The sequence below is a fragment of the Anabrus simplex genome, chromosome 1 (genome assembly GCF_040414725.1).
Source record: "Anabrus simplex isolate iqAnaSimp1 chromosome 1, ASM4041472v1, whole genome shotgun sequence".
Taxonomy (NCBI): Eukaryota; Metazoa; Arthropoda; class Insecta; order Orthoptera; family Tettigoniidae; genus Anabrus; species Anabrus simplex.
This window is the reverse complement of record NC_090265.1, coordinates 351,373,107-351,445,195: the sequence shown is the minus strand read 5'-3', so window position 1 is coordinate 351,445,195 and position 72,089 is coordinate 351,373,107.

Below are 72,089 nucleotides of genomic sequence, written 5' to 3'. Positions count from 1 at the left end.
CTTTATACACAGGGGCTACTATAGCAAGTCTCCATTCATTTGGTGTAGCTCCTTCATGCAAAGAATAATCACATAAGTACTTCAGATATGATACTATATCCCAGCCCATTGTCAGAAATCTTATCAATTCCATCCGCTTTTCTGGTTTTCATCTTTTGTATCTTATTATAAATGTCATTGTTATCTGTAAATGTTAATACTACTTTAGCATTAGTCACCTCCTCTATCTGGTTATTATCCTTGCAACCAACAATCTTTACATTCTGCTGACTGAATACTTCTGCCTTTTGAAGATCCTCACATACACACTCGCCTTATTAATTAATGATTCCTGGAATCTCCTTCTTGGAACCTGTTTCTGACTTAAAGTACCTTTACATACCCTTCCATTTTTTACTAAAATTTGTATGTCTGCCAATTATGCTCGGCATCATGTTATCCTTAGCTCACTTCTTTGCTAGATTCAATTTCCTAGTAAGTTCTTTCAGTTTCTCTCTACTTCCACAGCCATTTCAAACTCTATTATTTCTTTCGAATCTGCACCTCCTTCTTAGTCTCTTTATTTCTCTATTATAATAGGGTGGGTCTTTACCATTCCTTACCACCCTTAAAGGTACAAACCTATTTTCACATTCCTCAACAGTTGCTTTAAATCCATCCTAAGAGTCTGTTTACATTTTTTTTATTATTACTTTTTTTTCTATTTGCTTTACGTCGCACCGACACAGATATGTCTTATGGCGACGATGGGAGAGGAAAGGTCTAGGAAGTGGAAGGAAGCGGCCGTGGCCTTAATTAAGGTACAGCCCCGGCATTTGCCTGGTGTGAAAATGGGAAACCACGGGAAACCATCTTCAGGGCTGCCGACAGTGGGGCTCGAACCCAGTATCTCCCGATTACTGGTTACTGGCCGCACTTAAGCGACTGCAGCTATCCACCGATCATAGTTACTTTTTAACTCCGTCATGCCTGCTTTAGCAGCCATATGGTACTGCCTAATAGTCCTACTTTTAAGACCTTCCTTTCTATCACATTTATTTTAATTGCAACAAAAACAGCTTCATGATCACTAATACCATCCATTACTTCAGTTTCTCTGTAGATCTCATCTGGTTTTACCAGCACCACTTCCAGGATATTTTTCCCTCTAGTTGGTTCCATCACTTTCTGAATCAGCTGTCCTTCCCATATTAGCTCATTTGCCATTTGTTGGTCATGCTTCCTGTCGTTCGCATTTTCTACCCAATTGGCATGTTGTAAATTCAGATCTTCCGCTACAATCACATTCCTTTCCATGTCGTTTCCCACATAGCTGATTATCTTATCAAATATATCTGAATCCGTGTTAGCACTGCCGTTTCCCGGTCTGTACACTTCAAAGACATAAGGTTGCCTATTATCTTCAGACATGAGCCTTACACCTAGAATTTCATGTTTGTCGGCTTTAACTTTTTCGTAGTTTACAAATTCTTCTTTCACCAGAATGAATACTCCCCCTCCCACCATTCCTATCGTATCTCTACGATACACACTAGTGTTGGCTACTGAATGCACGATTCGAAGCAGTGTATCGATTCATTCAAGTGTCCGCGTGAAGCGATTCACAGGAACGGCGAGCTCACGGCACACGATTCAGCTTACTCCCAGTGGAGAGTGCTGGCGGTGAGCCGAGCTTCCGCTGCAGCGAGACAGTGAATCATGGCACATCGAAAGAATCGTGCGCACAGCACGGCTCAGTGAGACACAAGATACACATGGCTCCTTATCGGTACAATGGACATTGGCGGAGAGCCGAGCTTCCGCTGCAGCGAGTCATACAGTGAGCCATGGCACACCGAAAGAATCGTGAACAAGCACGGCTCAGTGAGGCACAAGATACACATGGCTCCTTATCGGTACAATGGACATTGGCGGAGAGCCGAGCTTCCGCTGCATCGAGACATACAGTGAGCCATGGCACACCGAAAGAATCGTATGCAGTCGCGGATCATTGAGACACACACACACACACACGGTTCATTGCATGCACTGTCCTCTTCGTACAGGGAGGTTTAAATAATAAGTTTGATTTATTTGCAGTGTTAGAAAGGTACCGGTAGTCTAAACATAATTCTAAAGTAGCTAGTAAGTAGGTAGGCTGGTAGGTTATACTATTTATTAGTTTAATGAATCTTAGTATTATATTCATTTAATAGTGCATGGATGCATGCATATTTTGAGATTTGATAGTGCATGGAAATTCGGGCTCTAAAATAACTTAGTTGACATTTGACAATTAATTAAACTCGACTCTAGCCTGCCGTATGACTATGATTCATGCTCATGACCACACAAAAGTACCTGTTTTATATTGGGAAGAACGACTCAGTATTCTCTCAGTTCGTATGTCACATCGTTGCACAAGACTTCAATCATAGGTGGGCAGTAAGTGAGCCGACTGACGCAATAACTTAACCAACAGTATGTTGAATCAGAAAACCAGTGGGCTACTGTACATCTCGGATAGCCTATACGAAATATGACGATTTAAAAAATCCTTTGCTGATAGAAAAATACATATTTTCAAAAATGATTGAGCGAGTTGGTCGTGCGGTTAGTATCGCGTAGCTATGCGCTTGCATTCGGGGGATGGTGGGTTCGAATCCCACCGTCGGCAGCCGTTAAGATGGTTTTCCGTAGTTCCCCATTTTTACACCAGGAAATCCTGGGACTGTACCTTAATTCAGGCCATGGCTGCTACCTTCCTAATCCTAACCTTTCCCATCCTGAGTCGCCGGAAACCTTCGATGTATTAGAGTGACTAGCATTTTTTCTAAGAAAGGAGTTCATAGTATGAAGACCAGATGGCAGCTGCGAGCACTGAATGCTGTTGCTGCTGTCTTACCAGCACATACTACACAGATGCAGTAGGAGCGGTGACTAATGTGCCGTGAATCGGATCACTGTATCGATTCAGTAACATGAACGGAAGCAAATGAATCGAATGTCCCAGCACTAATACACACTCCAGCTCAGTGAGAAAATAAAGAACAATACACGGAATGGCCAGCTCCGCCCCACAGAGTGGAGATCTCCGGTCGTCTGATTCACTAGCCCCTTCCAAAAAGTACCGATAGGGGCTACCGCAGGGTGGCACGTAATAGCATTTTCCTTCTAAAGAAGAGATAACAACTAAAACTTGTACCAATTTCAGCTGTTGAAACATAGGGATTTTATGTATATATTAGAAGATTGCGCTCTGTATGTGAAATTGTTTCGTATTTGTGTTCGTGGAAATATTTTTACTGGCACTGCTGATATTCACGTAAACATTTGTTTGTACTTGCTTAAGCAGCGTAAAGGTGGTGAAGGTTTGAGTTAAGATGAATGGAACGATTCGCATACGTTTGTTGTGGGCAGAAAATAAAATGATCCTGATTACATTTATGTGAGAAAACTGTCTTCTGCAGTATGTGTTTCAGTAAATAGAGAGATGGATGGATGATCTGCCTAGTCAATACAATGTGTTAAAAATTTATATTTACATTTCACATTTACATTATATCTACAGTAGTACATGTTTCGATAATATGCATATTCTCTTCTTCATCTAATTAGGCAAAATTCCTGTATTACCGTTACAATAAGACCTAATAAAAACGGAGGCCCACGCTAAAAAAAAGCTAAAACTGTGACATGTGACATACATATTGTCCATTCCATCTTGTCATCTCACTATAAACACAGTAGAATGAAGTCTGTGTCGATAAAATGTTGAACAACATGCTTCTTTTCTGATGTTCAGCTTGATCCACAGAATGGCAGAATGGAGTTTAGGCATGAAAAATTACCGTAACAATTTACATACAACTATAGTCGTGCAACCATGTAGGCTTATGTCTATCCCTTAGTCTTGTTTCTTATCGGGGATGAGGTGGATGAATTTACAAGGCATGTTTTACGGCCGCATGCCCTACATGACGCCAACCTCTAATGGAGGTGGAATGAATGAAGGTGAATGAAATTGGGTAAGGAGATGGAAGGAATCAGTTGTGGCCTGTGAATAAGAATTGTCCCGGCATTTGCCTGGAAGTGAAAATAGGAAATGGGTGCGTACCCACGCGTCTCCCGAATGCAGAGCTTTTGCTCCATAGTCGTTGCGCGTTAAGACGTGGCCTATACTAGGAACTGTTCCGAAAAAAGTCGCCTTAGCGCAAAAGAATGGAAAACCACGAAAAACCATTCCCAGGACAGCCGACAGTTGGAACCAGCCGTGAGGTCCAGCCGTGTCCCGTCTCCCGAACGCAGAGCTGTTCGACCACGGATCTCGGTATAGGCCATGCAACCACATTTCCATTAACTTAGGCATACATTCTATTTTCTTCTTAGAGATTAGATGTATACAGTGACAGCTAGTAACATACCATAATGTAGATCCACATGCACCTTAAGATAAGATCACATATGTGTTACTTTCTGTGAAATGAGATAATGGCGTATGACTTTTAGTGCCGGGAGTGTCCGAGGACATGTTCGGCTCGCCAGGCGCAGGTCTTTTGATGTGCGGTACGTAGGCGACCTGCGCGTCGTGATGAGCATGAAATGATGATGAAGACGACACATACACATACGGCAACCCCCTCACCTTCTCCGACCATCTCCTCCACTGTAACAAATCTCCTGGCCTGAGAGACGGCGATACCGTCTAAGAGGCCCGCCTCCCCCTTCAGGGGAGGAATGAAAACATTTTAGTAATAGTTCAGATAAGGTGTGAAAAGTAACAACTCTATCCATTCAAAAATAACTTAGCCTACTGTACATATGTTATTTGCTGCAATTTGAAACTCATTCTTATGTTTCTTTAATTTTTGGAAATCTGTAGAAAGACTTTGTCGCACTTTGCTGTCTGTAATTACGACAACCGTATATAGCGCAAATACTGCCTCTGCGGCTGTGAGCTTGCATATGGGAGATAGTGGGTTCGAATAACACTGTCGGCAGCCCTGAAGATGTTTTCCGTGGTTTTCCATTTTCACACTAGGTAAATGCTGGGGCTGTACCTTAATTAAGGCCATGGCCGCTTCCTTCCAACTCCTAGGCCTTTCCTATCCTATCGTCGCCATAAGACCTATCTGTGTCGGTGCGACGTAAAGCCAATAGGAAAAAAAAATTTATCACACTTGACATTTTATTTCTTAGCTGTTGATGCCCGGTTGTTAATATGCATTTCGACCCTTCAGAGTGAGTCGCAGTCGCCGTATCGTGATTCCACGCCTGCTTTCCCCTATTATCTTTGTAACTTATTTGGTGCACATGTCGAAGTTCGTCGTTGCCACTGGGAGATGCGGCGCGCTCTCAGGGAACCATTGTCGTAGAGGACTGTAACATTGTTTACAAATAATCAGTTGACTCAAGGATTTATTACACCGAGTTGACATATCTGTAAGTAATGCTTTAATCACTCTCCACACGCAGCTTCACTATTTGCTCTCGTGCTTTCTACTGTCGTTCGGCAATAAGGACTCAGCGCCAGCCCGCATCACCACTGCGCCCTTGATGAAATTTAAGGAAAGGAAAGGGCTTCTGTTACCTCTCTAAGTGCGTTTAGTGCCCCCGAATTTATCGCCTGTGTTGTCAATATTTATGCAGGTAACTGTAACCAGCAGACTGGTGCTGGTTAACAGTTTTTGAATGGAACGCAAATCTTGTTCAGTGAATTGAAGAATAATGTACTGTCCGCACACTTTATCTTGATGCATTTGTGTACGGGGTTGAGGAGTAAGGAGGGAGCTGTCCCGGTATCGATAGTGCTGCCTGGTGCTGCTAACTGAATGAAAATGAAATCTGAATTGAATCGAGAATATGATCGATCGATATGAAATTTCTAAACCGTTATCATCTTAAGCCAACAACTATGTCACATACACATTATATAACATTATAAAACATATCTCTCGATGCGAATCTTGTTCCTAGCATGAATTCTAAACTTTGGCTTTGATGTGTAAACAACAACAGTACGAGTACGTAAAGTGTACGCCAGATGTCGCACAACGATGCTTAAGCGATTCATAGTTTGTGTTTCAAAGGTTGCCAGTACGAATCTCGAAGATCGCCGAGGTCGACCGATTCAGCACTAGGATGTAAATGCACCAAGATAAAGTGTGCGGACAGTACTTATCAGGTTATATTGAACGGAATTTATACTGGACGACGTACAGTGTTTTGGATTAGTAGACACTTGGTGTTTTATTAGTAGTGATATACACTTCAGGAAGATACAAAAGCGAAGGCTACTTAGATTTTTATCCAATATATTGTATGCAAGGATAATGACTTAAGAAGATATTGAGAGGAAATTGGTCTGGTTGAAAGAGGTGTTTGTTTGCTTGTCGAGAAAATATAATAATAAGGGGTGTTGAATTTTAGCGTTTTTAAATCAGAAATATGTCTTTTTGATTTGTTGATTTAGCGTTTTTTAATTTCTATGCATTTGAAATTTTGCATTTTGAAGCTTTTTGAAGAAAAACATAGAATTTCATTTTCATTTTCAAATAAGTTATGTATTGTTTCTTGATAGACGAATATTAACGTTAAATTGAAATCGCAAGTCCACCGCCTAAGCCACTCAGCCCGGCGTATAAGATATAATCAAATTGTACGTTTATTTTAAATTGATGTAGGTTAAGGAAGAACGTAAAAACAAATTATCATTGAGGTAAAAACAGAATGAAATGTCGTATGGCTTTTAGTGCCGGGATATCCCAGGACGGGTTCGGCTCGCCAGGTGTAGGCCTTTCTATTTGACATCCGTAGGCGACCTGCGCGCCGTGATGAGGATGAAATGACGATGAAGACAACACATACACCCAGCCCTGTGCCATCGGAATTAACCAATTAAGGTTAAAATCCCCGACCGGGTCGGGCATCGAACCCGGGACCCTCTGAACCGAAGGCCAGTACGCTGACTGTTCAACCAACGAGTCGGACTAAAAACAGAATGATAAAAAGGAAACAGTGCTAACTTAAATGAAGTCATGTTCATGAATCAGTGACACTATTGAAGGAAATTATGGAACATTCCTGATCATTTTTTCCTTCTATCACTTACCGGTACGGTACTCTATGATTCATTTTATGTTCTTAAATATGTTTTAGCATCTACACTGATGAATGTTGTGATTATTATTATTATTATTATTATTATTATTATTATTATTATTTTGTTAGTGGTTTTACGTGGCACCGACACAGGTAGGTCTTATGGTGACGATGGCATAGGAAAGGCCTAGGAGTTGGAAGGAAGCGGCCGTGGTCTTAATTAAGGTACAGCCCCAGCATTTGCCTGGTGTGAAAATGGGAAACCACGGGAAACCACCTTCAGGGCTGCCGACAGTGGGGTTCGAACCCACTATGTCCCGGATGCAAGCTCACAGCTGAATATAATTTTAAAACGTTGATATGTTAACTGATAAACATATGCATAAAACATTAAAAATGAAGTATGCTATTATTATAAAATTATTCTGGAGCAGAATTTTCTTTCATTACATAAACCCAACCGACATTTGAAGTCGTCGTCCTGTATTCAAACCAAGGTCTTGCAACGTCTTCGGGCACGAGTAACCTATGGTAGTGTGAGCTATCGTTACAATTAACGTTTAGGATAGGGAAGAGTAGCTCTCACCTTCGATTTCCTAGGTGATCTATCCTTGACACATTATTATTATTTCTTGTCAGAATTAGCTAACATGTGTCGAATATTCCTTTAAAATAACTAAGGACATTTTCCAGGTAATCTTTCCTGAACGAACGGTTGGCCATGGGTTTTGAGTTTCATAGCTGTGAGCTTGCAGTCGAGAGATGGTGAGTTCAAACCGCACGGTGTGCAGCCCTGAAGATTTTCCCTCATTTCCTATTTTCACACCAGGCAAATGCGGGAACTCTATTTTACTTAAAGCCTCCGCCTCTTTCTTCCCAGTCCTAGCCGTGTCCTATCCCATCATCGCCAAAATACCTGAGTCGGTGCGACAATTTAAAAAAAATTCGAAAACTAATTTCTTTCCTGGCTTTTTTCCCCAGTTAGGCTATCTAGGGTCGGCACTAATGTGGATTAAACCTATTTTTACGGCTGGATACCCATCCTTACGCCAGTTTTCCAGCAAATGATTGATTCAATCTCCCCCACCCCCACCCTCGCCCACTTTATTCTGCTGAGAGAGTAATAAATGCGATATAATAATCATCGTTGTAATGACAGGACGTGGACAACTTCACTCATCAGTCTTATTATCGCATGACCTACATATTCCTACATTCACTGAACCATTCCAGATTAGTCTGTTAGTAAGCGCCACTTCCCGATCAGGTCTAGCCTCATCAGCAGCAAGTATGGATTGCTAGTTTTTGACTTTGCACTGAAAGATAATAATAATAATAATAATAATAATAATAATAATAATAATAATTTCGTGTGGCTATTTCTAGCTGGGTTCAGCCCTTGTATGGCAGACCCTCCGATGAGGGTGGGCGACATTTGCCACGTGCAGGTAACTGTGTGTTATTGTGGTGAGGATAGTGTTGTGTGTGGTGTGTGAGTTGCAGGGATGTTGAGGACAGCACAAACATCCAGCCCTCGAGCCAAAGGAATTAATCATTTAAGGTTAAAATCTCCAACTGGCCGGTAATCGAACCCGGGGCCCTCTGAACCGCTGACTATTCAGCCAAGGAGCCGGACCACTGATAGATGTAAAGTGGTATTAAACAAATATTTCCCTCGTACGACATTCTGTCACATCTGGTTGATCATTACAATTTGTTATGGAACTCTGTATCTCCCTGGACAAAAACTGTTGTAATTAGAGAGATTATATTTTTTAAATATCTCTGTTTTATTGGATGGTTTCACAAATCAGATGTCAGTTCCCATGCAAATTAGCAAGTAGAGATAATCGCTTTTATTTTGTCGTCCTCAAACATTTGTTCAGCAATTACATTGACTAATAGCTTTGAAATGAAGTTGAAATGTCACAGTCCGCGCCATTTTTCTCTGCTCTCTAGTTTTAATTGTGAATTATTGCTCTCGCTTTTAAGTGATACAAATGTCACACGTGACTGGAAGATTTAACGAGGTCGTCTTCCAGGTAACTCTGCGGGGAAAGCTGAGAAATTGTAGCTGTCTCAAAATTTTTTGAGAGCTCTTCTGCGACACTGGACGTATATTCACGTCACTGAGGTGACAGGGTGAGAGGGATGAGTCCGCACAAAGGAAATTGGAACTTCTAGCGACCGGCCTATAGCTATTGCGTGAGAAAGGTTTTTTTAACTAAACAACTCGTATAAAATCAGGCCGCATTATTCGAACCTTAGTGTAACGAAATCGTGTGCTCGGATTGGACCTTTAGAGCTCTGAAACTGAAGGTCCGATCCGAACTGTTGTGGTACCCTTTAATTGGAGATATAGTATATAAGAGAAAATCAGTCAGTGGGCTCCAGTTAAATAGTCTGGGGTGAGGGGCGGGTTGAGGGAGGGCTAGAAAGTGACTGTTTTGAGGTATATGATTTGGTTTGTGGGTAATGGCTCGGTAACTAAAATGCATACGAAAGTGGGTAAGATGTCAAAGGACAGAACATTTAACGCCTTACATTCGCATAACAAATGGGTCTGAATCCCAAACAGGCCCAAAGTTTTTTTTTCCTCTTGGAACTGCGATTGGACGATGTAAATATTAATTCTGTACCCTCATGAGGGGCGCCATTAAGAATAATAATAGTTACAGAAGGCGGTGGTTTCCTGTGATTTCACTGGGAGAAGATATTCACTGTGTTCTGCGGTGCTGTGGTTCTGTATGTGATGGCTGGTTGTCGTCGTGGTGCACTGATGTGTTTTGCATATCTGATAGTGTTGTCTACAAATTCTCTATTTCAATTACGCAAATTCTTCCATAGTACTTGGGTGAATTTGGATCCTTAATTGCCGTCATCTTGTTAATTTTTTATTGTTTAGCATTGATTGTACATCTTCAGTTTATTCCTCTTATATTACGTTTACTTCAAATTAGTTTTAGCATTACAGTTCTAAATCGCTGGCTCCACGGTGTAGGGGTAGTTGGCCTGCGTCTTACCTGGAGGCCCCGGGTTCGATTCCCGGCCAGGTCAGGGTTTTTTACCTGTATTTGAGGTTTGGTTTGAGGTTCACTCAGCCCACGTGATTACAATTGAGGAGTTATCTGACGGTGGGATGGCGTCCTCGGTCTAGGAAGCCAGGAATAATGGCCGAGAGTATTCGTCGTGCTGACCACACGGCATCTCATAATCTGCAGGCCTTCGGGCTGAGAAGCGGTCGCTTGGTAGGCCATGGCCCTTCGGGGCTGTTGCGCCATGGGGTTTGTGGGGTGGGGGGTTACATTTATAAACCAGTTGTTATTTCGATTCGTTTATCACACATACATTCTTAATTTCATTACACTAACATTAAAGCAGACTGACCCTTGCTTTGTCATCGTTGACTTAATTTAACCTAAAAATGGGAAAATAACTCTCACTTTCTACAGGAAATTCTCGAACTCTCATAGAATGCAAGTTATGTCAAAAACTTTACCACGAGAGGTATACATATTCACATTAGTCGTTGTCGCAATGAAGACCCTAATGATACACAAAATTGTCCTGGCAGTGTAACTTCCTAAAACCTAAACAATTTTCCTCAATCACTGAAGAAATGTGAGTTATGCGGAGGGCTTATCAAAAGTATCAATCGCCACCTGGTTCGATCTCACCCTGAAGCTCATCGGAACAACATTTGTCAAATACATCAAACGTCATCTTCGACCAAATCCCGGCAATACTGATTCTGCAGCTCCAACTATAAACCGTCCATGTCAAAATAGCTGAGATCTCCCACATGACATCAACAATGAATGTAAGGAATGGGAAAGTATTTTTGAAGGACCTGTCTCCTTGGATTCACCTGAAGATCAAGAGTTTGATAAGGCAGTGAATGACAATTGCGTATTTCTCAAGGAAGCTGTGAATTGTTGTAAAGGGCTACAGCACCCATCAGTAAAATATTATAAAAAGAGGCAGGCCTGGAAAGAATAATCCTGATGGACTAACTTAGAGACGATTTAAAAATCCTAAACAAGGAAGTAAAAACAAATGCCTAACGACAAAGGAATAGATATGAATTTGAACTCGCGCAGTGTCAATATCATTATAATCCAAGGAATGTGGTGAGGAAAATTCTCTCTTCCCCGTCCTTAGTAGATTGTAAACGGAGTGTTACGACTGTTTCTGAATATTATAGCAGTCTGTTTGGTTTTAGCAGTGTACACTTCGTTGATAAATACGATGAGATGTGCGAGAACAATAATCTCGAAAATGAACAAGCTCTCATAACTGGAGATGACATTTTTAATGCATGTCGGGGAATTCGAATAGACTCCGCCCCTAGGAAAGATGGAGTATGGCAAAAGGTAATTAAAGACCTCAATGCATACAAAACCATTTCTTTCATTGCAACTTACATGTTTCGTTGTGGATACGTCCCATCGTGTTTCAGGCATGGTAGAACAATATTAAGTCGTAAAGGTGGAGATCCAGACAATGTCCAGAACTGGCGACCTAGAACAATATATTCCATATTACGGAGAATTGTTGAAAGAGTGATAGATAAAATGCTCAGGAAAAATGTTGTACTCAGTCCTAATCAGAATGGTTTGAATTTTGTTCGTGAACTTGTATTAATTCATCTATTGTAGACGGGTGCATGAAAGACTCAAAACTTGGAAGGATTGCTGCATTGTATTCCTAGACGTGTCTACAGCGTTTGATAATGTATCCCATGACCATATAGAACGAACTCTAAGCACCATTCCTGTTTCACCAAAACTTCGAACGCTAATTATTAATCTCCTTAAGGAAAATTCAACCAGCATAAAAATTAATGGAACAAATGGAACAAGTCAAATCCCTGTCAAGAAAGGTGTAGCTCAAGGTGCTCCCCTCCCTCCTATACTATTCATTTTAGCAGTTGATTATGTTCTGGGAGAATTGAGTGAAAGAGAAATAGCCGAGGAATATCAGTACACCTTAATACCGGGTGTGGAAAATCTGACGGCGCTTGCTTTTGCTGATGATTTGGCGCTACTCTGACAAAGCAGCAGCTGAACATCTTTCAGATCTAGTAACAACTTTTTTTTAGCCAAGATCAGACTTCAAATAAATACTACGAAAAGTTAGGCCATATCGATGCGTAAAGGTGAGCTGATCACCTCTGCTCTCACATCTCTGGATGGAAATACAATTGAGTGCATTTCAGCGGATGAAACAATACGGTACCTTGGGGTAACATATCAAGACGAAATTAAATTTAATCCTTCTGCAGTAATAAATCAGCTCACAAGTAATTTGAACCAGTTGGTTAGTTCACCCCTTCTCATTCCGGGTCGGAAGCTAAATATAATCAACCAATATATTTGGCCACAACTTATCTACCCATTCCAGTGTGCACCTCTGAAAAATCTGACAATGAAATTTCTTGGTGACATTGATAAAATTATAAGGAATTCCGTTAAATAAATTATTGGTTTACCTACTGACGGCCCAGATGCAATGTTTTTCGCACCACGCTGTCTTAGAGGACTCGGAATTTTCAAAGCTCAATGGGAGGCTTTCATTCAGCATATAAATATTTGCAAAAGGCTGATACGTGTGAGAAGCCACTAGAGAGCTCCATCCTGAAATCGCCCATTGCCTTGAACATCTGCCGCTTAGCAAGGAACAAGATGAAAATCTCGAAAATCCTCCCCCCAAGCTCGTCCGAAGAGTACTCCGCGAAGATTCCTTTAGAAGTTGGTGCATATTACCATCCCACTGGAAGAAAGGAAACGCTTGGATCAGTCATAAGAGAGGTATGTCATGCGGACAATGTACAGAAGCAATTAAAATGAACTGTAATGTCATCCCAGTTCGATCCCTCCCTGAAAGGAGTCTTAATTCATGCCGTTGCAGAAGATGTGACGAGTTCAAAACCTTACCTCATGTCTTAGGGTTCTGTCGTAAAGGAGAGCTGACGAGGATCCATAGGCACAATACAGTTCGCCAATTGACTGCTGGAAACCTCCGTAAACAACAACATTTGGAGATCCATGAAGAAGTAGGATGTCTGTTCACAAATGGTTCCACAAGATGAGCTGATGTTGTCATCGACCGGGCGTAAGGTACTGGTATGGTGATTTGATTCCACTGTAAGATTGGAGGAAAATGAACAGCAGCCTCGATTAGTGTGTGATGAGATAAAAGCCATATATGGACCATGCCTTGAGGATCTCGGAAAAAAGTACGAAATTACAAAAAGGGAGGTCATTGGCCTTATGATTGGCACTAGAGTGACAATTCCTAAAGAGACGCTGGACTTCTTAAGAATAAACAAAATCCCGGACACTATTATCCAGACCATAGCGGACTTATTGACGGTTGTAACACACCACTTGTAGTCCCCAACTTGAAGAACCATGTATTGGATTTTCTTTCTCAAATAAAATCTGAGAGAGACAATCTGCCGGATGGTGGCAATAGTAATCTTGAGTTCTGACTCAAGCCCTGCATAATCCGAACATCATATAAAATCAATATTATTCGTATGAACTATTAGGAGGCTGGTCTTTTGATTTCTTAACTGGGGCGGCTATCAGGTGGATTATCTCTCTCTCCGAGCCGAAGATGGTGGTGTCACAACGGTAACCCTACGACTTTGAGACAAAGTTATGTGGGGTCGAAAAATATGAGAATTTCCTCATTTGCCTCATATCGACTTCTGAAGGTAAATGTCGACCCATATCCTGTGTATCGTTAAATAAACAATCTTACGTCCGACGTAATTATACCATTGTGGTAGACTTACGACAGTTAGGGCAGAAGTTACATGGTGTGCCAAATAAAGAAAATCATCAAATATTTTGAATCATTGCCTACATTGAAACATTTGATATCATTGGAAAGAGGAATTCGAATAAAACTGAACTGCATCATCACACTTCATCTCAGACTTCTTATAACCGCACGGAGTCATACGAATTAACATGAGCGCACGCACCATGGAGTACGGTTCGCGCTTGCTAGGGTACATACACAGTTCAAAAAGATTTAGGGGAACATATTTTGTAACGTCTGTTAAATGAACGTTAATTTGGTAGATGGGGTTCCAATGGTCGTACAGCATACCTTGAGACCTTAGCTACTCAGGTTTGTCAAATCGAAGTTATACTCCATCTGTAGGCGTAGCCATGCATTAAACTCGCAGGTGACCTCTCAAAACAAAGTGATTAGCGGTGCGTCCGTGTATCGTTGTGAAGTTCACAGACTACTGCGGCCATTTGAGCAGGTTGTACGTAAACCAGCACATCCCATGAGACATCTTAACAAGGTTCAATTCGCAAGGGCCGTCACTTTTCGTCGTGTTGCTGTGGATCTCAATGTCTCGCCGTCAGTTATTCAAAGCTTGTGGAATCATAACATTGAGACTGGCCAATTCACAAGGAGGGTTGAGCAAGGTCGTGGACGCATGACAACCCCACAGGATGACCGATATCTGACCATCTATGCGTTGCGGCGTCGTTCAGTAACTGCCACAGAACTGCAACAAGACCTCAGGAGGGTCACTGGAATCACGGTATCTGACCAGACAGTAAGGAACAGCTTAAGAGAAGTCCTTACGATCCAGACGTCCTGTTCGAGTGTCCCGTTTAACGCAGCAACATCGCGCATCTCGCCTTCTGTTTGCCCGTACTCACGTCAACTGGCAACTTCGCCAATTGAGACCTGTGTTGTTCACAGACGAGTCCAGATTTCCCCTGACACAGCGTGATGGACGTCAACGTGTATGGAGATGCCGCAGTGAGCAGTATATGCCAAATGTTTTCCAGGAAGGCGACCGGTTCAGACAAGATTCTGTGATGATGTGGGTGGCATCAGTATTGATGGCCGTACGGATCTTGTCGTCGCCCATGGTAATCTTACCGCTGAGGGGTACATAGAGCAGATACTGCTACAGCATGTGTTGGTTGCTGCATACGGTGTTAGCCTCGAATTCGTACTCATGTACCACAGTGCCAGGGGTCATGTAGCGCACATCACCAGAGTATTGCGAGAACTGGACATTCAAGAGATGAAATGGCCAGCAGTGAGTCCCCGACCTTAATCCCATCGAGCATGTGTTGGATAGGCTTGACAGGAATGTTCGTGGGCGTCCTGTTCCACCACAGACTCTCCAAGACCTAGGACAGGTTCTCATTGAAGAATGGGACCTGATACTGCAAAGTGACTTTCGTCGACTTATACGGAGCATGGCACTAGGCGCGAAACTGTGATAAATGCTCCTGGAGGACATACACTATACTGAAGCTTTCCAACTATGATAAAAATCGACCCTGGAGGACTGTTATCACTTTGTTTTCGCCCCTATGTAGACATTTCCGTTTATGTTCCAAAAATGAGCCTGAATTCATCGATGTTCTTTTGTATACTTCAACGCTAAAGAATAAAGATTTAGTTGGTGATATACTTGGGTATGATGTATTGTTTTATGGAGCATGGCATACGTTCAAAAACATGTTCCCCTAATTTTTTGAACTGTGTAATTTACCATCTGTGTCACTAGACGAACCTGATAAGTTAGTTCACAATATATAACAACAACATAATAGCCGTAGCTATAAAATTATTTTTGTCAGTGGGCACTTCTGAATAAAGTTGGGTTAACTAAAGTATCTTCCATTTCAGCCGAAATTTGAATTTGCTTTTCTTTTTTAAACGAAAATTCAGCGGGACAGTTCCTCACCTCTTCGTATTTATGTTCAATCGTAATGTTTTGTTATTTGGTGTAGGAACGAATTATTGAGATTTTCAATATTGATCGAGCACTATCATTTTCAAGTTTCCTGAATGGAGATTCTAGGAGGTATGTCTCATTGCTGTCAGGGCAACCGGTGCTAGTAGCCTTGCTTGTAAGGCTTACCAGTTTTGTCGACACTCTCCAGGCTGTAGGAAAATAGTTGTGCCAACTCGCATTTTATTGAGGATAGTAAAACGATGTTGTTCTTTGAATGGTCCGTGGTTGAACAGGGCATATACTGTTGTAGGACTCGGCAGAGGATGGTTATCATTACGACAACTACCAGAGACCTTAGACGTGAGGAGAACGGCTCTATGAAACTCAGGGCAGTTGCATTGTATGATACTCGTTACATACCGAACAGCCAACATACAGAACTCCTTTACTGGCACCATCACTCAGTTGTCATCACGTCATTGTCTAGAGCGCCTGCAATGGTATCGAGAACAGGTTCGCTTATAAGTGGAAAGGCAAAATATGCTGTCTAGGAAGAACACCACTTGAGTGAAGAGTTGATGAACGAAATTTTTTCATCATGCATATAACTACCCTTCATGGAAACTTGTCCTAGCATAATTGTAGAGAGTACATAATACTGAAGTGTTGATGTGTGAAGATAGGACTTTAAAGTTTACAGTGCATGTTAGTCAACATCCAGCCTTTTTTGATCATATTCGTGCGTGAATTATATAATGTACGTTTCCATAACAACAATAATATCCGTACACATCATCGTCGTGTAACGTAATAGCCTGTGTAAAAATGAATATTCCCTAACTTCTCGAGTCAGCCAACCTTTCCGATTGTGGAATGTTATTCGCTTGGTCGGCGGATCTACTACGAGGAAATACTGACGGCAACACTTCACAAATTATGACACCTGGTCAAAGAGCATGGCTAAACATTTTAATAACGGTATATTCAATAACGCTATGATGGCTTACCTGTTAGAGTATATGTCTGTATTGCAGTAAAGAGTAGACATGATAACGATGTGAACATGGGAGGGTATGGATGGCCATCATCCTTGCTATCGTTTCTGTGCACGTGTGGGCTGTGCATTAAGAAGGGGAAATACTCACTGTATATCTTCAAGCATGCCTTTGCTGGCGGGACCTAGTGTTTACAGTGCACTATGTCTTCTGGTATGGGCTAGAGCAATTTTGTTACTTTCATTGATCTGTCTCTGTCTTATCCTTGGCTTTGACAAAATTAAAGTGACTGATGTATGAGCGATGCTAGTAATGCCATTCCTTACGCAGCCAGTTCCTGCTATGAATGGTGTGAAACTGTTGCTCATAGGGTCGGTTCGTGCATCCATTTCAGTGGACTTGGCAGACTGATAAAAATAGCAACTTCTGGCTCGGTGAGGAAAGCAACAGGAAACTACCTCACTCCTCATTTCCCTAGTACGCCACGTGATGCCTAGGCCATCTATGACAACTCATGGGGGAACTGTTGAGGATCTAACCAGCCTTCGGGCTGATGACTAAACATACATACATACATACATACATACATACATACATACACACATATCTTCAAGCTTGGGAAGAAATTACAGTATAATCTCGTAAATAATGTTACGTGCCAGCCCTCTGTCTTTAAACCCTTTTTGTATTTCCTGGAAGGAACTAGTGTGTCAGCTGGGAGCTCCCAGGCGGAGGAGATAGCTACAGTCTGTCCCCTCTATTGTTCTCTTCGTCAGGTTTCCCCGTGCACCTTCTGAGTGGAGTACTGTGTGTGTGTGCTGCCTTGGAGTACTGAGTGGAGGACTGAATATACCGATGTGGAGTCAATATGTGGAACAATTGGTGTGGGTAGAGTTTGGAGCTGTGTCAAGTGTCGCTGTTGTGAGGAATATTGTAGTGCTGGTTAGCACTATTGAGCTGTTGCTGACCGCGGCTTGGTTGTCAGTGTTAAATAGTTCACTGTGTGGAGCAGCCACGTTGTCTGTGAGGTAATTGAATTGACCGTGTTGACTGTGTAAGTTACCGGAATCATCTGGAGTCGAACCAAGGAACAATCGTCGTATGTTGTGATAGTCGACAGCCCTATGTTCGAACCTGTCTGCGTGCGGCTGCTGTGCGAAGTGACTGAGCGTTGGAAGCCAAGTGAAGGCGAGGCCTGTCAATCAGGATTGCCGCCGTCCAGGTAATACGAACGAAGTGGACTACCTACTGTTAGGAGGACAGAGAATTTTTAAATAGACAATAATTAGTGGAGTGTGTTCATTCGTGGTTGAATATAAATATGTGTCTATGTATATATCGTCGTAACGCCTGCGAAAAGCGCGATGTGATAATAATTTTAGAGAAATACTGATCCGCAGCACATATGTTATGAAGAGTAAGAATTAGTTGACAGTATTGAACCTCAGATGACAGAACCTTACCGGCCAAAGTTCTAAGCTATTACATAGCGGTTTTTGCAGGCGCAACGACGATGTGTGTGTGTGTGTGTGTGTGTGTGTGTGTGTGTGTGTGTGTACTAATTGGCTCATCCTGCGTTAAATTAGATCGATAAAACGGACAGTAGTGTATTTTATTCACAAAAGTAGCATTGTTATTCCCTTACTGACGTGAATTATCTTTCTAGCTGAATACTATTATTAGAGACGATGTTATACTAAAGTGAGAAAATCTGCCCTTAGTAGTCAAAGTAGGGGATAAATGGGAGTGATTTAGACTAATTTGTTTTAAATATACTGTTTCAAATTGAGCTACTAATACTCGTATGGAAGCCCCCGGCGATATGTTAAATACTGAAGTATTTAGTCTAAAACTTCTCCGTATCCAGTTCATGTAATTCCTGCAACTTGATGGAAGCTGAGGAGACTGCTCTAAATATATTAATAAATCACATCTGCGGACTGAGAGCCTTAGTTCTTCTGCAAATAAATGTAGATTGTTTGGGATAGTATGTTTAAAAATGAGAATTACTGTATATTTACTGCTCAGGTAAGATTACAGAAAGGACAATAACTTGTGACATGCTAAGGTTGCGAAATTGTAATGAACTTAAAATTATTTGCAGATAAAGAAATAGTGAGTTTAAAAATAATTAAAGCTCTATTCACGTTTCGACTCATTAGACGTAGGCAGACACTAATGAGGCAGCCTTGCGGCCAAGGTTACTGCACTCTCGACTACTATAGTTCGTCTTCGTGGTGGTTTATTCAAGGAGTGGAAATAGTAGGCAACTCCCATTACGTGACGAATTTTCTATCTCTATTCTGCTAAAATTATAGCTGTATTGCCGCTGTGGTGTGTTAAAAGAGCGAAATAATATGCAAAAAAATAGAGTTAATAGTTTACACCACTTTCTTTACCCTGTGACATAGCTCGTAGCTCAGATTTGAATGGTGTGAGTGCTTTTTGTTATAGGCACCCTCTTCCAGTCCAGCTCGAGTCCCAGTATCTTCAAACTAACATCTGCCATTGTACGTATTATATTTTAGCCATTTTGGATTATATTGCTGCTAACAAGACCGTTTCACTTAACTAATTAAATGGGGGGATGACCCAATTATTACAATGAATGACAACACTCCACTAATTTTATTGCTTACTAGCTGATGTACCCGTGCTTCGCTACGGGATTCTCAGGAAGACTGACTTTGTGGTTTTCCTAACTGAAGTCAGCAACAGAGAGAGAGTCATCTCCGTACAGGCAATGAAGGCCCTTGGAGGTGTGGAAGGTATCCACTATCCGTAACCTTGGCAATTGATGCGGTAGAGTGGTTAGCTCTACTCCCGGCCTTCTTTGCCCCCCACCCATAAATTAACCTGGTACTCATTTTTTGTGTAGGCTGAGTGAACCTCAGGACCATGTGCTCCTCTGGAAGTGGAAATCTAGTTTCTCAAATTTTACGACTTCCTGACGGGGATTCGAACCCACGTCCTTCCGGGCGAACCGAGTACGCCTTTACCGACACGGCCAGGTAAGATAGGTCATTGCAAAAACGTCAGTAGAAATGTAGCGACTAAAAGCAATGTTATCATATAAAATACTCGATCAAATTAAAAAATTGCACATTTTCTCACCTTTAACGAACCTTTAACGAACCTTTAACGAACAGTACTACGGTGCTGATCTAACAGTCCAAAGTTCCAGAGCTGGAATGAGCAGGCCGTAGACAGCTGTGAACACTCCTTTGCCATTATTCCGTTAAATATGCACACTGCTCAATCCAATCAGTGCCTCACAGTAGGGATTGAATAGCTCGAATACTATGATGAACCAGTGTGTTACGTACCAGTAGTATCAGGAAATTTATGAACCAGAAGAATGGCATCCTAGAGAAGATAGTTATCTAACTTCCCAGCTATTTACCGCCAATATTCTGGTAGGCTGTTACACTCGGTACGACCGGGCGAGTTGGCCGTGTGGTTAGGGACGCGCAGCTGTGACCTTGCATTCAGGAGATAGTGGATTCGAACTCCACTGTCGGCAGCCCTGAAAATGGTATTCCGTGGTTTCCCATTTTCACATCAGACAAATGTTGTGGCTGTGCCTTAATTAAGGCCAAGACCGCTTCCTTCACACTCCTAGCCCTTTCCTATCCCATCGTCGCCGTAAGACCCATCTGTTTCGGTGCGACGTACAGCAAATTTAAAAAAACTCCGTACGCAGCAGTAATCCTATCTGTCGGATATGAGTGGCAACAGAAGACACAAAGCACATCACAACAAACAATGGTCAATGTAATATTATTGTTGATCAACTTTATGAGCTTTCTCTATTGTAGTCCTTCACATTTAGTTTTCTTTCAAGTCTGCGTAGGGCGTCTTATAAAATTATTTATAGCGTAGACTGTAGTTCCTCATTCTCCGACTTTACATACCGATTTTTATTAAGTTTGGTTTACCTATTTCCTCGTAACTCGGCGCTGATATGGACTTGGTAACAAAAATCCACATTCCTAAATATCTCTGTGATCATAGCCTGGACAGTAACAATGTATAAGACATAACTAAACGAAAAATGTAATACTACATAACTTTAGTTACGTAGTATTTATCGATACGACCACTAATAACATAAATATTTGTGAATAAAATTGTAGGCCTTCCCCTAAACTACTATTTCACTCAGCGTGAATAAAATTATTTATGGCCTAGGTTTTAGCGAACTATTCTCCGACTTTGTACACCGATTTTAATTATGATAATAACAATATCTGAGACTTAAATTTTAGGCCTTCCCCTAAACTACCGTTTTTCTCAGAGTGAATACAATTACTTATAGCCTAGATTGTAGGGACTTGTTCCCTGACTTTGCCTACTGATTTTAATTAATATACGACCACTAATAACATAAATATTTGAGATTTAAATTTTAGGCCTTCCCCTAAACTACCGTTTTTCTCAGAATGAATACAATTATTTATGGTCTAGATTGTAGGGACTTGTTCCGTGATTTTTATACTGATTTTAATTAAGATACGACCATAAATAACACAAATATTTGAGAATTAAATTTTAGGCCTTCCGCTAAACTACCATTTCACTCAGCGTGAATAAAAATATTTATTGCCTAGATTGTAGCGACGTATTTCGCGACTTTACATACCGATTTTCGTTCGATTCTCTCCAGCCGTTTTCTCGTGATGCGTGTACATACATACAGATAGACAGACAGACAGACAGACAGACAGACAGACAGACAGAAATTACGGAAAAGTAAAAATTGCATTTCCTTGTTACTATGGACGTGACCGATACAGAAATACCATTCTTTTCAAATTCTGAGCAATGTACAGACAAAACTCTTATTTTATATATATAGATTTACGAAAGTATCTCGCCTTCACAGCGTGTCTTCGGCTGGAGATCTTTACTCGGAACAGGCTGATTGACAGGTTTCAACTTTCACCTCGCTGTACGAGTACTCCAGTCACTTTACACAGCAGTTCCGCGTAGTCAGGTTCGAACACCCGAACGTTGGCTTTATAACACAGGTCGACTGTAGACGCGGTTCGACTCCAGATAAAACCGGTAACTCGCACAATCAACATACGTGACCGCTACACACACTGAACTCTCAAATTACGAATCGTAACTGACCATTCAACACTCCACACAACACTACAAGATAACACCACCTCTGAGACGAGCCTGTTATATACCTGGTGATTAACTTCTTGTGCTGCCAGAATACGGTATTCTTGTTTCGCCTTCTTACCAGTTTCTACCAACTTAGCTTCTTCTGTGGGACTTAAGAAAACACAGCCAGTATCCAGCTCTACAGATACTCTTTGCGAAGAGCATTTTACCAAATCTCCAACATGCCAGGAAACTCTTGTAAAGAAGTCGACAGTGTTGTGAGATGAACAGCGAATAATTGTATGATGGTGAAAGGGGTTAAAAGTCAATTTGTGGGTTTCACCAAGAGGAAAAGTTCTCTCACTTTTAAGTACTATGTTTATGGGAGTGAATGTACCTCATGGGGATCATTCTAATAAGTACCGAGGTGTTAATACAGAATGAGCTACATAAAGTGGAACTAGTCTCGCAGCCCGGCAGCGCAGCCTGTTCACGGAAGATGCGTGCGTGACGAGAAGTCCGCAGTAAATACATTGTCGCGTAAGCTATTTCAAACAAACAGACAACACAAAAATTAAAAGTGCTGACATATATCGCGCCAGGAGATGTTGAAACTGCCTCCCTTCGTTGTTCAAGCATTTCTGGCACCTGCTTAGGAAGTTGTTCATTACCCTTCAGTAATTTTGTACCCGTTCGAACAGAATCATTTCCATTTCCTGAGCAAGTCGTCGAAGTGATTTTGTACGTTACATTTCCAGAGCTTTACTAATGTTACCTACAGTTTCTTGTGTGAGTACTGTATGCGGTTTATTACGTTTCTTATCAAGAAGACTTTACATCGTTCGTTATTTATTTAGTAGTCTATGAATCGAAGTCCAGCCTGGAACTTGAACATCAGGAATCTTCTCTTGAAATAATCTCCTTATGGCCCTCGAACATTCTGCACGGACGTATGAATCGTAAGTGAATATACTTTGGGGAACAGAATACCGATACCCGACTTGAGTCACCTGAGTCATTTCACTGAATTGACACACTGTGTACTAATGTCACCAACGAAACACGTCCCACGTTTGCAAATGTTCAACAAAGACTGAAACCTGGCGCGGTAGTGCGGTTTTGAGTACATCCGGCACTGTATTTCGTCACTGGCCGACTCACTCACTCAGGAATTTCCGCGCACAAGATAGAGCGGTTCCGCTTTACTCTGCTCACCCGGTATAGTGACTTCGTTGCGGTAATCACATAAACAGGATTATAAATATAAAGGTTACCGATCTCTTGATATGGTTATGAGGATATTTGTTGTTGCCTGTTGTTTAAAGGGGCCTAACATCTAAGGTCATCGGTCCCATGAGGGTATTTAGATTATGGTTCAAGTGTATGGGACGCCACCACATTCGTTTATTCATAAAGTAGAAAAAGATTCAAAGGAAAGCAGCGTGATTTGTTCTGGGTGATTTCCGACACAAAAAAGTAGAGTTACGAAAATGTGCAAACTTTGGACTGGGAAGAACTGAGAGTAAGGCGACAAGCTGCTCGACTGAGTAGTATGTTCCGAGCTGTCCACTGAGAGCCGGGCTGAATGGTTGGATTTCTGAGCCCAAGTTGGCAGGTTCTATCCTGGTTCAGCCCGTTTGTATTTGAAGGTGTTCAAATACGTCAGCCTCGTGTTGGTAGTTTACCCGGGATAAAATTCCGGCACCTAGGCTTCTCCAGAAACCGCCATAATTGGTTAGCATTGTTTAGTTTTAATGGAGAGTTGGCTTGGAATGATAGTAGACTAATGAAGTGGCATTTTTAAAAGTAGGAGAGATCACAATATGAAGATAAAGTTAGAATTCAAGAGGACAAACTGGGGCAAATATTTGTTTATAGGAGTAGTTAAGGAATGGAATAATTTACCAAGTAAGATATTCCATACATTTCCAGCTTCTTTAAAATTAAAGAAAAGTCTAGGTAAACAACTGATAGGAAATCTTCTACCTGGGCGACTGGTCTAAATGCAGATCATTGGTGAGTGATTGATTGATTGATTGATTGATTGATTGATTGATTGATTGATTTTTCTTCATTATAGACAATTATGTCTTTCAACGAGTTGTCTGCAAGCTTCCATGAATTAACTACTAGTAAGCGCTTCCACAATTCTCTGTTTGCAACTAGCTCTGTAGCCTTCGTTTAGTTCTACACATCTTATCATTAAATCATTAAAACTGAGTCGAACCATCATCGGCGTGGTCTTCTTCACCCATCTCATGCTCTCCATGGTCGCGTTCATTATTCTCTTATGTAAGCTATCATCCTGAAATGAATTCACTATCAAAACCAGTTATTCCCACCTCTTCATCCATGAAGTTTATGACTAACTTAGCATTTATCCGAATAACCTGCTGCCATTGTTCCAGTATGCTTGAACCAGCAATCATTCCCGCTGCTTGCATGTCTGTTACTTCCAATTTATGCGTAGGATATCCTGAGTCCGTCTACCTTTCCCTGACGCACAGTAAAGTCGATTCGAGGAGATGCCAATTGCAACCTGCGGCAACAGTGTTTTTCTCTTCACTTTGCCCCATGTATGGGCAACAAATTTAATGCAACCTATTGGTGGCCTCGTAGTCCTAATTCTTACCAAGGTCCAGGTTGGACTGATAAAAATATAGGTATCACCATGGCGCTGTACTTCCTCATACTTCACCTCAAGTTGTAGTACTAATTTAATATGATGTTGCCCGTGCAATATTTCCACTTACATGTTGCTAATTAACTATGCGAAATCGGGGATGGATATACCAATCAAACGCGGTGGTTGCATGTCCATATTAAGTCGATATCTCAGGGTAAAAACATCTATATATATTCAACAATACTATATACCTTCGCAAGTTCCGTTGAAGAGGGTGTATAGTTCAATGTGTTACTCATTTACTCCGAAATCCTACCGTAGAATTAATATAAGCCTTTAAATATCATGACTCCGAAATATCAGCCTAAATGTATCCTTACAACTAATCTTCCTATCTCTACCTTTGAAAATAAACGCTAGAATAAACTTAAAACTAATTTATTAGCATGCCAATATTATAATTAACAAAATAATGATCATCTTTGGTAATAGAGGAAAGTAAATCAAAAAAATCACATATTATTTTTCTTGACAACTAAAATTGACGAATTGACATAATTAAAATTGGGCAGGTATCTTTAATTCATCTGGGCAATTATTATTTTGTTGCGTGACCACACTTCATCATTTTATTTCAATATGGGGACAACTAGGATTTACTCTTTATTAAAGGAGGGAGTGGTCTTTCTTTCCTTTAGGTCTATTTGCACTACTCTTTGGAATTGGTTTGGGAATTTGCGTATTGACTTGTTTATGGCATGAGATAAGTAACTCTTTCCAATGATGGCTTCAAAATGCCATTTTAAGTATCTAAAAGAAATTAATCCTAACCATAAATATAAATTCCAACATCCTATATATATTAAAAATGTGTGCCAAAAATAAAATTAAATATCTTCATTTACGAATGCCATCGCCATGTTCTTCAACCGTCATGACCTGTCAGAATCGTACCGACCGATTAATTATTATGTGTATTTTCAATTAAAATTACTCCTTCAACTGCCTACTAATTTTACCATTTTCAGGTTAACGCGTGCTCCACTGCTATATATTCATTATATGAGACGAATATATTACTAGGCGACTATATCTCTATTCTACATACACTTCAAATACGTGTAAATTACGATCCATCTATCTCCATATTCCATATAAGTTCGACCAATAGACCATTTAATCTCACTGCTTCACTTAATATATTCACGTATCTAGGCCTTAATTTCACTGCTTGCCTCATTTTCAATCGCAACATAACTGTAGCTAAGAATAAATTCGCACCTATTTCCATCAATCATTTACTTACACAATACCTATTCAACATCTCAAATCTCCAACAACATATTATCATTTATGCATTTAATTACTGCGATTCCTCCGCATACAACAATATCTCTACTCAGATTCCACGTAATGTCTACCACGTCGCAGTAAAAACATTCCTTTTACTTAAATATCTACTCAAAACACCGCAAGCTGCTACTGTTTATTTCAACTCATCGTAAATGTAGACGATATTGGCCTAGTTATTCAATCTGGTCATTGGGTAGCCTAGGTTTATTATTATTATACTGCACTTCACTATCTTAGCCTTGCCTAGTTTAATATATGACGTTCTCGTAAGCATATAGGTTCAAAAACATCAATTCTCTTCCCGATACTGCTCACATTAACCTCATATCAAACTTATGAGCACGGCAGTATATTACTACACATAAATAATACGTATCTGTGGTTATTTTCTCCGGCATATGCCTTAGAATTCACACAATGGCACAAACAGGTCATATCTTTGGCACTTCAGCATTCCTACAATTATACTACACCAAATGAAATACTTTATAGTTAAATTTACTAGAACGTTACTTATCTCTGGCCATGTTATGTCCGACTCTGCTTTCTTCTTGCTCGTCACGGCTTCTCGGAACGCTTAGCCTTGCACTGGATCACGTCATGCTGGATCTCTAGGTCTTCAGGCTTGAGCTTACGATGATCTGGTCAGCCTCCCTCCATCGCTTTAGGCTAGCTCCATTTCGTGTCCAATTTCCATGCAACGAAAAGACAATATTAAATTGATAGAATACATCTTAATTTTCAGTATATAAAGCTTTTCCAAGTACTTTCTCTAATTGTATATATATTTCTTTTCCTCTAAAGATACTGCTCAGATTCAATTTTATTTTCATAAACTGGCTCTTCCTTGGTCTTTTTTATGTTGTCTGAATAATGTTCTTTAAATCTTATCAATGGGCAATACGTATAATTTGATGAAAATTTGGCCGTTTATTAAGTCAGTGTAGGCCTTATTTACGAATGCCGTATCCCAACACCTCTTCTTCCGTACAGTATTTGAAATCTTTTATGCGTGTTTCCCTGCCGTTTTTATGTATTTTCCAGTGGTTTGCTTCTGGATTCTTCCTTCGTATGGCTCCTATTATGGTTATATTGATTATGTCAGCTAATCTTCTGGTCAAGTAATCGCAATTCACAGTCCGTTTACGACGAAAACTCTTCTTGCCAAAGTAGATAATAATAGACCGTTTTTCAATTTTTTTTACGTATAATGGTTCATTTCTCATAGAGTTTCCTTTCCATCTCGCCAGGCACTGCCTCCTAATTGCGGTTAACTTGTCACAAAAAGTTATTCCGTGCATTCTTAACGCTTGAAGCTGATCTGCGCCATTTTTCTTCCGATGTATATTCATGTAAACTGACGTCAATCGTAACGTAATGGTACATTTTCTCCTCCCACTTATTTTTTAAATATGTTGGTCACAATATATTTATACTATGCTTCCATTCGTATAATAAATGGACCTTTACGTTACTCAACTTCCTTCTCCGTACTTCATTTCATAACTGTTGACTTTGCAATTACTCTATGTATTTCTTTTTAAACAGTCTCCTCTTCTCCATCTGTTTGACATTCTGAATTAATGCATCCTTCCTTTCCGCATATCTCCGGTATATCATTTAAGGATTGTTCCTGATTTTCCCGGTAATAATACTTGATATTTGCTGCGTTATGGATCCAACTTATAATTTTGTTATCCGTTTTCTTTCCTCTATTACCATTTCCCTCATGATCTAATTCAAAATTGTCGTTTTTCTTTTCTCAGGAACGTCTAACCCTGTATTGAAATTCTGTGCATTCGGGTTAAGATGACGTTTCCCTGCTTCCGAATTTTTATATTGTTGGAGCTCTAAACTCTCTGCGCCCTCGATATCTCCAACAATCTCCTTGTCTTTAATCGCTTGCTTTCATTTTTCTTGATTTCTCAAGTCTTCTTTCTGCTCCTGGGCATATCTTCTATTTCCGAACTCCCTTTCTCTGAAGTTCCGTCCACCTCTTCCTCCGTAATAATTCCTTCTTCGGATCATATTTCTGTTTCTTGTATATCTGTTACTTTGCCTGTCATATGGCACATATCTTCCATCCATCTGATATGTCCGTCGATATTCTTGATCTCTTTGACGTTGGTATCCTCTCACCTCTTTTCTTTCATCCATCTCCTGGTTCCTAGCCACGTCTCTTTGTCCTCTTCGTTTGTTAATTTCGTAATTCTCATGGGCTATTAAATTGATTGACTCTTCATTTCCCATACTACGTATTAACCTACTCGTGGGATGAGAAGTCGTCATGTCAATTTGTCTCAGCCTATCTTCCATTTCAATTGCCGTTTGAACGTTCGAGGTCGCCAATAATCTTTGTATTTCAGGTGGAAGTTGGCTTTGAATAGTTTTAATAGCTTCCAATTCACTGGGTGCATAATCCAAATCCTGAAAACGTTGAAATTGGAAAGCAAAATAGTCACTATATCTTGTCTGACCAGCAACAGCAAATTTTCGTGAATACAATTCCATTCTAAGCTGCTGTTGTACTTCCGGACTCCAATATTTCCTTAAAAATGCCGTTTTAAAATCCTCATATTCGTGGAAACTGTACTTAAATGCCTGGTACCAAATACTTGGGTTAGCATCTAAATGTTTTTCAATTACTTTGAGTCGTTTCTCGTTTGGAACGTTATTATCCCGAAAATAATCCTCCATCTCCCTCAAAAATCGTTTTGGGGATAAACTTGCAGTATTATTAAAATGTTTTGGCTTATCCTCGATGGTTTTAATTATATTTATTATTGCTGGACTTCCCTTATTACCATTTCCGTTCCCCATCGAACTTCCATTAATACCTTGGCTTGAATCCGTAGTCCTTGCTGGCGTTGTTTCCCTATCACAAGCCTGAATTTCTACTGTTCTCATGACATTAGGCCTTGTTGTTCGGTTCTCTATTCTCATTTCCTGAATTTCCTTACGAATCGTATGTAATTCTCTCTCCGTTCTGCTGATTCTGTTGTCAGTTTCATTTTTATTCCGTTCAGCTTCTTCTTGTATTATTTTAATTTTATCTGACACCTGCTCTCTTGCCAGAATGATATTTACTTCCACTGATTTATTCGTTGTTTCGATTGCTTCATTCAATTTGTTAATTCTTTCTGTGGAATTTATCCTCAAACTCTCCAAATTATCCGTTATACTCTTCATCTCTTCCATTTTCAACTTTTGAATAACATTTCTGCTTTCTGCCAATTCTTCCATAACTTTATTTATCTCTTGATTTATCTCTTGATTCTTATTTTCCATAATCCCTGTCATATCCTTACGTAAAACGTCAATATCCACTTTAATTTGTGTCATTTCACTTCCGACTTTTTCCATTTCCATCCTTACAGCTTCTTTCACTTCCTTCATTGTTTCCTGCTGTTTTTCTTCTTGCCTGTTAATGAATTCTTGAAGTTTTCCTTCAATCATTTGCTTTTGTTTCTCATCCTGTCCGTTGATTATTTTCTGAAATTCCTCATTTTTCTCATTCATCCTTTCCAAGAGCTTTCCTTCCAGTCTGTTAATGTTTTCTTCATTCTGCTTCCTATTTTCTTCATTCTGCTTCCTATTTTCTTCATTCTGTTTCCTAATTTCTTCAGCCATCTGGTTCCTATTTTCTTCATTCTGCTTCCTAATTTCTTCATTCTGTTTCCTAATTTCTTCAGTCATCTGGTTCCTATTTTCTTCATTCTGCTTCCTAATTTCTTCATTTTGTTTCCTAATTTCTTCAGCCATCTGGTTCCTATTTTCTTCATTCTGCTTCCTAATTTCTTCATTTTGTTTCCTAATTTCTTCAGCCATCTGTTGTTGTCTCTCCTCCTGATTTTTAATCATCTCCTGGAGCAGCTTCTCACTTTGCTTCCTATTTTCTTCATTCGCCTGTTGTTGTTTCTCCTCCTGATTTTTAATCATGTCCTGGAGCAGCTTCTCACTTTGCTTCCTATTTTCTTCAGCTATCTGTCTAAACACTTCAAGAATCCCTAATTGCTCTTCCTTGGTTTTCTGTATTACTTCATCTCTCTTCCTGTTCTCCTCCTCAATTTCTTTCTTATAATCCTCAAATTGTGATTTTAATTGAGCTAAGTTCGACATTTTTTTGATATTCCACTTAAAATGCTCTATAATTCCAGTTATGTTATATATAACCCTAATTCTCTATTTATCCCTCAACTTCAACCAACCAATCATCAAATATCAACATAAAATAGTCTATCAGACTTATAACTATATCTATTATTATAAATACTTCAAAGTTTACTTTGTACTTTCTTGTTTAACTGGGAAAGACTAACCCGGACCATCGTAACTCAGCCATGACAACCTATACAAGTCATACGCAAATCCAAACCTTGACCTATATGCCCAATTTTAATTATATTTATGTCGTATCCACCTAATCATATATATAAAATCAATAATATGAAACTTGCGTTATAAAACTCTTCCCTCATCATCACTCATGCATCAAATTCCTTAAAGTAACCTAAATATATATACAGTAGACTTTCTCCTTCCACGAGATTGTCAAATATTGCGAGACTCCGCATCAAATTTCTTGCTACCTTCTTCTTCTCCATCCAAAAATATAAATTTCTCCATTAGTTAAGCCCTCTCTTCCTTAATCTTCATGGCTATCAATCCATTCTGCGTCGCATGCCATACCTAAGTTCATAAACTATCAGGCATCGTCTCCTTCTTCGAATAAATTTCATGACTGTGGTCCAAGATTTAATTCAACCACCCCGGTATCTTTCTCTTGAAACCATTCTCATTCCTCAATTCGTCCTTCTTTTCAGACTTGCTCGACGCTACGGCATCATATGATATATGTCCAAGCCTAACATCCATATCTCATCCTCAAGATTCACTCCATAATCAAGTTATCAAATTTCTGTATATCCAGAATCTAATTATTCATCCGACCTCTTCAAACTTGCCTCACGTTCGGGCCGCCATATTTAATGCAACCTGCGGCAACAGTGTTTTTCTCTTCACTTTGCCCCATGTATGGGCAACAAATTTAATGCAACCTATTGGTGGCCTCGTAGTCCTAATTCTTACCAAGGTCCAGGTTGGACTGATAAAAATATAGGTATCACCATGGCGCTGTACTTCCTCATACTTCACCTCAAGTTGTAGTACTAATTTAATATGATGTTGCCCGTGCAATATTTCCACTTACATGTTGCTAATTAACTATGCGAAATCGGGGATGGATATACCAATCAAACGCGGTGGTTGCATGTCCATATTAAGTCGATATCTCAGGGTAAAAACATCTATATATATTCAACAATACTATATACCTTCGCAAGTTCCGTTGAAGAGGGTGTATAGTTCAATGTGTTACTCATTTACTCCGAAATCCTACCGTAGAATTAATATAAGCCTTTAAATATCATGACTCCGAAATATCAGCCTAAATGTATCCTTACAACTAATCTTCCTATCTCTACCTTTGAAAATAAACGCTAGAATAAACTTAAAACTAATTTATTAGCATGCCAATATTATAATTAACAAAATAATGATCATCTTTGGTAATAGAGGAAAGTAAATCAAAAAAATCACATATTATTTTTCTTGACAACTAAAATTGACGAATTGACATAATTAAAATTGGGCAGGTATCTTTAATTCATCTGGGCAATTATTATTTTGTTGCGTGACCACACTTCATCATTTTATTTCAATATGGGGACAACTAGGATTTACTCTTTATTAAAGGAGGGAGTGGTCTTTCTTTCCTTTAGGTCTATTTGCACTACTCTTTGGAATTGGTTTGGGAATTTGCGTATTGACTTGTTTATGGCATGAGATAAGTAACTCTTTCCAATGATGGCTTCAAAATGCCATTTTAAGTATCTAAAAGAAATTAATCCTAACCATAAATATAAATTCCAACATCCTATATATATTAAAAATGTGTGCCAAAAATAAAATTAAATATCTTCATTTACGAATGCCATCGCCATGTTCTTCAACCGTCATGACCTGTCAGAATCGTACCGACCGATTAATTATTATGTGTATTTTCAATTAAAATTACTCCTTCAACTGCCTACTAATTTTACCATTTTCAGGTTAACGCGTGCTCCACTGCTATATATTCATTATATGAGACGAATATATTACTAGGCGACTATATCTCTATTCTACATACACTTCAAATACGTGTAAATTACGATCCATCTATCTCCATATTCCATATAAGTTCGACCAATAGACCATTTAATCTCACTGCTTCACTTAATATATTCACGTATCTAGGCCTTAATTTCACTGCTTGCCTCATTTTCAATCGCAACATAACTGTAGCTAAGAATAAATTCGCACCTATTTCCATCAATCATTTACTTACACAATACCTATTCAACATCTCAAATCTCCAACAACATATTATCATTTATGCATTTAATTACTGCGATTCCTCCGCATACAACAATATCTCTACTCAGATTCCACGTAATGTCTACCACGTCGCAGTAAAAACATTCCTTTTACTTAAATATCTACTCAAAACACCGCAAGCTGCTACTGTTTATTTCAACTCATCGTAAATGTAGACGATATTGGCCTAGTTATTCAATCTGGTCATTGGGTAGCCTAGGTTTATTATTATTATACTGCACTTCACTATCTTAGCCTTGCCTAGTTTAATATATGACGTTCTCGTAAGCATATAGGTTCAAAAACATCAATTCTCTTCCCGATACTGCTCACATTAACCTCATATCAAACTTATGAGCACGGCAGTATATTACTACACATAAATAATACGTATCTGTGGTTATTTTCTCCGGCATATGCCTTAGAATTCACACAATGGCACAAACAGGTCATATCTTTGGCACTTCAGCATTCCTACAATTATACTACACCAAATGAAATACTTTATAGTTAAATTTACTAGAACGTTACTTATCTCTGGCCATGTTATGTCCGACTCTGCTTTCTTCTTGCTCGTCACGGCTTCTCGGAACGCTTAGCCTTGCACTGGATCACGTCATGCTGGATCTCTAGGTCTTCAGGCTTGAGCTTACGATGATCTGGTCAGCCTCCCTCCATCGCTTTAGGCTAGCTCCATTTCGTGTCCAATTTCCATGCAACGAAAAGACAATATTAAATTGATAGAATACATCTTAATTTTCAGTATATAAAGCTTTTCCAAGTACTTTCTCTAATTGTATATATATTTCTTTTCCTCTAAAGATACTGCTCAGATTCAATTTTATTTTCATAAACTGGCTCTTCCTTGGTCTTTTTTATGTTGTCTGAATAATGTTCTTTAAATCTTATCAATGGGCAATACGTATAATTTGATGAAAATTTGGCCGTTTATTAAGTCAGTGTAGGCCTTATTTACGAATGCCGTATCCCAACACCTCTTCTTCCGTACAGTATTTGAAATCTTTTATGCGTGTTTCCCTGCCGTTTTTATGTATTTTCCAGTGGTTTGCTTCTGGATTCTTCCTTCGTATGGCTCCTATTATGGTTATATTGATTATGTCAGCTAATCTTCTGGTCAAGTAATCGCAATTCACAGTCCGTTTACGACGAAAACTCTTCTTGCCAAAGTAGATAATAATAGACCGTTTTTCAATTTTTTTTACGTATAATGGTTCATTTCTCATAGAGTTTCCTTTCCATCTCGCCAGGCACTGCCTCCTAATTGCGGTTAACTTGTCACAAAAAGTTATTCCGTGCATTCTTAACGCTTGAAGCTGATCTGCGCCATTTTTCTTCCGATGTATATTCATGTAAACTGACGTCAATCGTAACGTAATGGTACACAATGAAAAGATAGTTTCTTCCGAATGCTGACTTCTTTCTTACAGAATGTCGTTTATCTCGCCTGAGAAATCAATTCATTCGCTTTGATTCAGTTTGTGTTCATTTGTCTAGGGGCTGCCTGGCCGAGGCGGTAAATGCGTGCTCGGTTCGCCCGGAAGGACGTGGGTTCGAATCCCCGTCAGGAAGTCGTAAAATTTAAGAAACGATATTTCCACTTCCGGAGGTGCATATGGCCCTGAGGTTCACTCAGCCTACACCAAAAATGAATACCAGGTTAATTCCTGGGAGCAAAGGCGGACGGGCGTAGAGCTAACCACTCTACCCCATCACGTGCCGCGGTTAACAATGGTCTTCATGGCCTGTACGGAGGTGACTTTGTCTTTTTTTGTTCATTTGTCTGTAGTTTTAATTTAATTTTTAATTGTAATTTAATTTTAATTCATAATATTAATTTATTTATTTGCAGGTAAGAACATTTTGGTCTTAAGGGGTTCTTCTGGAGAGCAGCAAGCTTTAAGTGGCATAAATTACCTTATTTCGCGCTTGACTGTTTGTGCTGTCGTTCAATCATGACTTTTTGCGAGTTTTTATGGAGTTTCGTTATAGGATTGATAAATTTGAGCGCACCCAGCAATATATAGGATCGCGGCTATAAGTGTTGCTACACAAAACAATTTCGCTTGCTGTAATTGATAGCATTAAAAGCGATGCGCGCAGGTCGTGTCTTTGCAAAAGGGCAGAGGTTATAGAGCTGCAGCGAGTGAGCCCAGAGGTATGTAGTGATGACGTCAGAGAGACAAAGGGACGCTTATACATTATTTATGGCTGACATGTTAGTATTGTCTGGGTATAAACGTATGCAAGACGTTTAGTAAAACAAACATGACGCGTCTTATCGTTATGGCTTTGTTTTGTTCAGACAAAGACAAGGAAGGTACGCTCTATTTACCAGCCTAACAAAGCTTTAGTGTGCTGTATATTCTGCTTCCTCTGACTAATTCATGAATATACCCCGGTTTTATTTTCTCTGTAAATTACTCATATTCGTGTTGTAGCATTAATCTTTGAATGCTAGGTCGTGAAGCAATCAGGGCATAGTGTTGGTACGCTAGTGAGTTCAACGAGGGAGAAAATCGTTTGAAGCAATATATAGGCTGAGGCAAGTGGCTCAGATGGTACAAGCACTGGCCTTCTGAGCTCAGATTGGAAGGTTCGGTCCTTGCTCAGTCCGATGGTATTTGAAGGTACTCAGATTTGCCGTTTTCGTGTTGGATGACTTATCGGTGCGTAAGAGAACTCCTGCGGAACAACATTCCGGCACCTCGTCATCTCCGAAAATAATGTAATATATGTAGCAAATTTAATCATTAAAAATATTCGAAATAAAAATACAGGTTTAGGTCTGTTTAAAGAGAAGTATAATGGAGGAAGTACAAGGACGACGACGACGACCGTAGCGAAATACGGGCACCCAGCTAGGAAACTGTTTTTAAAGCCCCTGTCACGTATGCGGCTACTTATATTTCTTTGATATTTTGAGGCTCATTACGATATTTATTTCGCCTATATATTTCTTGCGGATGTTTTGATACAGTTTTCTGCCAATTTCAAGTTCGGATATTTTGAGACTCGGTTAGTTTGAGACTGCGCCATGAAGTTCATACACAACAATTTGATCTCAAAGACGGGCTTTTCAGTCATTGCTTTACGTACAAAAAATTACTAAGAAGTTTCAAACATTCCTCAAAAATTCGCAAAGATTCTCAAAGCTGTGCATAGGGGCGTAACGTTAGGGCCTGGAGGGCCTGCAGTGCAGGCAGGCCCGGTCTTTTAAGGGGCCTCGCAGGGCGGTTTTGTAGAATTAGTAGATTTTTAAAAAAAATTGTTAGTTGACAAATTGCCACTTGATTGCACCTATCTGTAGTTGTATTGTACCGAGTGTAACACAGGATAGCTGTAAGCAGTCTCTCGCAACACCGCGACATGCTGCTCACAAAAGACCAGCACCAAGTTATTGAAAAATAATTACATCAATGAAGACTGATACCAAAATATCCTATTTCAGTTAGAAAATGATGTTTGGTTGATGTGTAGAGCACCTGAGATAATATAATGCACAAATTTAGCCGACCATTTAACTTTTGTGACACATTTATTGGACAACGATGTGTAATGCCAATAAGAAGTTGGGTGTAGTTGTTTTGCGATCGTCCTAATACACATCTTCATTTGCATACAATACGTCACACTACAAAGCACCACAGAAATACGGAATAGTGAATGCATGTCTCCACATAGGGTTGGCGTCATAAAAAGTGGCATCCGGTCGTAAAACTGGGCTAAATAATTCAAGTGCCGCCCCCAGGTAATTGTGAAATTGCTAAAAAGAAAAACAAGATGATGATCAAGATCGTTGCATTCAGTTGTGAAGTATAGTTACTACCAACAAACGTTTGTTAGATTAGGAACCGATCATTTTACGAAAGGAGGTACGAGGGCTGATCAAAAAAGACTGACACAGATTTTTTTTCACAGATCTTTATTACTCCATTTCAATATAAACATGATATTTGTCAAAGCAGCCCCCTCCTACTTCAGTGCACTTTTTATACCGTCTCTGCCGTTCCTTGAACATATGCTACAGACCATTCTGTGTCAGGTCCTTGAGAATCGCCTCACCTTTCTTGAGCACTGCTTTAGAGTTCTCAAATCGAATGTCCCGAAGATTTGCCTTTTTAAAAAAAATGCTATATGTTCGGGTCGTCGACCCGTGTGGATGTTTTGCCCCTACTGGCACCTGAGTGTAATTGGAATGGCGGTAGTGTTGAATGTTGTGTGTGAGGAAAAGAAGATTAAGGACGTCACAAAAACCTAGTTCCCGAGCCAGGGATATTAATCATTAGAATTAAAACCCCTGAATCGGCCGGGAATCGAACCCGGCGCCGCCGGGTGACAGGCAGACGCGTTGCCCCCTACACGGCGGGACCGGACAAGCTTTGCCTTTAGTGATGGGAATAAAAAAAGTCACAAGGTGCAAGATCAGGGCTATAAGGTGGATGCAGTACACAGGTAATGTTGAATCGAGCCAGAAACTGCATGACTTGATTAGCGATGTGAGGCCCTGCATTGTTATGATGAAGTCGCCACCCAGTCCGAGAAAGCTCTGGTCGTTTCTTTGCAATGTGCTTCCTCAGTGTAGCCAGTACTGACGTGTAGTATGCTGCTGTAACAGGAGTGCTCCTCTCGCGTCACCTCCATTGTCTGGTATGCGAAACGCACGTAGGGTCTACACGATGGAGTATTACTACCAACCATCCGATACGAGAGTGCTGCCACCTACGGGCATTATACATAAAAGCCCGCTCTTTTCAAATATTTATGTTACGGATAGGAAACTATCACGGAAGCTATAGGAAAAATCAGTCTGTCATTGTTGATCAGCCTGCGTATGTTCCTGACTTCACAAAGATCAAGTCAATTGGAGCAGCCCTATCGAGAAACTACATTGCGACCTTTTGAGAGGCTGACAGTTGAGATGCGATGTATTAGTTCATAGTATTCTCGATGGCCAGTTCTGCTTTGACTCAGTACCATCATGGGTTGACATTTGAGGAGTGTCTGTTCGAAAGGTGCTATTTCCACGTTGTGGGAAAAGCTCAAGAAACGTAAAAAATAAAATATAAAAAAAAGACACATGGAACATACCCATGATTGAGTATGGTAGGTCCCAGCGTTTAAGGAATTATATGTTCCTGGTTTGGATTGCTCATGACAGTCGATAATATTCAACTACTTTAGTGCGCTTGGACGAAGTACTGAATTTTTTTTAAAAAAATGTGGATATAGCACCTTTTGAACAGATACTCCTTATTTGGACATTTCATTGTCCACGTTCGTTAGACCGTGGATCCGTATAAGGTGTAGTTCGCTGGACTGCCATCTATTCTCTATTGATCTAATTAAAGTGTCTGAGAGCTGCTGTCCTCACAAATCGCCAGCCACTTGTATTGGACGTCTTCCACTCCTGGCTGTCATTAGCTCCCTTTTGTGGCCGCTCGCTGCTTGTTTTTGTCCACTGCTAACTATATCGTGTGCAGTGTACGAGCTTCGTGAATGATATGATTAATGACAAAGGCGATCTAATTTTCTGTCGCGCAGAATGGAAATAAACCATCTTTTGTCCTATATTGTCCCTTAGAGTTTGCCATTATACTTCATTTCATACCATGTCGAGTTTCGTATGTTTACAATCTTCGGAAAGTAAAACTTTACAGTGTTACCGCATGGAACTTCTACCGATATAAAATCATGCGATCAGAAACCTTTTTTCAGTGTGTGTGACATTTGGATAGTTACCAAACGATTGCACTGCATCATGTGCGCGAGTCAGTACATCTGTTCATTGATTCTTGAATGATATCAATTATCAATTATCGACTGTTTAAATGGTGGGCCCTGAACTGACCTTAATGTGTTCAATTTAGTACAGTCTTCAGCATATCCTAGTTATTTCTGGAATCGCTGGAGCCACCCTGGCTCATTTTGGTTTTCACCGTGGGTTTAAAACCGGACGCTCTTCGGACTCTGCGTGATTTTTGAAATTAAACTCTCAACCCAGCATGGACCGCGATTCGAATCTCAACCTTCTGGGTCGTAAGCCAGCAGCTATGCAACTGAGCTAATCATGCCCCCCACCCCTTCCGTCCAAGGAGTTTATCTTAATATTATTTAAAAATAAATTAGACACAGTATGAAATCGAATAGTATACGTTACTCGGGCGAAAGGGTTTAACGTATTCGTTTTGAGACATCTTAATTTGTACGCAAAACCCCACCTTCGCCCTTGCATTGTAAATAATAATTATTCCATACCATGGCGAATTTTACTTCTTTTCACATCCAAAAGGTGTTCGGATAATGAAACGTACAGTAGCTACTTTCCGTACACGTTTATTTAAAATTCGTTTCTGGTTGGTTGAGATCCGGTTTGCTTACCAACAGCTTCTCTGATTGGTTCATATTTTCTCTCGTGTATTGGCTCTGTTCCCTCTATGTTTTTCATTTGTTCATCTACTGTTATATCGATTGTGTTGGTCACAGCCGCCTCAATCATGCATGATAATGATTAGTTTGCCCAACTCGTTCCGAAATTCCGTCCTCGTACTTCACTCGTAAGGCAGAGCACCACTTTCCGTTGCTGTTGCGTAAATAACTATTCTGACCTGCTAGGCAGTGGAGAATAAAGGTCTACATGTTGTTGTTGTTGTTGTTGGTTTTTGTTTTGTTTTGTTTTTTTGCTGGTTGTTTAACGTCGCACTAACACATGAAGGTTTTCGACGACGCAGTACCGGGAAAGGGCTAAGATTGGGAAGGGAACGTCCATAGCCTTAATTAAGGTACTGCAACCTTGCTTACCGATAGCCTCTGGCTCTTAATAATAATCTCAGGGTTCAGGGCTCTTCAGACACTTGCTGACATAAATCGGCGGGCAGCATAAGGAAATCCAATTAATACTTGAAAAAATTAAGAAGTGGGCTAAAATGGATTTATTACAAAAGAAAATATTTACGTTTCATAGATGTGAAGCATCGAATAATTTTAAAAGTTTGTTAATTTAACAAAACAGCTGACAAAACTTTGACGCAAATAAAAAATGTGAAGACTTCAGGAATGATTTTATTGATAGTTAAGTTAAACGTTAATTGCCATTCCAGAATATAATTCGATAACAAAAACAATGAAAAGAGAAAAACCTAGAAATTGCTATCGGATTTCAATAACACCGTTGGTCGATTCACTTGATCCGTGAAGATTCAGTTTCCGTAACCGGACTCCGCACTTTTCTTTAACTAAAGTTATCCACCGATCACAAATACCACGTAGCCGTCGAATGGACCCTTAATTGAATCGAAACAACCTCAGGTTATATTTGAACCCATTAATTATACACACACAAAAACATTTAATTCACATGTTGTCTTGCTCCTTGGCAAGGCATTGAGCGTCAAAATTCACTGTTATCAAATCCCTAATATCTCTCTAAAAATACATGATCGCACTATGTTTTGTTACAACCATACACCCAGTAATAAAGTTACTTTATTAATTAATTAATTAATTAATTATTTAAAATTATATAGAAGATTGTTCCACTGAACTGCAATATTTATAAAGTGTAATCAAAAGCTTGAGTTTATATTTGAGTTAACACACAAATAACTGTCAGGTTATGTCAGTATAGATTAAAATACTTTAAATTGAATAAACCAATAAGCACGGATTTCTAAAAATTAATCTTATCGCTTCACTGAATAATAATTTAATCCGACCGTCTATGAACGGTACCATAAACTGAACTGTAGAGTAACGTCAATGGACGGTATTGTAATAATCATCACCATGCTATCAATAGCAACTAACGTGAACAAATGGTCTTCATCCGAATGTAGAAAACTCATTGCAATAATTATGGCCACTATTGTGCCAAGGAACACGGATAAACGTCTCATTCATGTAGAAAACGATTTGTTATTTATTTCAGTAATCACAACCGTCATCTTGACCATTGAATAAATGTGCTACTCAAAACTATGACCAGTGCTATCATACACCATCATCATTTTTGATTACAAACATTTAACTTTAGTGATCAATACAATTTAGGTGACGCACTATCATCGCAGACTGAACTGGTCTCTGATGATAATCCACAAATATTAATTGTCACTAGAATAAAATAATTACAAGTCCTCACAGACTGAGCTAACCATCTAACTTGGATAATGAACATTAAAAATAAACCGGACACTGATCATTGCAGACTGAACTAACCATCTAGCCTAATTCATGCATGTTGGAAATAAACCGTACACTGATCATTGCAGACTGAACTGTCCATATAACTGAATTCATGAATGTTGGAAATAATGGACACTGATCATTGCAGACTGAACTATCTAATTCGTGAAAGTTGGAAATGAAGTGGACACTGATTATTGCAGACTGAACTAACCATCTAGCCTAATTCATGAATGTTGGAAATAAACCGTACACTGATCATTGCAGACTGAACTGACCATCTAACTGAATGCATGTATGTTGAAAATAAACTGGACAGTGAATTGGTGTACGGCGGTTAGTGCCGGGAGATCGCAGGACGGGTTCGGCTCGCCAGGGCAGGTCTTTTGATTTGGCCCCCGTAGGCGACCTGCGCGTCGTGATGAGGATGAAATAATGCTGAAGACAACACATACACCCAGCCCTTGTGCCAGGGAAATTAACCAATGATAGTTAAAGGTCCCGACCCTGCCGGGAATCGAACCCGGGACCCCTGTGACCAAAGGCCAGCACGCTAGCGATTTAGCCATAGAACTGGACAATGCTCATTTCAGACTGAATTAACAATCTAAGTGATTTCATTAATGTTATAAATAATCCATACACTGATCATTGCAGACTGTACTGTCCATCTTCCTGAATTCACGAATGTTAAAAATAAATTATCTTCGACATATGCGGACTTTATAACTAGTGATCTCTCTCTCTCCCTTATTGGATGTATGCATACGTTATTACAAGGAAAACATGGAATATAATGACATGACGTAATCATTCTGCACCGTACGTCCTTTTAACCTTAAAATTATTTACATTACTCACAACTATCCGTTTGGTCCACCAACCAGCTAATAAAAATAAGTATGAGTCTAGTCGCAATCATTACGTCTTTAACAGATCACTACTGTTAAAGCAACCCCCTGATAATCACTGAGACAACCAGACCTGAGGCCATCTAAAAACTTAAACCAAAATCCCAATTGTGGGTGCGTGACAGACGAGTTCCATCATTTACTCGTACCATTCGATAAATTTTCCACAACACACATTGACATTTTACTGCCACACCAACTAACTTGTGTCAAGATTTCGCCGTAATGAACTCTTCCCTCTGTTAAAAACAATTCATACAGTATACAAAGTATCATCTCATCATTTACGAGGTTTACATAATATTATTACTTCTTCGACCCTCTCAAGTCTTCCAGACAGTCGTCTGATAACGGGCTCGCAGTATTCTAAAAATATCTCACCCTTCCGCCTTGTTGTTTGTCAATCATCCCGTACCACCTGTCGTTTTTACCTGCTGTGAATCCACATGGAGCAAGCCAGATTATAATATACTCATTTCAGTTGAATTTATCTCTCATAATATCTAGCCTTCTGAGATCACATGATCCCGAAATCCAACAATTCTCGAACCCTGGACATTGCACATACCTCTCATGGCATTCTCTTTTTCGCTGTTTGCTTTACGTCGCACCGACACAGATAGGTCTTATGGCGACGATGGGATAGGAAAGGCCTGGGAGTGGGAAGGAAGCGGCCGTGGTCTTAATTAAGGTACAGCCCCAGCATTTGCCTGGTGTGAAAATGCGAAACCGCGGAAAACGATCTTCAGAGCTGCCGACAGTGGGGTTCGAACCCAATATCTTCCAGATGCAAGCTCACAGTTGCGCGACTCTAACCGCACGGCCAACGCGCCCGGTCTACGGCATTCTAACACCTCAGGGCATTTCCATCCCGGAATCCAACTAAACTAATTTAATTTGACATTGTCTCGGTTGGTTCGTCCTTTCTCATCAAGGCTATTTGATGTCTACATGATCTCAAATTAGTTCCTTGTACAATATTGTATGGCCTTAATCTCATTTTTTAATATTTCATTTTAATATCGTGACTTATTGCATGGATTAATCATTGTACTGAAATTACGTAACTATTGAAACAAACCTACAACAAATATCAAACTCTAAATGATGGGAAAATCACACCGATCTTGACTTAATTTATACATTATGATATCTTTACCCGATACTCACAACCTAAAATTTTCCAACACGCAGCTGTATTTTACATTATATTTTGACACGGGATCTTGACACACAAATTCTTTAACGTTAGACTGGTCTAAAACGTATCTTTTCCCGATACCTTCTTTAATCCGATTTAACATAATCGTCTTAATTTTGGGATTTCAACATAAAATGTATGGTGCGCAAACTTCTCGTAACATCTCTGTGTCACACAACACTTAATATTTGAACCAACGCAAAGAAAAACATCAAACTATCGACCTTATTTACACATAACATAACGATGCAGAAATACACTTTAAAGAATACAGATCATGTCATGCACCTGGATTTCTGCTGAACATGCTATGTTCTCAGACATTACAATTCGCCGACTGCCCAATTAAGGCTTAACACACCATGTTGATACAAACTATACACACTTCACACACTTCTTCTCGGAAATTCTTAATTAACATTATTTATTTTCTTGGTACTACACACTTAACAAATATATGTGAATCTTCATGTTTATCAGACAGGTTTTTTCCTTGACACAACTAATAGCGTACACAGGATGTTCGTTTTTTCTTGGATTTCGTTAAGATTATGGATGGGTTTGGATTTTTGATCGAAGTTTATATAAAAATTGTCTAAAATGTTTAATACATTTCCGTTTTGTTTATACTGTACTAGCTGTACTACACGGCGTAGCCCGGTTGATTTAGGATTTTTACTTTTAAGATTAGTATCACTAGTTAGTTATGTTAAAGTGAAGTTTTAAAGAATTCCTTTCTGGGATATGGATTTTTACCATCTATTATATAGTTTTAGAGTTACTTAGATGTGTTTGTTTTCAGGTTTTAAATGATTTCATTTTCGAGTAAAATCTTGTCCTTGTAAAAGCTTGAATTGATTTGGAAGTATTTGATCCTTTCAAAAAGATAATAAGTGATAACTTCATGTATTTATCTTTCACGGTATAGATATGATCTACACGATTTCAACTGTCAATGAGACTCTCGCCAATCAGCCTTGAGACCCCAAACGCAGTGGATTCAACACTAATCTCGGTCATTTTAGACTATTTACTACAAAACCCCTTATAGTGTCCCGTCCCAAAGGAGGCTGAACGTCGACTTAAACGATATTCAGAGGGTCACAACAATGAATTCGACATTAATATAGGTTATTTTCTATTATTTTTAAATAATGTAAAATGCCATGCCCTCCCATTCCCCACCCCTAGCGGGGATTGGTGTTTCATCTCCATAGATTTTTTTTCGAAATGGTAAGTCATATATGCCAACGGCCGTAGCCGTGTTGAAACACCGGATCCCGTGAGATCTCCGAAGTTAAGCAACATTGGACGTGGTCAGGAGTTGGATGGGTTTGCCTCGCGCTGTTGGTGGGAGGGGGGGTGGGGGTGGGAAGGAACTGGCCACCCTACCGCACGTAAACTCCGGCTCAGGAACACCTCTGCCGAGGTTCGGACCTGCCTTTGGGCAGAATAACCCTTACCTTACCTACAAGTCATCTATGTACCAAGTTTTGTTGAGAGATATTTTGGAATATACCCACAGACACCAATATATCACGGTTATTTTTACATTCATTTTCACTCCTTCTCAACATCCATACCAATTGCGGTGAAGTATGACTTATCCATCCAGACTGTCACAGTTCAATTCAGCGAACTCGTAAACATTAATATCAGTCATTTTAGTTTGTTTTTATATTTCACCATCTCCACGAGGAGTGCTACTGGTGTTTTACCCAAGAGTATTTTTTCAGATAGTAAGTCATATGTGTACCAATTTTGTATGAGGGCTATGTTGGAAGAAACACACACACACACACACACACACACACACACACACACACACACCGACGTCCGGAGTATCAATATTCGCCTCACTGTTCCACAATATTTTCGATAGGCATGCTATTTCTACCGTACGTCCTCGCAGTTTGTATTATGATAGTAAGTCCAGAAAAATATGGATTCAACACTAATATCGATGGTTTTTAGTTATAATTATATTTCGTCCCCTTCCCTAGGGCTTCTAGGGGTGTCTTTCCCCGCAGTATTTTTTTACAGATAGCAGATAATATTTGTACCAAGTTTAATTGACACCTATGCTGGAACATACATACAAACACCCAAAATATCGGTCATTTTGCACATTTTATTTTCTTCACCCCTTCTTACAACCCTGCTGATTGGGGCTCAAGTTGGATTTAAACGACATCCGGAGTGTCACTATTCATTTCAGCGATCTCGAAAAGTATGGATTCGACACTATTTTCGATTAATTTTATGTATCACTCCCCCACCCCAAAGGGTGCTGAACTCACTTCAATAGGGAACACTACGAAAACCTTATCTCTTAATGCTGAACATGGATGGACTTTTACAGAATCCGGAGTGTCACTAAACATCTCAGCGACCCCGAAAACTATAGATTTATCACTATTTCCGATTATTTTTATATCTCACCCTCCCCTCGTATCTCACCCCAAACGGTGATGGAATTTAAAAAATTCCGGAGTGTCACTATTTATCTCAGCGACACCGAAAACTATGGATTCGATACTATTTCCGATTATATATATATATATATATATATATTCATCCTCCTATATACAGCAAATATTATCCTCGTCATGACGCGCAGGTCGCCTACCGGCCCAAATCAAAAAACCTGCAGCTGGCGAGCCGGACATGTCCTCGGACACTACCGGTACTAAAAGCCATACGCCATTTCATTTACCGGACTATCATGATTTAGCGTTAGTTGCTGTCGCCTAGCGACAATCTGCCCATCAAGTCGATCCAATCTTGGTGCGGCTTTGCAATTTAATAAAATTACATAAAATTACTCATAATAATAAAACCACCTTACCGTTTTCGTTCAAACCACTTCATAATCCCTTTCAGATGTAATAAGAAGAAATTGTGAACATTTCAGCGAAATCGGTCCAGTAGTTTTTGAGTCTATTAACGTCAAATATACCAACATCCAATTTTATATGTATAGATGTAGGATATCTAGATCTTTATCTGTGATAGAGAATGTGTGATTGTGGTCTTTCATGTTTTTACTCATAGCGGAAAATCTTCTGTATATAGCTGCATTAACATGTTCTTTGTAGCGAATTTGAAAATTCCTTCCAGCCTGTCTGATATAACTGGTGTCGCACTGGTTACACGTCATCTTTTATACCGCTGACTGCAAATGTTGATCGGATTTATTCAGTGTGTTTGTATTATAGAAAAGTTTAGAAGTAGTGTTGTTAGTTCTAAAACGACGTTAAGGTTCTGGTTTTTAATGTTTGACATTTGATATAGGTCATTGCTGTTGAAAGTGAAGGTGACAAAATCAGTATTCTCTTTCTTTTGTTTTTTAAGTGTGGTGGTGGTGGTGAGACAGTCCATTTACCAAATGGAAACGTGTATTCTTTTGGATTTTTCTTAGATATTTTAAGTCAATAAGAACCGGAATGAAGTTCATTACTTGTAACTTCCACACAGTCACAACCAAGTACCACACACTGTCGATTGCGCAGTATCGTATTACTGGGGAAGAGTAGACCTTGGGCGTACCGCCATGTTGAAGGCGCTCCTTAGCTCGCTGAAGAGACCGTGCTGCGGTATACATGTATTCACTTACCGTCTTACTAATAAACGGTGTATAACTTTTATACAAGGTTTATACACCGTTTACGCGAAATTCGTTACTAATAAACCGTGTATAAGCCTCCTGTGTATACATCTGTTATAGTTATTCACTGAATTGCTTATACAGTCCAGGACCCTAGTATAAGCGTTGTATAGCAGCGTGTAGCGGAAAAAAAGAAACGAGCGAGCAGTTTATTTTCGTGGTATTTATTGTCGACAGTAATATAATCGTTGTAAAATATTCGACTTATCCATTTAACATTGAACACACGTTGAAAGAATGACGATAACGTTGATGATCTTCACGATATTTTAAACATAGAAGACATACGGTACCGTACACGATTCAGAGGTTATGGAAGCTAGACATCTTCGTAAAGTAAAACACTTTAAAGAGACGGAATGACAATGAATAACTATAAAAGAAATGATGGTTGGGCGTATTTTAGTGTAAAAATATGTTACAGCTTAATAGACCTTTGATATTGCGAGTTTTTTATACACTATCTGCCCCTACAAAGATCTTTCTTAATTGAGTACCTACCGTATACAAGGGGACATATTCCTCGAGATAAAAAGTGGCATAACTTGAAAACCATACGTAATATGATTTCCATACTTTGTAGTTGAATACGTAGAAATGTGATGTATAAATGCCTAATAGAAACTTTTTTGATCTAACCTTTCGTTTAGCTACAAAACAGGTTTTCCTTTCTCCTGAAAAGTAAGGATTTTGGAATGTGTACCCTTTTCAACTCGCCGATTCAATTGCAATTGCTTACGTTTTCCGAACTACCCCAGTTAGGAGCTTTTGATATTTTCTTAAGCTTTTCCATTTCTTTTTTTAGCGTCCATTACACAAGCAAGCTGAAGAAATGTTGATATCAAGTCAATTTCCAGCTGTCTCACGGAATGACAATGAATAACTATAAAAGAAATTATGGTTGGGCGTATGTTTGTGTAATAAGGTGTTACTGCTTAATAGACTTTAAATTGCGAGTTTATTATACATTATCTGCCTCTACGAAGATCTTAGATCTTTCTCAAAGTTGAGTATAAAAAGGGACATATTCCTTGACATAAAAAATGGTATAACTTGAAAACCGTACGTAATATGATTTCCATACTTTGTAGTTGAATACGTAGAAATGTGATGTATAAATGCCTAATAGAAACTTTTTTGATCTAACCTTTCGTTTAGCTACAAAACAGGTTTTCCTTTCTCCTGAAAAGTAAGGATTTTGGAATGTGTACCCTTTTCAACCCGCCGATTGAATTACAATTGCTTACGTTTTCCGTACTATCCCAGTTAAGAGCTATTGATCTTTTTTTAAGCCATTCCATTTCTTTTTTTTGGCGATCATTACACAAGCAAGCTGAAGAAATGTTGATATCAATATAAGCGAATTTCCAGCTGTCTCACTTAGTGTTGCCACTGCCTTTTCGATATGCCGTGCTACTGTGCGACTTTCCGGAAAGTTTTGCTCGTAGATAACCAGCAGAAGCGATCATAAAGGCGGTGAACGTGCGAAATACGTCAGTGAACTACAGGAAGAGATTCCTACTCCTTGGAACGAGTGTATACGTGCTGTGTAGTAATACAATGCGTATACCTCGTTTATTAGTAAGAAAAATGTAAAACGCTTATACAGGGTTTATTCACTGTATAACTAAACAAGAGTTAAACAACGATATAAGGACTTTTTATTAGTAAGACCCTTAAAGTACACACGTATGAAGTAACACCTACTGAAGTGTTATATTTATTCCAGTGACATTTGATAACACGTTGATCAACATTAGACTGAAATCACAGGCGGAACGGTGCGTGATCTCCCACATTGCCTATTATGTCTCTTCCAGAGGTAGAAATAGCTTTGTGAGTGTTTTATTAATAGACTAGGGGAGTACTTTGAAGAAGACAAAGCTAACTTGACTACAGGTGAGCCCCTTAAAGAGTTATTGTTAAGTTATATTATTTGTTTTAAGCGAACGTATGTTACTGGGTTTCCTGTGGTGATCAACTTTTATTGAGTCTTGATACTTTTAAAATGTAATTCCTGCTTTTCTATCGATAGAATGCTACGAATCCTGTTTCATTCTCACTCGTTATAGCTGGCAAAAGTGTTCGTGGCCTTGGGTTATCAATCACTCATCTCGGACTAGCTGTATAAGGTGAACTGCTGATATGGAGCATAAATGTTCATAATACAGTATGTCGCACTACCGACAGCCGCTTTTCTCACAGTGACTAAATGTGATAACTATCTCAATTGATGTCATATTTAACGAGCCTGAAATGTTAGGTTAAGGAGAACGTCTGGAGTAGAACAGCGCGTTCACTGTAGACGCATTGTTTTGCACTTCCGATTTTACTACATCGGAATACAGCACTGAAGAGGGAACACAGTCTAGGGCACATTTGGCTTTACTGTACATTCCACCCATTTATCTCTCTTTTTACTCAGCGCCAGCTGAGCTGAGCTGCCCAGCAGCACAAAGAGATATTTATTGCACTGCTTTCATTTAAGATGGGATGTGCCCGATTTAATAAACTCTACCTCTTGCGTGATCTCTATTCTTAGTAGGATGGTCTGTGGATGACAAAAAGGAACCGGATGCTGAAGAATTTAGTTGCTGTTAATGTCGGTCTGGGTTTTATGAGAGAAATGTGGTCCAATTCTTTGTGCAGACCTATTAGAAAGTAAAAAATGTTGCTTTTCTTAAATCATTGTGATATTCATTACTGAATCATGTAAGAGGAGTTGATGAGTAATCGTTATTTCACAGTCATCGGTATTGAAATTGGAATGGTTTGTTCACGCACTTACAAACAGGGTTTTATGCATCCGCTTTAATCCAGTTTATATGTTGTTATTTTTCTCATTCTCGGTAATATGATATAGAACAATTAATGCTGTACCTTGTTTTTCCACCTTGAAAATTACTCTCTACGTTACATTAAGTTTATCGAATTCTTAAATGGTTTAGAAAAGTGTGAATTTTTTTATTTCCTTCCAAAAATGCCTAATTTTGTGCTGAATGGGGGATCTTTTCCCATCACACTATTGTTTACGGTGCGATTGCAGTTTAACATATGAGACGTGACAGCAGAGCGGCTTCTCACCGAAATGGTTGAGACGGAATACCGTCCGATGTATCTAGGGGCTCAGAAATGAAACGTCATATCCCTATGGTTTGAGTTCCACGTAAAACTGGAGGTCCCGTGGTTGTCTGATAGCTACAATATTTATTTCGTTAAGAAGTAATTTGTCTATAAAAATAGTATTACAGTGAAGATAGAGGTTTATTGCCTCATTCACATATCTGACCTATCATTTATCATCTTATTCACTGATGACATCTTTCGTAGTGAGTCTCCATAGTCAGTGTTAGGCATGGATAATCCATTAGCGCCTAATCGTTGAGCGTGACTTTACTCTCGATCAGGTTGGCGTATTAGGAGAGGTAAATCGCCCGATCAGACTCACCAAGAGAATGTATTTCATTAAAGTAGAATGTGTTGCTGTTCTACTACTGGGATTTCGTCAAAAGAGGTGGAGATAAAGTTATTAGTTACATCCAATGGTTAGAGCCCTGCGTGGATATACAAAATAATATCAGCATTCGCTCCGCAACCGCACTTCCTTCATCCGCGCCCGCATCCAAATCCGCGAATGGTTATCCGCGGATATTGTAAATATTTAACTACAGTATATTACACACAGGGTATTGAAACGGATAGATCAGTTGATATAATGCAATAGGCCTGACACCTGGCACCAGATCCCTTACAGTCACAGGTTTTTGAGGGATTTTCTTTTGCGACAACTACCGACGTATTGACCTTTGTTCCTTCCATTTAATTGTAGTCAGGCTTCGGTCAGATTTACGGCTTTATGGTCTCAAGGCCCTTGATATATCACCATTGTCCCATACCAGTGTCAAGGGTCGCGTAACCACAAGCAAAAATAAGAGTATACCTGAGTGAAAGTGAATAAACTTCATTATTGAGAAATTATCCGCAAAACTATCAAAATTATCCTCACTGCCGTGCAGTTTGTATCCATAAGGACATCCCAAATATCCGCATCCGTGTGTGGCTCTACCAATGGTAAGTGCTCGGTTACGGAAAGGACAAGTCTACAAAATGGAGAAATAAGATTGCGCTCTCAACATTTTTTTAACTACACAAGAATGTACAGTACATTCATAGCTTCGATAAACTGCTGGAACAGATGTCATCTCCTGTAACATATTTGAACGTCGTTATTAAATGCATTCCATGTGAAGAAAGGGTTTTAACAGTGTTAAAGGAAGCGAAGCTGTAGAGTTGATTTCGGCGCTCGAGTTCGTTCCCATTAATTTTGGATCTTGAGCGTAACATTACTCGATTTGTTTCCCATATTTGAGAATGTTGATAATAATTATATTAGATTCTGGTTATATTTCCCTATGTTGCAAACAGCAAATATCCACCTGCAGTTTTGTGGACATTTTCAAGTTCGTCAGAATGTACCACTAATTGCTATGAATATCTTCACTGCGAATTGAATGGACAGTTTTACGCTCCACACCCCGATATATTCCATTAGGCAGACGTTCTGAAGGAAATTATTCCTTGCGACACTTCCTTCGTACGAAGGAACAAAAATAAACCAGGCCTAAAAAACATTGAAGGGGGAAAATATATGCAGATGTGGATTGAGTGATTAAAAGAGGGAAGTATAACTTGATATTCATTATTGCAATACGCCTGTTTTCAATTTTTTACCATCCATTTGTGATTTTGATTCATTTTAATGGATAATTTATTTATATCACTTAGAAATTGGGGAATTAATGTTGATACTGTGTAACATTTTAAATCATACCTACTGCAGTAGCAGAGGACAGTTCTAATTCTGTTGAGAACGAGAAGGAAAATGTTGATTACTGGGGAACTACCTCTTGTATTGATCCTTCAGCCAGCTCGAGTGTCTCCTCGAAAATTGTTGCAAACAAGCAGATGTGGGAAACAATAGTTCATCCAAAGCAAGTGCTGTAGCTCCACAATGCGCTGAAAAACATTAGACTAACTCACTCGTTCAGTTGCGCAAATGATCACATCGGCCGACTTTACTACGATAACCTTCAGTGGCTGTTCGAGGATCCAATCCGTCTCCGAGCTGGTTTCTCACGACAGTCGCACTTGCTTCTGCTCACGAACATTTTATGAAAAATACTACTAAAGACAGTTTAACTGTCGTGGATGTTTCGTGAACTACGTCTAGCATAGGAAATTATTTTGTATACATTGCCTTTTGTCTTTTATGAAATTATTCGTTTTCTTATTCACGCGCCTGTTCTGGAGAAAGCTTATTACTAACGTTCATATAATGTTTTAAGTCAGTGGCATGTGAAGGTTCTCTAAGGGTCACACGCGAAGTCACTGCACTAAATTGTATTATTTAGTAGACAAATATAAATTGAAGAACTCCTTCAAAGCTATTTTTAGACGTACAAAAAATGAAATGATCACAAAATACCTCTCCACACCCATGGAAAACACCATTTAGTACTCCACTCTCCATTCAGAGAGGTGCTGGGAATCCCACTATAAGAATTCACTACCTCCTGGTAGTATATCGCTCTCTCTCCGGCCCATTCGATTTCAAGGATAAAATGACGTAGGACACCTGGCAGACAACGAATTTTATGGCTGTGGTATTTTGTGGACTGGTACGGGTTGAGCACGATGTCTCTCTCTGTTCCACGTCGCTGCATCCAAATTCAGGATCGCCATCTTGATCACCAACCTTCGCTAGAAGATGGATAGTAATAATAATAATAATAATAATAATAATAATAATAATAATAATAATAATAAAGTAAACTGGTGTCCTCATCCCGAGGTAGCTGCATGTACCATTTCAACCACATACCAATCTTCCTGCCATTCTTAAATTTCTGCGAGTACTGGGAATCGAACCTGGGCCTCCGAGGACGGCAGCTAATAGTGCTAACCGTTACGCTACGGAAGCTGACAACAATAATAATAATAATAATAATAATAATAATAATAATAATAATAATAATAATAATAATAATGGACGAAAGAGCGAAAGGAGCAACACCGTCTACGAATGAAGGAATTCTGGACCAACATTAAAGCCCAAAGGAAAGAGTTGAAATGACGTGGTCCTTAGTTGGCCGAAACGAAATAATAATAATAATAATAATAATAATAATAATAATAATATTTTTACTTCCCATTGACTACTTTTTGGTTTTTCGAGATATTAAGGTGCGGGGATTTTTATCTCGCGGGAGTTATCCTATGTGCCAGTAAACCTACCGCTATGAGGCTACGTTTTGAGTGCCTTCAAATGCCATTGGACATAAACCGGTATCGAACCCGCTGATTTGAGCTCAGAACGCCAGCGCTCCACCAACTTAGCTACTCAGCCCGGCTCTCTTTGCTTTTAAGTTGCTTACGTGCAAGAGATTCGTGTCAGTAGATTCCCTCATACAAGTTTTCTAGGGAAAATATCAGCAATCTAGGACGAAGAATAAGAAGAAGAAGCAGACTCGTTTACACAGTTTTACACCTTTCAAAGTGTTGCCTTTAGGCTCCCTGTTTAGCAGTTTCAACATTCAGATTATGCTGCTGTCTAGCAACGAAACAGAAATTCTACTCGACAAATACTATGGCTGAGTTAATTTAGTTTTGTTGGGTGATACTGAGTGCGCCATCAGAGATCTTTAACTGCACTGTCTTTAATATGCCAACAACGGTGACATTAAGTGCTTGCTGCCCTTCACTTTACCACTGTTCCTGGGATTGTATTAGTAGTAATTTCATTCTAAAGTTACAAATTCCGCTTGGTTTGAAAGTCAGTCCATCGTAATCCACATTTATGATTGCCTTCGTTCTTACAGTTATATATGCATTAATGGAATGATCATAGTCAAAAAACATTGTACAGTACTTCGTTTCATTGATGAGCGCGTCCTGTTTTGTGAAATAAATTGTTACAGAAGTCCTTAAGTACTCTTGTTGAGAGTAAGGCTGGAAGTGTTCTTCCCCAGGCTAGTGGACGATAAGCGGTTTACTGTCGTAATTTTCTCGTTGTGAACTCACGTGGAATGATTAGATCTTCCATGACGGCAGATGACGCCAGGAGGGAGGGGATAGCTGTAAGCGTAGTCTCCCGTTAACCATCCTTCGCCCCGCGTAATTACAGAGAATCTCGTTTTCACAGTCCTCTTCTCTAGACAGTAAGATTAGTAATATCTCAGTGGAGTCTTTAATATGGAATCAAGTTCGTGGTCTGTTTATTTCTAGTACTCTTGATAATGTTAATTTAGGGTGGGGGACAAAGGACACACGATGAGTTATTACAGGTAGGAGTTTAATTACGACGATAGGTCACACGAAGTGTTATGATAATAATTATAATTTGGAGTGCAGTGATAGATTTACGCGATCCGTTATGGCATATAGAAATTTACTTCCGATAAATTGTCTCGCGAGAAGCTGCGACGATTAGGAGATAAGTTTTCAATTATCATGACAGGTTACACGATGAGTTATGCCAGTTAATTACGATTGCAGGTCACACGATGAGTTATGATTGCTAAGTACGACTATGGGTCTTAGGATGCATTGTGGCGGTTAAAGTTCACGCGATGATTTATCGCTGCTAGTTTTAGGTCACACTCTGTGCTAGGGCAGCTACTTACCGATTGTAGGTCACAGGATGAGTTGCGACAGATAGTTATGAGTACAGGTCACACGATGATTTAATGACAGATAGTTTCGATTGTTGATCACACTATGTGCCAGGACATCTAGTTAACCGGGCGAGTTGGCCATGCTGTTAAGGGCGCGCAGCTGTGAGCTTGCATCCGGGAGATAGTGGGTTCGAACCCCACTGTCGGCAACCCTGAAGATGGTTTTCCGTGGTTTCCCATTTTTACACGAGACAAATGCTGGTGCTGTACCGTAATTAAGGCCACGGCAGCTTCCTTTCCACTCCTAGGCTTTTCCAGTCCCATCGTCACCATAAGACATATCTGTGTCGCTGCGACGTAAACCAAATTGGAAAAATAAAACAAAAATAAAGCCCATCTAGTTACGATTATAGGTCAGAGGATGAGTTACGACAGCTTAGTTGAGTCACGATAATGGGTTACGTTATGAGTCACGACAAGTAGTTGTTGATTGAGGGAGTTGGCTGCGCGGTTCGAATCACGTAGCTGTGATCTTGGGTTTACGAAATGATGGGTAGCAGTTTCCGTGGTTTCCAATTTTCACTCCAGTAAATTCTGGGGTTGTACCTTAATTAAGGCTACGGAAGCTATCATCCCAATCCTAGCCCTTTCCCATCCTTGCGTCGCCGAAAACCTTCGATGTGTTAATGCGACGTTAAACCACTAACAAGAAAAAAGAGAGAGTAGGAGTTTAACGACGATCATAGGTTATACATTGACTTACTCCAACTAAGATAGGTCACTTGATGCCATCCATGTCGGGTCAAGCAAGCAAGACGGTTGTAAGCCATGGAAGTCGAACCTGACAGATGTGACTTTTCGTTATGAAACTCTCCTGTACATTAACTGAAATCCCAACATTGATATTGCAGTGGAGATGCAACAGTGAATTCTCTCCTTATTTCTCTTCATGGCTCAGTAGCTGAATGAACTTACGGTGGATGTTTTCCTGAGCAGAGACGTCACGGCATTTGGCACTTACGAGATCTGGTAGAATGTCTACAAGACACTGTAGCTAAAGGAAAACTGCGAGCATGAACGATTCTTATTCTTTCTAAACAGAATTACAACAGGCCATGGTCTGTGTAGAACCTTACTGTATAAGAGGAAGCAGTTGTCTCCTTAATTTGACTGAAACTTCATGTCAAACTACCGTTCACGTCAGTAAGGAATGCTGGAACGATCTCATGTCAGCTACACCAAATAAATTGTAGTTTATTGCTAATCTGGACATTCATTTGCAATATATTGCAGGTGAAATGTTACTTTCTTTAAATTATCCTGAGACTACGTACACTATACATGTTTGTACATATATTTCATCTTGTTTACTTTATCGGACTGAGTGCCTCAGACGGTGTAGGCGCTGGCCTTCTGACCCTAACTTGGCAGGTTCGATCCTGGCTCAGTCCGGTGGTATTTGAAGGTGCTCAAATACGTTAGCCTCGTGTCGGTAGATTTACTGGCACGTAAAAGAACTCCTTTGGACTAAATCCCGGTAACTTCGCGTCTCCCAAAACCGTCAAAGTAATTAGTCAGACATAAAACAATAACATTATTATCTTGTTTACTTTAATTTCAAAAATAGTTAAATTGTGAAGTGAACATCATGCGCTAAATATTGATTTACTTAGTGATATAACTAAGGTACTATATTTGACGAAATATTCTCCTGATAAGCTGTATACAATATTACAGATCTATATTGGTGTGAGGTTTGGTCAGGTCAAAGATTGCGTGGTAGTGATTCGACAAGAATTCAAAGTATTAGTAGAATAAGAATCAAGAATAGGACTGGAGAAGATAAAACAAGGGAAAAGGCACTAGGATTAGTGTTTTTCAGAGCAATTACATATATAATATTACTGCTATATGATAAACAACACTACTAAAGTAACAAACAAGGTTATGTAGCTTGTAGGGTAGGAGTAAGAAATAGCGCTACTGGAATAACAGAAAATTCCACAGCATACATAAACGTCAAGGAGTAAAAGGTGCTATAGGCATAACAGCGTATGTTACCGTCACAGAGTAAAAGGTATTATAGGAATAAGAGCAAGAGCAAAGAACTATCTGCAATTGAGTAAAAGGAAGACAACAGCATCTACCAGTCACTTCCAGAACAAGCATAAGAAGAAACAGTCAAACATACGGCAGCTAGAGACAATATAGAGAAAATCCACTAGGGACAGCTGTCTTAAAACAAGGGGTACCGTACAGTAACAGCATCAAATTGATAGTAATGTACTTAATGCCTTTCCACTTTTCACACTGCTTATCTTAGGATAAAATGAGCTTACATATTAGTTTAATTTTGAAATTTCCCTGTTGTACAGCTGTCCCCGACGAATATTACTTTATTTTTCTTTGTATATACCATCATTGTTCTTATTTGAGTCATCCGTCCATAGACTGGTTTGATGCAGCTCTTCGTGTTACCCTATCCTGTGCTAACATTTTCATTTCTACATAGCTGCTGCGTCCTACATCTGCTCTAATCTGCTTGTCATATTCATACTTTGGTCTACCGCTTTCGTTCTTACTCCCTACACTTCACTCAAAAACCAACTGCACAAGTCCTAGGTGTCTTAAGATGTGTCCTATCATTCTATCTCTTCTTCTCTTCGTGTTACCCTATCCTGTGCTAACATTTTCATTTCTACATAGCTGCTGCGTCCTACATCTGCTCTAATCTGCTTGTCATATTCATACTTTGGTCTACCGCTTTCGTTCTTACTCCCTACACTTCACTCAAAAACCAACTGCACAAGTCCTAGGTGTCTTAAGATGTATCCTATCATTCTATCTCTTCTTCTCGTCAAATTTAGCCACCACGATCTCCTCTCGCCAACTCGATTCAGTATCTCTTCATTCGTGATTCGATCCATCCATCTCACCTTCAGCATTCTTGTGTAACATCACATTTCCAAAGCTTATATTATCTTTCTGAGCGATTTATTGTCCACGTTTCACTTCCATGCAATGCCACGCTCCAAACGAAAGTCTTCAAAAACATCTTTCTAACTCCTATATCAATGTTCGAAGTGAGCAAATTTCTTTTCTTAAGAAAGGCCTCCCTCGCTTGTGCTAGCCTGCATTTGATGCTTTCCTTACTTCTGCCTTCGTCAGTTATTTTACTACCCAAGTAACACGTGGTCAGGATGCATCAAGATAGGTGTGCTTACACAGCAACAATATGGGTTCCCAGGATAGGAAAAAAGAGACAGAGGGCGTCCACAACAGAAATGGCCTCAAGAATTCAGGGTAGTTGCTGGTATTCAGTGGTCAAGAACAGTGGAAAGAATTATGTCATTGTGTACACTATATAATTATGTTTTATGTCCACCTATTGAGATGTATTTAGGCAATCCTCATGATGATTGTTAATAGATTTCCCTTTGATTTAATTATTCTACAAGAACTGACGATGTCTCCAAGGGAGTCAAAGCCGGTCTTCGCTTAATAAATTTCAAATATTTTACCTTGAGTTGAATGGTGGAACATTCCTCAAACCCTATTATATTAGGTAACAGTTATCCGTAGAACAAACGGAAACTCAGGAACGCTCTCATCAATGCCTACCTGTTCTAATTTACGCTCTTCGAATGAGTCGTTGAAGTACCTTGCTGATACCGATGTTGGATCCCGTTTTGATCTTGTTGCATTACATCATAATTTGGTTATGCAAGGCGTCATTGACACTAAATCTCGGTATGAATTGCCAGCTCTCCATGACTGTTATTATGTCAACTGTTGCTCTTGTCGACACTGGCAATCAACGTTTAATTAACCATTCATGATGTTGTGTGATCAATAGTCCTCGCTCGGCTGCATCAGAGAGGGATCGTTCCTTCCTTTATGACTCTCATCTCAACATATGGCCTCATTTCAATGCAAAATAAGGTGTCGACGTTTTTAAAATTTTCATATTGTGCCCTACTTTGTATAACCCAAAATATATGTACTTGCAAAAGCAATTGTCTACTTTATTCGGTACACTTCGATTCTTACTTTAAAGGGTAACATCGCATTCAGTTTAATTTAATATTGTCACTAAATGGGCTATACATTATTCCTCCCCGACGTTTATTGCGATAGAAGATTACAATATTTTTGATGGTCTATAATGTCAGGCTGCGTACATTCGAATCCTAGAGTAACGAAATCGTTTGCTCATATTCGGGCTTACAACTGCAGAATTAAAGATCCGACCGGAATGGTTAAGAACCCTTTGATTGGGAACATGGTGCACGAGAGGAAATATGACTCCCGTTTGAGCTTAGTTAAGTTGGCAAGGTAGGGAAGGATCTTTAAAAAGCCACTATTTTGAGGTATATAATTTGGTTTTGCGATGAATAACTCGGAAATTAAAAGACATACGAAGGTGGTAAAGAGAGCATTTAACACCTTACATTCACTCAACAAAATGGCTCGAATCCCAAACTAATAACATGCCAAGGGAGGGGTTCGAAATGTTAAGTTTTGTTTTTATTTTGTGTTAACGTCAGTTTGGCAATCTAAATATCAATTCCGACCCCTAATGTCGGGCACTGTTGAAAGCTCCCCGAGCTCCAGTTTAGAGTGCCACAATGACTGCCTTATGGTCCTTATTGTGTACACGGATGGAAAACGTGTGAATTCCTTAATTTGCTTCATATCGACTTCTGAGTGTAAATTTCGATTCATGAGTGTATCATTAATAGAGAATCTTACTCCCGACATAAGGGTACCATTGTCGCATATTTGGGACGATTAGTGCAGAAGATCATGGTGTCAAATTACCAATTTTTTGTAACATTTTTATTACAGTCGCCTTTACGTTCCATCAACACTGATAGGTCTTATGGGGACGATGGGAGAGGAAAGGGCTAGGGGTGGGAAGGAAGCGGTCGTGGCCTTAATTAAGGTACAGCCCCAGCATTTGCCTGGTGTGAAATGGGAAACCATTGAAAACCATCTTCAGAGCTGCCGACAGTGGGGTTCGAATGCACTGTCTTCCGAATGCAAGCTCACAACTGCGCGCCCTTAACCGCACGCCCAACTTGTTTGGTTTTTGTAACATTACCTTCTTTGGTATGAATCTTACCTGTTTTCTAACACGGTATTTTCAAGCATTTACTGTATGGTTACAGTACTTTTGCATCCATCTCTTCGCACAGGCCAGAGCAAAGTGTAGCTTCCACTGAAGTCCCAGTCTCATCCATAGCTGTGACAATATGGAAGCTGCTGGGGTATGGGTGGTGCTGATTAATGATATTCAGTGTACAAGCAGTGTGTGAGTGTCATGAAAGGTGTTGCTCATAGGGTTAGTTGTGCTACAATAGCACTGTCTGGCCCATTGAGGAAAGCAATGGCAAACTACCTCACTCCTCATCTTGCCTAGTACGCCTCATTTTGGTACTGCCATTGGTTTTTGTGGTTTCCCTATAACTGCATAGCCTTTGGTGATGCTACTTGAGGATCCAACCAGACTCTGGGCTGATGACCTAACAGACAGACACTGTGGTTTTAAATTGCTATTTCTATTCGGAATTAGAACCCAGGTCTCACGTGTTGAAAGTCCAGTGGCTAGACCATTACGCCAGCACCCTCTCTTCTCTGACTTTTTAAGCTTATCCCACTGTGCTTTCTGGACCCCTTGACTTATTTGGGGTTTTGCCGGGAATTTAAGACTGGATGCCCTTCCTGATGCCACGTTATTTTCAGGTAAGATCGAACGTTGGTCGTCTTTGTGGAAAGCCAACAGTTAAAAATGTGCGTTCATCATTAACACTTGTGAAATTATTAGTTTATAATTCCCTATTTAGTAAAGGACAACAACAAATTATTTATTAGAAATGACACGGGTACAGGAAGTTTAGTGTGATTCTACCGCCCAAAATCAGAGTTCCAGTCCAGAGTAGGGCCGGTGACTGTTCGAACACGAGGAAACCATGGAAACCGTGGCGAGTTTGTTTAAACATGATTGCTTTTGAGCTGGGGGTCTCTCTGGAATTGAGGACCGGTTTTTCAAAACTCGCTCCTTGCAAAATCATATTTTTTTAGGAGAGACAAAAATCTGGTTAGACAATAGAGTAAAAAAGGATAATTTGACACCGTACATCTTAAACAGTTTATTTGTTAGTTACAATCTGATATAAGTATAGCCAAAAGCACAAATTTGAATAGTTTTTAAATAGAAGGTAGGGGAAAATGTTCGTTTTTTTCAAAACTCTCTCATTGCATAATCCTATTGAGTAAAAATTTCCTCCACAGCATATATAAAACAAATTTAAAAACATAAAATGTCAGAATTTACACACAGACATTATCACAATACTATAAATGAAGAATGGTAGTGGTAATAGTATGTACGATACCAGTGTTTCAAAATTTAACAGACAACATTAATGAATCACTGTCTTTATTGACTAGACCTCTTTTTTCTCAATCAGTTTCCCCAATTTCTGTATCCTCCATCATATCACTTACATTCAGTTTGTTCTTGGTATGTTTTCCCTTAAGAACCGCTTCATATAACTCCTTAGCTTCCCCATGTATTTGTGTGAATTTCATTAATTTTACCAAATCTTGGCTCTTTTCCTTACTAACGTGATTTACTATTTCCATTTTTGGAGACAAGTCCATTTCTTTGTAGGAAATATTTCCTTTATTGAGTATTTCTACAATGGTTGATTCACCACTGTATGTGTATCGAACAGCGACTTGTACCTTGAAGTTTTCATGTTTCCTGTATTGAATGATGCGGGTTTTCGTGATGTTGAAAGGTTCCCTTTGAAAGTCTTCCTTGATTTTGCCTTCACATCATAGATGTTCCAATCTTTTTGCAGCATTCTCACTTGTCCGTGTTCACTATACTCCATACGCGATACAATCTCTTCTTTCTCTCTGTATTTTTTTACGTTCCCGAACACTCGATCTGGCGGCAAAAAGCTATGACCTCGAATGGGAAAATAATGTTCAACTGGTGTGAAAACTTTAGACTTTTCGAGGAAACGTGCCACAGATGCTAATAAAATACTATTCTTTTTTTGGGATACACAAGAGTCTGAAAATAGCCTGAGTTTTTTTATATCTAGCCCCTTCCTTGCGAAGATTATTTTCTAAGTGCTCAAGATAGTCTTTTACACCCGAAGCTATTTCATTCGCTCCACGACCCGCTACTGTCTCCAACCACGTATAAAAGAATACTTTTGTCCAGTTGCTTTTCATTTGTCATGACACAAAGATTACATAACCATGCTTGTCTCAGCTTCCCCTATAGATACTTTAGGAATGGGTTGATTTTGTTGCATGTCAAATATAACATCAACATGACTATCATCCTTTTCTTTAAGTATGGCAAAAAATTTATTAGCTCGTGCTTTGTGTAATTTATAATCAATACGAGCCTTGTTCCTTACAGCGTCATTTTTCGTATCTCTAATTATCAATAAAAGTTCTTTACACGGCGAATATGTATCTGAGTGTAGATTCCCAAAACCTAAATTGAATTTTGTATAGAAAATTTGCTTGTACTTTGAGATTGAACATTTTGATTTCCCTTCTAAATCTCTTTCTTTGCAGAACTGAATGCACATTTTATTGATATTAAGGTCCGGAGGCAAATACGCTCGTGTGCACTTATTGCGACTATAGTGGCTTTGCCTACACTTATATTTCAATATGTGATGAATAACTGCGTCCGTAGTTTCCTTGTCTTCTTCCGTAACACGAGAACCCCCACGATTCTCTCCAGTTCTTAGTAAGAACCGCGCAATGCGTGCACGTGATGCCCCTGTGATGTTCTGAAATGCATGCGCGCAAACATAAACTAACCTGCCATCTGTCTTTCTAATTAAGTACTTAACGGATACAGTGTTGAATCTACTGCCATCGTCAGGGTCCCTATTTCTTCTTGCAGGTTTTCTAACCTCCATGAATTTAAGAAGATAAGCATCTTCTTTAGATTCATTCGGAAATCGGAAATGTGTAACGAATGGTGGAATTAATTACCGGTAGTAATGTAATATGTTCATCTACAGTTAATTTTAATGCGATAATTTGACTGTGAAAGTAGTTGTACTTACCATCCAGTTCTTCATAAGTTAAGTCGGCAGCATAACATCCCCTTGGTCCTCTGATTGTGGCATAATCCCTTGATAAATGTGCACATTGAACATCCAATGGCCCTGCACTCTCCTCGCGGTATATCCTGGTTTTAGCCTTAATGTTCTTCCTCCCTCTTTCAACAGTTTTTACTGACTCTGAATATTGTTCACACATTATGTTATTCACAACCACTAGCTAGATATCACAACAGATACTTTGTTCTCCGTTCACAACCGAACACAATGGACAGAAAAGTGTAGAAGATTTCAAAACAAAAACAATGGAATCTTACATATCAGCAAAATATCCAGCAGTCTAGCGACGTTTGCTGTAATGAGCGAGTTTTGGTATACCGCATATCGTAGTAATGAGCGAGTTTTGGTATACCGCATATCGTAGTAATGAGCGAGTTTTGGGAAAACGACCCAGATTTAGCGGCTTGTTATGATGACAATAAACAACCTATGCTAAAACCAGTTTAAGGACATGAAAGCCAAGTGACATAACATTCACGTCCCGTATATAATTCACCCCATTTATGCAATGAGGGGGTTTTTGAAAAAAAACGGTCCTCAATTAGCGTTATTAATTTTCCCACACCATTGTAACTATGGCATGGTGTTTGTCATCTGTGTATACTAGGTCAGCAGCGTCAGGTTGGGGCCAGCCTGTCCTCTTCCGAATGCAGAGGCGCAAGCTCCGTGAGAACGAGTAGGCTTACCATTTACTAACCTGTCGCACTTGGTATTAATTTGAATATCGATTTGAAGCTAGCACCTGGTCTGGAGTTTCTCTCCTTCGTGCGTCATACGGTCGCCTTGGAATTAAACGGCGACCCAGCCACTTCCACTGCGAGGTCGGTAGATGCAGAGCGGGTTTTCGCCCACAAGTGGCCACGGTTGGTCCGTGGTCCAACAGCTCTGCACTCCGACCGGCCAACCGAGCAGAGGAGGGGTGGCCACGGCTGTACCGTGGCGCTACGCCTTTGCACTCGGGAGAAGGGACAGGGCTGGACCTCACGGCTGGGCCCAACCGTCAACTGACCTGAGAATTGTTTTCCGTGGTTTTCCATTATCCTGTACTAAGGCGAATGCCGGGACAGTTCCAAGTATAGGCCACGGCCGCCAACCCCGTCACCTTCTCTGTGCATCTCCCTCACGGTAACAAATCTCCCGGCCTGAGAGACGGCGTTGCCGTCTGAGAGGTCCGCCTCCCCCTTCAGGGGAGGAATGAAAACGTTTTTAGTAGTAGTAGTACTTGCACCCATACTGTGTTCAGTCGCCACGTAAACCACTTAATAACCTAAGAGTACGTTCCGTATTTTTCCTGTCGCCATCCTTTACTGAGTATAAGTAATGTACCTAAACCTATTTCTGTACTTTAATACGGAAATAAATTTTTGTTTCAATGCATGAGTATTGTATATTTTCCTTCGCGAGGAATAGTTAATTGAACCTGTACTCTATTACGGACACTTGCACTTCGCACTTTTACATTACTTTTCGAAAGCGTAGAGTTGAGGATATGAAGTCGCTCTCCCGTCTTCTGAGCCCAAAAACATTTTCATTTTTCTGTGCTGTTCCGTGTGGCAGAAAAAATGTACGAATGTTTCCCCCCCCTCCTATATGTAAGAGATCTCCATTCTAGCAAACATTAACTCTCAGCATTCTAATCTGTCTCCATCAAATTGTTTAGTTTCACCGCTAGTAAATCATGTACCATTTGTTCGTCGTCTAAGCGGAGCACGAAGTCGAAATTGACGCACAATTCGACCATTTAGTTTCAAATTGAAAGACTTGCAATCGGCAGCCGAAGCCAAATACCTACATTATTATAGGATTTTTTTTTTGTAGTACGTTTGGGCCGCCTGAGGACCCCGATACCGCTACTTGTGCTTTAACTGTGTTGTTGTTGTTGTTGTTGTTGTTGTTGTTTTCGATTGTTGCCGCTTCTGGTGTTTTAATGGTCGGTTTGGCTGCTGCTTTCTTCTTAGTACCTTGACTTTTTCTTTATTATTATTATTATTATTATTATTATTATTATTATTATTATTATTGAGGGACTAGAATATTTTACACTCCCGCTGTACATTTTCCCCTTTATGTTACATCCAGTTCATAGTTAAATACCCGGACATGAATGCTTGCATCAAAATAACCATATCATTTAGGAACTAATTCTTCCAATTGCCACCTCGTTCAACTAGAACGCATGAATGTTGCTAACTGTAAAGCACCTGGATGCACTTAATTACTTGCTCCATTTCTTCTTCGATTACCCTTCCCGGTTAACCTGTAGCCGTAGCAATGACAATTGTATGTCGTTCAACACAAAAGTATTTTCTCGTGCCCTAGTTGATTGAACAGATGAATCAAGGGGTAATGTGTTCTTAATTCTTTCTTATTTATTTGAATATCAGTTGTCCTCGCCTTGATGACTTTGTTCGCCTGATTCTTACCATGCTAAATTTGCAGTCACGTAACTCTTATAGTTACAGCCGTGGTCTCCGAAAGAGGGTAACATATTTACTCATGAAGACGCAATATAGTGATAGCCTTCTTAATAGATGCATACTAAACGCCGCCTCAGTGCTGTAAATAGTATATTACGAGTTTTACAGCCTGTGAAAAGTCTGCAGCAGCTTATTCTAGAAAATAATATATTTGTAGATCAACCTTTTCCACTTGTCGAAATAAGTCCACGCAAATCTTGAGACAAATTCAAGAAGTGTCGTTCCACTAGAGCACGATATGTTCCATTGCAGTCTAGATTACTGTTATTAGATCTTTCGAGGGAATCGAGATGGTTTTACTTTAATAGAATATCATCTCCGTGCTTGGCTAAATGGTGCTCTGTCGAGAAAATCATGCTAAAATTATATCATAGCGTTTGGCTGGATGGTGCTCTTTCGAAAGAATCGAGATAGATTACACCCAACAGGATTATCACAGGCCTTGGGTGGATGGTGCTCTTTCTTGTAGGGTAACGTCAAGAAACGTCATGTCGCGTCGCGTCGCGTCGTTTTAGCAGAAGCGAAGTATATAACTCCGCAATGCAGGTATGTTATGATGGCTGCCTTGTGATGGCTTTCGTCGGGCGATATACCAAATGACGAGATGGCATTGTTGATCGCACGCTATCAGGGGCAAATTATGTAGCTCCGTGATACACATCTGTTGTGAAGGTTGCCTGCCGAACCTACGTCACGGCGGTTTTTTACGTGGTGATCTGAAAATTAACAAGCTTTAAAGGACGATATAGAAGTCGGATGTTATAGAAAATGCCTATGCTTTAGTTATACAAATATAATGTTGTATGTTGGGTATTCAGCTCAAAGGCTGGTTTGATCCTCCACAGCTACGCCAACAGCTGGCATCGATAGCCTAGACGCCACTGAAAAGGCATACTAGGGAAATGAGGAGTGAGGTAGTTTCCCGTTGCTTTCCTCATCGAGTCGGAATTTGCTATTACACAGGGACTGGCTGCATGAGGAATGGTGTTATAACATCGCTTATTCCTCGGTCACTTTCATATTGTCAAAGCCAAGGATGAGAGTGGGACAGTCAATGAAAGTAACAAATTTCTTCTAGTCCATACCGAAGACATACAGTAGTGCACTGTAAATACTACACCTCGCCAGCAAAGGATATGGGCCTACTTTTGGGGTGTTCAGAGTTGTATATAGCAAATATGATTTCGCCTATATTTGCTTATTTTAATGTATACTTAATGCATATAAATGCCCTTTTTTAAACGAAATTACCATTACATTGCGTTGAAAACAGCTGAAATGTGCTTTGTAATTTTCGAAATTAAGCTACTCACTCTCGCTGAAAATATTGGACCGCCCTGTTCTTGAAGGTTGGGTTGCACCGGTACTCTTCTAAGGGACTAGATGGAGTTCATGGCTCTGCAGCTTTTTATGCTACCAACTAGTTACTAAATAGTCAAATGTTTCTGTGAGGATGATGCTTGTTTTATACGCATTGTGAAAAAGTTGTTGCTGTTGAAGTTCACCGTTCGAAATAACTGCCAACTATTCTGTATTACCAAGTGCAACTACATGTCTTGAGGAGAGAAATATATCACTGGTACATTCCCTGGATCCCATAAATGTGGAGAAAATTCAAGTTGCACCAGGTATTCGCCAAAGTACGAAAGAAATTAGTGGGCTCTTGTTAATAATGGAAACTTTCAGAAATTAAAAGGTATAGAAATGATTCTTCGAGGGAAAACATGTTTCAACTTGCATTTATCCACATATTGTATTACTGTTGACATATGCTCCAATAACGTCAGTGGAAGTGGAGAGGTAGTTTTATCTACTCAGAAGTATCCAATCTGGTAGAAGGCAAAACTTAAAAGTGAAAACTGAAAAATTAAGTTGTTCATAGCGATATAGTTCTCTCATCAGAAGGTCAAACGTGTACTTTTTGTTCGTTCTCATTATATGAAAGGTAAAATGTAGGTGTGTATTAAATATAGCATAATTTAGACATTTAGTTTATTTGGTTACGAAGCCAGTCCGAGGTTGCTTGTTCCATCTATATTGCGCCCTTGCCATAATGCCGTAAACTGTCATTTCAGTGAAACCTGGAATTTGTGTTGAACATTTCTACATTATGAATAATGATATTGTTTATGCATATTTTAGGTTATGAAAATTAATTATCTAATTTGTAAACTTTACATATTGATTTCCTATAGCAAATTGTCGCTGAATATTTGTTAAAAACCAAAAAGTATGCGGCAAAGCAAACGGTACTGAAATTACAAACATGCTCTGAACATCAAGAGACGTTATCGTTCAGTATGTCTGGCTACCGCTCTTGCTCTCTGATGATAGATGTCAACTTTACAATACTAGAATGCTTTACACGCTGACGAACAATACAGGTTCAAGCACTGACTGCCTAACCAGTTATTTTACATTATGGAGTTTACTACTTCAGGAAGTTCCTGTCAAATGATTCTAGTTATCCACTTCTCCCTAGTATACTCCACACTTTAGAAAAGTTTCAAAGTTCGAAACTCCGCCCTGGCTGTATTTTATTTTTAGGTGTTTTATTTTTAAGGCTCCCCTTATTATTGTTATAATTATCATTATCTCGTATTAAAACTGTTTTTAATCTATTAAATTATTGTTTTAGCCGAGGGTAGATGGGTGTTTGAAATGGAACACCTGAAATGACAACCGTGTCTAGACAGCGTCTGAAAATCTCGGTCGGGAAAGTAAGACGTAAGTTTCGCGGATCGCGCGAGAGAAAACTGAATAAGTACGTGTTTGACATCACGGAAGAACACATGGAGAAAGAGTTGAATCATTTTCAGAACTTAAAATAACGATACTCTGCGCGTGCAAGATCGAGATAACGGATGAAGTATGGTAGCAGAATTAACCTGAAATACAAACAAATTAATTAAAATAGAATAGTATGTTTCGTTCTTGAAACAACATAATCAGATTCTATCAAATCACTCTCAAAATATTTAGAAACGTGTAAACATTTATGTTGATTTCTGTTTAAATCCTTAAAAATTTGAAATTTGGAACTTAACCTCAATGAAGTCCTCACTTCTCTCCACTGTAGCTTAGGATGGGAGTTGTTACAATGCCGGTACTCTGTCGGTGGCGTGAGTCCAGCTGGCTTGTCAGTCCGTTGACCTTCCGCCATGCCACCGGGCCCCCATCCTGACTGTATTTTACATTTAGGTGTTTCATTTTTAAGGGTTCCCTTATTATTGTTGTTATCATTATCCTCATATTAAAAATTGTTATTTTAATCTATGCAGGGGTTCCTAATGAGCATCTAAAGGAATGCCTGTTATACCGGTAATATTTCGTAATGTCATTTTCGTTTACGTCTACTCTTTTTTGGAACTGTACTTGCAAGTTGTTATTATTATTATTATTAGTAATACTGTATTTTTATTATTATTAGTAGTAGTAATACTGTATTTTTATTATTATTATTATTATTATTATTATTATTATTATTATTATTATTATTATCGTTGTAATTTAAATTGTTTTTGAAAACTATTTAGGGGTTGTCTAATGAGCTTTTAATGGGCTGGCTAGTTTTACTTTAATTTTCTGGTATGCCATTTCGTATATGTTAACGCCTTTTTGTGGAACTATATTCGTATTATTATTATTATTATTATTATTATTATTAATAATAATAATAATAATAATAATAATTTGTTGTTGTTGTTGTTTATTTGGGATTAAATTCGTGTTAATGGTTTGATATAATTTTCACTTGCCGATCTGTTCGGAAGATTTATGAATAAAACTAGCATATATCTGATGATCGCCAATATTCGGACCGGATAAGGCACGAGAAGAATTTGATTTATTGCTTTTTTTATTTTTGCTAGTGGTTTTACGTCGCACCGACACAGATAGGTCTTATGGTGACGACGGGATAAGAAAGGCCTATGAGATGGAAGGAAGCGACCGTGGCCTTAATTAAGGTACAATCCCAGCATTTGCCTGCTGTGAAAATGGGAAACCACGGAAAACCATCTTCAGGGCTGCCAACAGTGGGATTCGAACCCACTATCTCCCGGATGCAAGCTCACAGCCGCGCGCCTCTAACTGCACGGCCAACTCTCCCGGTTTATTGCTTTCTGTAAACCTTATCATTCTAGGAAATTCTTAATAGTTTAATTGTGCTATGACAATAATGGATATGTTGAAGACTGCTTACATCGCAGTTTGTGATTTCAGCGACACCTGATTTAATAATAATAATAATAATAATAATAATAATAATAATAATAATAATAATAATAATAATATGGCTTCAGTACCCGTTTGCAGGGTCTTTTTTTACGCCATTTAGAGTGCCTCCGCATCAATTTCAGCATTCCATTTTACTGAGCCAGATGGCAGAGTTTACTCCAGCTCTGTTGGACGATCTGCGGCTGAGCTTTTTTTTTCTTTTTTTCCCCCCGGGTAAACAGCCTCCTGGTACTATTAAACTTTATTTGGTAAAGATCAGTCGTTTTCCATTTATGTTACTTTTCAAACTCTGTCCTTACCATTTTAGTGAATGCTACTGGATCTTTCATTTTAGAAATGATACAAACCAGCTGACGCAACGTGCTGAGGTAAGTTTGAAGGAATAAAAACTTTCTTCTTCTGGCTTTGTTCTCACCGAAGCAAGTCGGAGCCCTGTTTCACGTTGCTTGTTATAACTTCATTCTTTTTATTTTCTAATGATCTCCGTGGGAGTTGGCACATAATTTAACATCGAGGGAGTGAGAGGAGAGTTTGGTAGAGGAAAAGTTTTTAAATGTAGAAAACTTTGTTGAAGCCGTAAAGGTGAATTGGCATCCATTGTAAAGGATGCTCGATGGTAATCTGCAGAATGCGGTCTCCCAGTTGCGATTGCAGTTCATTTTCTTTATTTGACATGACGGTAAATTGAATAAATTGAAGCAAATTATACAAATAGTGCGATGTACTGCGGGTTTTTACTATAACGGGTTAAGTTTGACATGTTTAAAACTGTTTAAAATAGTGTTCAAAACTGTCCAGAACAATTCTCGTGGATGAAAAAGTTGTAAACTAAATTACTCAGTATGTTTAAAACATGTTTGAAAAATTGACAGTTAAAGTGCTTCACTCCTGTTGGTTTTGTTTTATTTTATGCTGATAGTTTTCAGTATAAAAGTCATGTTTTGTTTCCATTTAATCCTTTATAATTTTTATGGTTTATGGTTTAACCGTGGGGCGTTTGAGCCACATTTTCTTTTCACATACAAAGTTTGCAACAGTATTAGCAAGAATTTTTTGTAGGATGTACAATACAAAGAATGAATGCTGCTATTTGCGCATTACGATGCTACTTTCATAAAATATTTAGATTTTTAATGTTTCTACAAATGTAGCTTAAAATTGAAAACCGAGCTCGATAGCTGCAGTCGCTTAAGTGCGGTCAGTATCCAGTAATCGGGAGAGAGTGGGTTCGAGCCCCACTGTCGGCAGCCCTGAAGATGGTTTTCCGTGGTTTCCCATTTTCACACCAGGCAGATGCCGGGGCTGTACCTTAATTAAGGCCACGGCCGCTTCCTTTCAATTCCTAGGCCTTTCCTCTCCCATCGTCGCCGTAAGACATATCTGTGTCGGTGCGACGTAAAGCAAATAGCAAAAAAAAGAAAAAAGAAAAAGTAAAACCTACCTCCGGAATAAAATAAAATAAAAATTGAAAGTGTACCACATGAAATAAAATACAAGTTGAAGAAAGAAAACCACAGGGTACTTAGTTTTATATTGAACTGCCATGCTCTTACAGTGCATGAAAAACACAGGACAAGTTCTGCAGCCTTCTCTTTCCCTAACCGTTCCTTACATTATACAGTAGTGTACAAACCCGAAGGTTGAGAAATAGCGTTCAGTGCACCGTGTACTGCTTTCCCAGATTCAGAGTTACATGGTGAGTGTTTTCCTCCAATGCCATTCGCCATACTAGAGGTTTAATCTCGTTCAATGTTGCAGAGCTGAACATGGAAGGTGAATATTATGCCTTATACTTAATTAGGTCACGTTTTGCTTCTGGGTGGTAGGCTTCAGCATGCTCCATAAGTAGAGGGGTGTTGCTTCTCACTCAGTCCTCCTCGAAAGCGTGAATCCATTGGGTTGGCTAGGAGATGAGCGTCAGGTATAGAAGTGTTAAACCGTTCCATGAAGTAGTTTTAAGTCGTTGGAGTTAATTTCAGTTTTTAAGCATTTAGGTCAAACCAAACCTCGATCACTTCTCCAATACTATTGTCATCACGCTGCACCTTATCTAGAGAAGCTGAGGCAGTTAAGAGGTTTTCTTAAAGGTAATCTTGTGCATTCTGTTTCATATTAACATTACTGACTTTTACATATATATTTAGTTGATGGGCACTTCAGTATTCAGTACAGGTTTTAGCAGTGGTGCCATTTGCCTAAATGGGTTTATACAGCGTGAATCAGCCGCCCCTTCCAATGTAGTTTTATGCAGCCCACAATATTCATTCCGTTGTGAAAATATCTACCCTGCCGGTATGCTCAGACAACACAACGGGATATCTTCGTGTTTACCGCCTCACCACGATAGGTCGCCGTAATATTATGCTCGTATTAAACACTGGAAGACATGCGTGTGCCTTCTAAATCATATGAACCTGGCACGCCGGCGAAACACTAAATTGATATTGTGACCGCAGTAAATCTGGTATTTGCTATAAGCTGCCAGTGTGCCGTACGGAACCGTAGTGTAGTTAGTAAGGCGCGGCGGAGCGGGTTTGCATGTCAGGTGGGAGGTTCGAGTCCAGGACGAAGATTACAAATTTTTGAAATATTTGCGTGTGGATTACTGTAGTCACGTCCTAGTTCGTAAACCATGGGCAGCGGCTGAGTGGCATAGTAAGTGGTCCTAAGAGTCGGTATAGGAGTTGCTACGTACTGGGAGTGGGCATCTCGGACATATTGTGAGTCATGGCCCTCCTTGTGCTCAGGCGACTAGAACTATACAATCCACCGGTGGTCCATAACCCGTTAGAGGAGAGATCCTCACTTGGACTATATGTAAGTAAGGGTAGAATCCTGGTTCACAGAATTTTCACCTAACACGCCCAGAACGTTTTAAGCAAACCTCGGACGTACGGGTGTAGCAATCCCACTCCCATTTGACAAGCGGGGGACTCCATGGAAACAACTTGGCGAACGAAATGGAATTCGATGGGAACTATCAATATTAATAGGGCTTATAGAATAAAGAAAGTAGAACTGGTTGTGTCAGCGAAAAGGATGGATCTGGATGTGTTAGAAGTTAATGATATTCAGGTAAGGGGTGAGAACGAGGAATAAATAGAATTTTATAAAATGTGCTTGTCGGGCGTTAAAAAGGGAAGGGCAGAGTGTGGAGTAATACTGTTTATCAGGAATACTGTTGCACTTAATATAGTTTCTGTTACGCACGTAAATGATCTAATGATGTGGGTAGATTTG